Raw genomic sequence first — 72,089 nt, 5'->3', positions numbered from 1 at the left:
TGTTTTGCGATTGATTACCTTACCTCCAATGGTCTGTGCTCCCTTCGGAGCCATTTAAAACATGTGCGCCACTGCATGGTACCACTCTGGTTTTCCAGGACTTCGTTGGGCTGCGTGCCACAGATTCACCTTGACAGGCCCAGACTACCCACCTTAAGTCTGCATCGGTACATAGGAACAGAAGTAGGCCATTCATCCTCTTCAGCCTCTCCAATGGGATCAGGGTTGATCTGTTTGTGTGAGCAGCCAGGATTTCTGCTCGCCGAACTTCGACTAATGGACTGGAGTTCTGGAAATTTCAGGGAATGAAAAAATTTTCAAATCATAAGGCTCATGAGCCCCTTATGGAAAATGTTGTCATGTTGCAGAATAAGGGAACTGCATTAAAAAAAATCCTCATCTGTGGCACTTGAGGCTTTGACAGAAAATGAGAATTCTCCTGCTTCATTTCTTCATCCAGACATCTGCATCAAAACAGTTTCTTTTTTAATTCTTGCTTGGGCAATGACTGCAAAGTAAAGTACCTAAGGCAACCATGAATCTTCAGGAAAATAGATTATCCCCATCAATGATATCCCTGGAGCAAAACATGTCTACTCATAAGTTATATCTGATTTAGTTTTCACCTCCAGTAAGTTCTACAATATAAAACCACTGGCAGCTGACAACAGCTGCATCTGCCTGAAGGAAAACCAAATCATTATCTTCCTTTGACAATAAACGCAGTTGGCTTGTTTGGACAATTGATTATGTGTAGAATTGCATATAAGTGAAGCAATATAAAATCTGAAGCTGTTTTAGAGTCTGCTTAGCATTATTGTACCTCAAGAATCTTGCGCGCTATTGATTCCAATTATGAGTAGCACAATTTTATCATAGAATGTTGCAGCACCGAAGGAGATCATTCAGCCCATCGTGCCTGTGAAAGCATTATCTAATTAGTCCTACATCCTTGCTCTTTCACGATAGCCTGACAATTTTCTATTTAACAAATTCCCTTTTGAAAGTTACCTTGAACCTTCTTCCAGCACCTTTTCAGGCAATGCATTCCAGATCATAACAACTACTCCATAAAATATCCTCATCTCAACTCTGGCTCTTTTGCCAATTACTTAGAATCTGTGTCGTCTAGTTACTGACCCTTTTGCCAGTGGAAACAGTTTCTCCTTATTTACTCTTTAAAAACTCTTCATGATTTTGAGCACCTCTACTAAATCTCCCCTTAATCTCTGCTCTGTGGAGAACAATCCCAACTTCACGAGCCTCTCTATGTAACTAAAGTCTTTCATCCCCGGTACCATTCTAATAAATCTTCTTTGCACCTTCTCTAAGGCTTTAACACCTTATCTAAAGTGTGGTGCCCAGAACTGGCAAGAATACTCCATCTGGGGCCTAACCAGTGTTTTATAAAGATTTAGCATAATTTCCTGGTCTTTATACTCTATGCCTCTATTAAAAGAGCCAAGGATCCCATATGCTTTTTTAACAGCATTATCTACCAGTTTTACTAGCAGAAATTAATGATTTCTATAATAATCTTCCAGGCCTTCTGTTCCTGCACTACTTTAAAATTGTACCATCTAATTGAAGTACACATATTTTTAAAAATTTAAAGAAATTTAAGTATGCAACTGCAGTAAAAGAAAAATGGCTATGCATATTTAGCTTAAAAAGTCTAACTTAGAGCTAAATTAAAAGGATACTTTTGTAATTAGAATCATTAAAATTTTAGGTTTTGATTCTCGGGGCTGGATTTTACTAGTCCCTGATGCCGGGGGTCGTGGCGGTGGGGCCCGGAAAATACCTTTGGGAGAATTTCACCACGGGCTTTGACGCCAGGAAGGCCCCACCCCATATTACCGGCAGCAGCGAGGCCTCGTGGCGACCACACCACCACCCCCCTCCCACTGCTTGGCGCTGGGGACATCATTAACATATGCTAATTAAATTAAATGAAAGCATAATTACTTAACTCATCGTGACGGCCATCCCACACCAATATTCCGACACGTTGCCGAATCTCCCGCGCCTTTGGATCTCCGTTCGGACATCAGAGGCAGAACACTGGTGGGGTGGGGGGAGGAGTGAAGTTTTCAGGGCGGGAGTGGGGGAGGAGTGGGGAAAACTCTTGCTATTGGTTGAGGGGATGGTGGAAAGGGGTTGAGGGTCAAAGTTAATAAAGCTCATGGGGGAAAAATTGTGATCGGAATAAAAGTTTTTTTGGGGAGAGAGGGCAATTTATAGATTGATTAGTCATTGTGATGGGGGGAGTGGAAGAGGGGATTCAAACTGCTATTCCAGTTTTACTTTTATTTTTAGCAGACCAGGATCTTTAGAAATTTAAATGGCGCTGAAGGGCTTGAAGCCCTTTAACAATGGCGTTGACACCTACGTGTCAGCGTTAGATGCCGATGCCGGGGACTGAGCATCCGCCACTCTACACTCTATTTAGCCGGCAAATCCCACGTATGCGTCCTGCAGCTTAAAAAACACGCCACCAAGATCGGCGGCGAGCTGGAAAACTCCAGCCTTTGTCTATTCTTTACCTTCTTAAATCCATGACTCTTCTGATGCTCTCTGACACTTTTGCAATTCCAGATTCTCTGGTCTATCATTTCCTTTTCACCAGGGGTGACATCTCAAATCTCACAAAGACTGTCTCCAGGCTATATATTTCTTCACTGAACAGCAGCCCAACCAGTCCCTTCCACCACCACCCTACCCCAGCTGGCTGAACTTGTTCTTGATCTGAGTAACTTCTCTTTTAACTATATACACTTCCTCCAGACAAAAGGTATTGGTGTGGGAATGTGCATAGATCACAGTCATGTCTGCTGAATATGTTTTGTTGTAATCCAAGCATGCGACTTTCCTGACCAGTTCCTATGTTACATTAATGACTCTGGTGCTCCCATCGTCCATTCTCACACTGATATTGAGAATGTCATTACCTGTGGGCTGAATTTTACCAGCCCCTCGATGCTGCGAGTCGCGGCGGGGGGAGCCGGTAAAATTCTGGGGGAAAGGCCCGCCTCGACCCCCGACGCCGAGATGAGCCCACCACATACCTCATTGCGGCCCCCCCCCCACCCCCCCACCGCATGACGGCAGGCCCTTCATCCAAATATGTAAATGCACAGTAATGATATGTAAATTGACCTACCTGCAGGCGGCAGCCGTCCCACACCGATTTTACAGCCGCCGTTCTTATTTCGCGCAACTTTGGATCTCTGTCCGGAGCTCCCAGGCATTAACCTGGTGGGGTGGGGGAAGAATTAAAATTTTCAGGGCAGGAGGGGTGGGGAGCGGGGAAAACAATTTTAATTGGCTGTGGGGATGGTGGGAAGGGGTTGGAGGGGAAAAGTTGGAAGGTTGGGGGGGGGAAGTTCGGGTAGGGAAAAAGGCAAGTTTTGTCAATGAGGGTCAATTAAAAGTCCATTGCAGGGAGGGGGGATGGTTGGGGAAGGGCCTCCATATCATTATAATTTGTTAATAAAAAATAAATGCATACTGTACCTTTAAAAATTACAGTTACTTCGAAGGGCTTAAAGCCCTTTAAAAATGGCACCAGCGCCTGAGCGGTGTCACTGGATGCCTTTGCCAGGGACATGGCAGCTGCCCCCTCTATTTAAATCAGCCCCCGTGCACTTGTGGAAAAGTTTAAAAACTGAAATGCTGGAATCTTTAGATGGAGTTTGTTGTTACAGCCTTATCATCTAAGAGTTGTACATTTATCGGAGAAAAATAATGTTATTGTCGATGCTTTGTCACGGATTTAACCATGTTAACTTATGTAGATGGCGATGGTATAAAGAGAATGCTGTAAACTATTAGTGGAGTGAATGGTGCGTAAATGCGGGGAACAAAATATGAGAGTGTGTTTTCAATTTCTATTTTTTACACTGCAATGAAATGCATTTTGGGAATGGCGTTTCATTTCACCAGGGGTGGAGGTGTCACAATCCTTTTTTTCTCCTCAGGAAGTATTGCGGTGCACTTTTAAGGAAAATATCAATACTTCTTTAAGGCAGCAAGCTTGGAGTCAGTGAACGAAAGTGCATCCTGGTTGCCAGGCAACAACCATACATAGAGGGAGAACAGGGCTTCAATGTATCCATTTTGACTTTGAAGAGACACACAGTTGACAGACTGTTCTAGCACATGAAGGAAATAGGAGAGCTCTCTATTTCTCAAAATTCTAAAAAGCTTCAAGCCAAATTAATTCCTTAAAGAAATAAGAAAAGAAAAAACCTTTTTTCTCTCACCACAAACTATTGATATCTGTGATGTCCATTGCTGGGAAAAAAGAGTGTAATACTACAACTGCCAGACTGAACTGTTGAACCCTGATCTTTGGAAGGACCCTTTTCTCATTGGATCTTGGATGACTGCAAGTGAACTTGGACTGTGTTTAATTAGAAGACCGTTCATCAGAAACGTAAACTGCAAAGACTTTATTGTTTTATTTCTATTTTTTCGTACAGCTAATTAAAAATCAAACCACTGTTCACTTGAGTATATGTATGTGAATATGGGAGTTAGTTTTTAAATAAGAAGTAATAAGGTCTTGAGATATTGGTTTATTAGTAGTGTTTAAGATTTTAGTTTTCTTTAATAAATAGTTAATTTGTTGATATCTAAAGATACCTGGTTTGGTTCGCTTCATTCCGGGGTCACTAGATTGTTTCAAATCGGGTCCTGCTTTCTTCGATTTGAAAAGCTTAAAGAAATATGATGTGATCTGTGGAGCGATGGGACTGAATTGACAGTGCATTGCTTCCATCACAATCAGAATCATATATTTTGATTGGGGGCTTTGTCCTGAGCAGTCCATAACACATCCCACCAGATTCTGCATTCACTCGATCAACTTTGTCCACAGAACATGTTTTCCCTTCCTCTACTCACTTTCCAGAGGGATCATTTTCTCTAGTGAAGCATTGTTCATTCCTCCTCCTACCCTTTCCTATGCGCCTACAGCAGATGCAGCATCTGGCTATTTACCTCTTGTTATACCATTGGACAGGTCAACCAGGTCACCACTCTGCAGGGTCCTAAACCCTCCTTCTGTGTGAATCAGCAATTTTCTCCAAACCTAGTATACTATATTTACTATTCATGTTGGTCTGCTTTACATTGTTGACATCAAATGAAAATTAACTGACAGCTTTGCCAAACACCTTCATTCTGTTCATATTTGTGGGCCTGGTGTCTGTGCCTCAACAGTTAACACCTCCCCACCCACATCCACCTCCCCTCCCATCTCCACTGAACTTTGTCTTTAGTCTTCTCCACTGATCCAACCAAGTTCAACAGAAGCTTCTCCTGGATTGGCTGCAGTTTTGTGGTCTGAACAATGATTTGGGGGCATTAGGAGGGGCTGCTGTGGATGTACAGTGGTGTCTGTTCGTGTCTAGCTAGGAGGGATGTAAACTTTTGTCAAAATGCAGCTTTGATGGTGGGGGAGGTTTCTATCCATGGTCAGTTGGATTTTTTTTCTCTTTTTAGGACTGATTGTGTTTTTGGCATTTCCTGTTTACATTTTCGATCTCCTCCATTATCCATCTTTTGCTAATTTATTGTGTGTTTTCTTTCACCATTTTTACCCATTTATACATTCCCTTGTTCTTTCAATAACTTTTCATGGCCTTACTAAGATGATCTTTCATATCAACAGGTGTCTGCTTTTCTATTAAGCATCTTGCAGGGCTTCTACTAATAACTTGCACTTTTCAACCTTGGCTCCCTATTTGATATTGAGCTAAGCTTCTGATTTCATATTCTGTCCAGCACCAAGACTGCCTACTTCCATCACCCATTCCCCCCTCCCCTACTGCACCACCACCCCGCCTCAGCTTCTCTGCTGCTGAAATCCTCATACATGCTTTGTTACCTCTGGACTCAACTATTCCAATGTTCTCCTTTGCAGCCTTCCACCTTGCACCCTCCATAAACTTGAGCTCATCCAAAACTCTGCCCCATCTTCATACCAAGTTTCATTCACCCATTACCCCTGTGCTCACTGACCTACTCCTGGTCTGGCAATGCATCAGTTTTAAAATTCACATCTTCTTTACAAATCCCTCTATGGTCTTGCCCCTTGCTATCTCTAACCTCCACCAGCCTTATAACCCTGTGAGATTTCTACGCAACTCTAATTCTGGCCTCTTGAGCATCCCTGATTTTAACTGCTCAACCATTGGCGACCGTACCTTCAGCTGCCGTGGCCCTAAGCTCTGTACTTCCTTCCCCAAAGCTCTGCTTTTTTCTACCTCTCTCCCCTCCTTTAAGATGCTCCTTAGAACCTACCTCTTTTACCAAGCTTTGAGTCATCTGTACGACTATCACCTTATGTGATTACACAGTGTCAAATTTTGTTTGATAACACTCTTCTGAAGTGCCTTGGGATGTTTTACAATGTTAAAGGTGCTATATAAATGCATTGTTTGTTTGTAGATACGAACATACAAACTAGGAGCAGGAGTAGGCCATTCAGCCCTTCGAGCCTGCTTCACCATTCTATAAGATCATGGCTGATCTGTTTGTGGACTCAACTCCACTTTCCTGCTGACCCCCAATACCCTTTAACTCCCTTGTTTGTCAAGAATCTGTCTACCTCTACCTTAAAAATATTCAATGACCCTGTCTCCACCGCTCTCCGGGGAAGAGAGTTCCACAGACTCACAACCCTCTCATAGAAAAAATTTCTCCTCATCCCTGTCTTAAATGGGAGACTCCTTATTTTTAAACTGTACCCCCAAGTTTTAGTCTCTCCCACAATGGAAAACATCCTTTCAACATCCACACTGGATACTGCAAAGGCTATGGTCCCTGACAATATTCTGGCAATAGTACGGAAGACCTGTGCTCCAGAACTTGCCGTACCCCTAGCCAAGCTGTTCCAGTACAGCTATAACACTGGCATCTACCCGGCAATGTGGAAAATTGCCCGGGTATGTCCTGTACACAAAAAGCAGGACAAGTCCAACCCGGCCAATTACCGCCCCATCAGTCTAATCTCAATCATCAGTAAAGTGATGGAAGGTGTCATCAACAGTGTCATCAAACAGCACTTGCTTAGCAATAACCTGCTCAGTGATGCTTAGTTTGGGATCCGCCAGGGCCATTCTGCTCCTGACTTCATTACAGCCTTGGTCCAAACATGGAAAAAAGAGCTGAACTCAAGAGGTGAGAGTGACTGCCTTTGACATCAAGGCAGCATTTGACCGAGTATGGCATCATACCTAGCAAAACTGAAGTCAATGGGAATCAGGGGGGAAACCCTCCGCTGGCTGGAGTCATACCTAATGCAAAGGAAGATGGTTGTGGTTGTTGGAGGTCAATCATCTGAGTTCCAGGACATCACTGCAGGAGTTCCTCAGGGTAGTGTCCTAGGCCCAGCCATCTTCAGCTGCGTCATCAATGACCTTCCTTCAATCACAAGGTCAGAAGTGGGGATGCTCGCTGATGATTGCACAATGTTCAGCACCATTCGTGACTCCTCAGATACTAAAGCAGTCCGTGTAGAAATGCAGCAAGACTTGGACAATATCCAGGCTTGGGCTGATAAGTGGCAAGTAACATTTGCGCCACACAAGTGCCAGGCAATGACCATCTCCAGCAAAGAGAGAATCTAACCATCTCCCCTTGACATTCAATGGCATTACCAACACTGAATCCCCCACTGTCAACATCCTCAGGGCTACCATTGACCAGAAACTGAACTGGAGTAGCCGTATAAATACCATGGCTACAAAAGCAGGTCAGAGGCTAGCAATCCTGCAGTGAGTAACTCACCTCCTGACTCCCCAACGCCTGTCCACCATCTACAGGGCACAAATCAGGATTGTGATGGAATACTCTCCACTTGCCTGGATGGGTGCAGCTCCAACAACACACAAGAAGCTCAACACCATCCAGGACAAAGCAGCCCACTTGATTGGAACCCCATCTACAAACTTTCACTCCCTCCACCACCGACGCACAGTGACAGCAGTGTGTACCATCTACAAGGTGCACTGCAGCAACACACCAAGGCTCCTTATACAGCACCTTCCAAACCCGCAACCTCTACCAACTAGAAGGACAAGGGCAGCAAATGCATGGCAACACCACCACCTGCAAGTTCCCCTCCAAGTCACACACCATCCTGACTTGGAACCATCTGACCGTTCCTTCACTGTCGCTGGGTCAGAATCCTGGAACTCCCTTCCTAACAGCACTGTGGGTGTACCTACCTCACATGGACTGCAGCGGTTCAAGAAGGCAGCTCACCACCACCTTCTCAAGGGCAGTTAGAGATGGGCAATACATGCTGGCCTAGCCATCGACGCCCACATCCCATGAATGAATTTTTAAAAAAAGTTCGCTCAGCATTTTATATGTTTCAATAAGATCACCTCTCATCCTTGTCAACTCCAATAAATACAAACCTAACCTGTCCAACCTTTCCTCATTACATAACTGTCTCATCCCAGGAATCAGTTGAGTGAACCTTCTCTGAGCCACTTCCAATGCAACTACATCCCTTCTTAAGTAAGGAGACCAAAACTATACACAGTACTCTAGATGTGGTCTCACCAATGCCCTGTACAGCTGTAGCAAAACGTCTCTACTTTTATATTCCATTCCCCTTGCAATAAACAACAATATTGCATTTGCCTTCTTAATCACTCGCTGTACCTGCATACTAACTTTCTGTGTTTCATGTACTAGGACTTTCTCACATAATATTCCATCTGCCAGATCTTTGCCCACTCACTTAACCTTTCTATATCCCTTTGCAGACTCCTTATGTCCTCTTTACAACTTACTCTCCGACCTATCTTGGTGTCATCAGCAAATTTAGCAACCATACATTCTGTCCCTTCATCCAAGTCATTGATATAGATTGTAAATAGTTGATGCCCCAGCACTAATGCCTGTGACACTCCACTAGTTGCAGCTTGCCAACCTGAAAACGACCCATTTATGCCTACGCTCTGTTTCTTGTTAGCTAACCAATCCTCTATCCATGCTAATATATGTTACCCCCTAAACCATGGGCTCTTATTCTGTTTAGTAACCTTTGATGCCTTCTAGAAATCCAAGTATACCACATTCACAGATTCCCCTTTATCCACGTTGCTTGTTACTTCCTCAAAGAACTCTAATAAATTAGTCAAACACAATTTACCTTTCACAAAAAATGTTGACCCAGCCTGATTGCACCGAGATTTTTTAAAAGACCTGCTATAACCTCCTTAATAATAGATTCCAGCATTTTCCCTATGACAGATGTTAAGCTAACTGGCCTGTAGTTTCCTCCTTTCTGTCTTTCTCCTTTCTTGAATAGTGGAGTTGCATTTGCTATTTTCCAATCTAATGGGACCTTTCCAGAATCTCGGGAATTTTGGAAAATTAAAACCAATGTATCCACTATCTCAGCAGCCGCTTCTTTTAAGACCCTAGGATGAAGTCCATCAGGACCTGGGGATTTGTCAGCTTTGAGTTTTAATAATTTTCTTCGTACCCTTTCCCTGGTGATGGTAATTGTTTTAAGTTTCTCTATCCCTTTCAACTCTTGATTCACAATTATTTCAGGGATGTTATTTGTATCCTCTACAGCGAAGACAGATGCAAAAAATCTGTTCAATTCCTCCTCCATTTCCTTATTTTCTATTATTAACTCTCCAGGCTCACTCTGTAAAGGACCAACACTCACTTTACTTATACTTTTTCTTTTTGAATACATGTAGAAACTCTTACTATCCATTTTTGTATTTCTAGCTAATTTTCTCTCGTATTCTAATTTCTCTCTCATTATTCTTTTAGTAATTCTTTGCTGTTTTTATATTCTGTCCAATCTTCTGACCTGCTGCTACTTTTCGCTGAATTGTACTCTTTTTCTTTCAATTTGATACTATCTTTAACTTCCTTCATTAGCCACAGATGGTGTGTCTTCCCCTAGAGTCTTTCTCACTGGAATGTATCTTTGCTGAGCATTATGACAGATCTCCTTAAATGTCTGCCACTGCACCTCTATTGACCTATCCCTTAACCTAATTTCCCAGTTTACTTTAGCCAGCTCTGTCTTCAAACCCTCATAATTACCCTTATTTAAGTTTAAAACACTAGTCTTAGATCGACTCTTCTCACCCTCAAACTAAACGTGAAATTCAATTATGTTGTGATCACCGCTCCTTAGGGGCGCCTTTACTATGAGGTCATTAATCAATTCTGTCGCATTACATATTACCAGATCTAGAGTAGCCTGCTCTCTGGTTGGCTCTCCAATGTTCTGCCGTAAGAAACTGTCCTGAAAACACTCCATGAACTCATCTTCCAGGCAACCTTTGCCAATCTGATTCGTCCAATCTATCTGTAGATTAAAATCACCCATAATTATCACCATCCCTTTCTCACAAGCCCCCATTATTTATTCCAGTATACCTCGTCCTGCAATGTGGTTATTGTTAGGGGGCCTATAAACTACTCCCACAAGTGACTTCCGACCTTTACTATTTCTTATCTCTACCCAAACTGATTCTACATATCAATTTTAGGAACTAAGATCACCAAAGCACCTCTCTCTATTGTACTAATGTCATCCTTAATTAACAGATCTACCATTCCATCTTTTCCTAGTTTCCTGTCCTTCCGAAATGTCATGTACTCTTGAATATTCAGGTCTCAGCCATGTCTCTGTAATGGCTATCAGATCATTCATATTTATTTCTATTTGAGCTATCAATTCATTTGTTTTGTTAGACATTCAAATACAGAGCCTTTAATTCTGTCTTTTTACTATTGACACAACCTCTAGTCTTAGGTGCTTGCACACTCTTAATTTTGTACATTCTGTCCCTTCCTGCCATGCTCTGATTATTATTTCCCTTATTGCTACCTTGCTGTCTTGCCTTGTCCTCTCTCTTTAATTTATCATATCTTCTCTCACTTGATCCCTCGTCCCCAACTATCTAGTTTAAAGCTTTCTCTACCACCCTAGTTATATGACTTGCATGTCCCATCACTTGCATGTCCCATCACAGTTCAGTTGAAGACCATCATAATGATTCAACTCCTTCTTTCCCCAGTACTGGTGTCAATGCCCCATGAATCAAAACCCATTTCTCCCACACCAATCTTTGAGCCACGCATTTCTCTCTAATCCTATTTACCCTCCTCCAATTTGCTCGTGGCTCAGGTAATAATCCAGAGGTTATTACGTTTGAGGTTCTGCTTCTTAATTTAGCCCCTAGCTGCTCATACTCTCTATGTACAACCTCTTTCCTAGTCCTATCTATGTCATTGGTACCCATATGGACCATGACAACTGGATCCTCCCCCTCCCACTGCAAGTTCCTCTCCAGCCCTGAGCAGATGTCCTGGACCCTGGCAGGCAACACAGCCTTCTGGACTTCCGCTCGGCTGCAGAGAACTGTATCTATCCCCTTGACTATACTTTCCCCACTACCACTATATTCCTATTTATTCCTCCAGCTTGAATGGCTTCCTGTACCATGGTGCCATGGTTAGTGTGCTCATCCACCCGACAGCCCCCGCTCTCATCCATACAAGCTGAGTTGGACAATTGCAAGGGCTGAGGCTCCTCCACATCTGCCGTCTCGATCCCCTTATCTGCCTTGCCTGCAGTCACATCCTCCTGTCCCTGACGACTGACCACATGAGAAGTCCCTATCCTATGGGGTGTGACTGCCTTCACAAAGTGTCCAGGTAACTTTCCCCCTCCCTGATGCATCGCATTGTCCTTAGCTCAGCCTCGAGCTCATCAAGTCTGAACCAAAGCTCCTCAAGCTGTAGACACTTACTGCAGCTATGGTTGCCATGGATCACACTGGTGTCAATGAGCTCTCACATACTGCAGCTGCAACACATCACCTGCGCTATCATCATTATTTAATTTTAAATAACTAATTAATTATTTATTTAATTAACATTTTAATTAATGCCTCTCCTCGCCAGCACTTACTACACTAATTTAAACCTTGATAATACAAAAAACCTTACCACTTAAAAATAAAACAGAACAGTGGACTCACCAGCTTCTTACTTCCCTTCTGCTAGCCTGTCCTAATTAATTATAAGGTAGCAACATAAATTTTAATTTTACATTTTTCTAATTTCCTGCTATTTACATATGCACCCTAATAGCAGTGCACTAACCTAACTATTTACAGATACTCCCTAACAGCAGTTACTCACCAACCAATCACCTTGCAGCTTTCCTGCGATTTCACTGTTTGAATTCTTTTCAAACTCAGTCAGTGCGCGGTGACTTCTGAAGCTGTCTAGGTCCGACTCCTCTCCACTGCCTGAAGGTAAGTGTGATTGGAGCATCTTTTGACTTCTCCTGCCTTTCTTTTTTTCATTGCATTTTACATTGTCAGCCTTGGCACAGTGGCAGCAATGTCTGAGTCAGGAGGTTGTGGGTTCAAGTCCCATGTCAGAGACTTGAGCACATAATTCAGGCTTAGACTTCATTACACTACTGAGACAGCACTACACACTATCTGAAGTGCCATCTTTTAGGTGAAACATTCGCTTGGGACTCCATTTTCCCTCTCAAATAGATGTAGAAGATTCCATGGCACTTTTCGAAGAAGAGCAGGGGAGTTTTCCTAATGTCCTGGACCTACCAATATCACTAAAAACAGATTATCAGGTCTCAAGTTTTGGGTGACTACTCTTCAAAAATGTACTTAATAGGCTGTAAAGGCTTTGGGATGTTCTGAGATTGTTAAAGGTGCAATATATAAATGCATACCCTTTCCTTTTACAAAGCACCTTGATTATTTCTCAGGTCTGAGGCGAAATGCTTTAAGCATTTGTGCGCTATTATTCACACAGAGTAATACTAAGCCTAAGGAGCAAATAATTCAACAAAATAAAGGCATAGCATAAAATTGGATAATCAAAACTACATCTTACCATTTCTACATGCATTCAATCAGTCAGTGTTTCAAACTGACGGTGTTTTAACTCATGTGTCAGCTTGTCAGTGGTTAATACATAAATGCATTTAAAAAAATCAGCTTTCCCACTCTGACTGGCTGTTGTACAATCGGATCATCAGGCAGACGGGACTGGTGGCTTTTGGAAACAATCGGATTTAATTTGAGATGGGATGGAACCAATCAGGTTAGTTGGAGGGAGGAGGAGACTGAGACTACAATTAAATCAGTTGGAGGGCTTGACTGGGAGTAATCAGTCAGACCTTGTTTTCTCCCATTATTTATAATCTATATATTTGAGGCAAAAAATTGTGACAGTCGGTATAGGCATGTTTATTTAATGCTTATCCCCAAAGAAATTATATTTAACAACCTGCTAAAATGCAGCTTTTATAATTTTTCTGGATCATCCCAGGTGTTGTTTTATGTGATGATTAATGTTCTTTAAGATTCAGCGCAATTGTTTTTTGAGAGAAGGGAGATATTCCTTGGTGCAAATGCACTAAGTGGTTTATTTTGGCACTCCTGCCATTGCACTGAAGGAATTATCGACATTTTTAATTAAAAGGAGGCAGAAGTGATGAGTTTTATTTAATTTAAAACAAAATGAAACTGGGATTTAAGGTCAATTGTCTTGGCTTCAAAATGCTGATAAATATACCAAATCAGTTGTTAAAAGTTTGATTTTTGGTGGGGAGAGGCCGAATCTTGCTATGCTGGTCCTTCGGAGGTCTGATTGACAATATCACTGAGATTCAGGGAAGATGTTCCCAGATGGGTGGAACCAGCAGACATACAAAACAGAGAATTGATTTCGCTAACTGAGCAGCCAGTTTGCCTACCATGATACGAGGATATCTGTTAACCTCAATACAGCTACTGGAAGTGATTTTGCATAGTATATAAAAGATTCTCTGATAACCTGAGGCACATACTTCTTATGCTTGTATCTAAATGTTTCTTTGCATTAAAATCACCACTAATTTAGTGTCAATATTGCATTAAAATAGTGACTTAACTTACTAACAATTAACTTAGATTAATTGTTTCCCCAGCCTATTCATTCTAGGTGCAATAAACAAGAAATTTAACTTTTGACTATATTTGGAATTAACTGCATTTGTGTCCTGAACCGTGCTGTGCCTGAAATGATCTGCAGTCACTGAGATTTTTGTGTTCAGGTCACTTAGTCGAAGTCGGATGCTGCCTGGTGAAGACCTATACATCCTAAACCCTCCCCCCACCCCCTCCTGCTTTGTACTTAAAACTGAGGCAGAATGCCAATTACTGTTAGCTGCAGAACCTTCAGTAGACAGAAGGCTTCTATGCCCAAGGATGGTGTACAATTACCTGTGAAGGACTCATAAGTGCCTTTATACAGTTTCCATTTTCTTGTTGTCTGGAAGACCGGGTGTAGGCCTAGGGACTAATTCTTCAGCACATCTCTCAAAATGGTGGTGCCCTACCAACGTACGAACAATGATAGACAGATAAAAACCCTCTAATTCATCCATCCTGCTCCACAGAACTGCACCCTCCAACCCGCCAAAATCATTTGATCTCCTGAAAGAAGCAAGAAAAGCAGATAAATCCCAGGTCAATTGTGGGGCAAAGTCAAAGAGATTCCTCTCTGACCCATCTGAGTGATCTAAACTATTCCAGGAAATCACTCTGGCCCAGAATTTCCTGAAGTGCCTACTTTTTGGTAAGAGCCATAAACAGGTCCAGCTGTTGCTTCAAAGAATTCAGAGAATCGGTGTCCACTGTATGAGATGGCAGCCTGTTCCAGAGGTGCACTATTCTCTGGGAAAAGAACCACCTCCTGACAGCTAACCTAGATCTGGCCTTATACAACGTAACATTATGACACCTGGTCCTCCCTAACCTATTTAATTGTAACTGTCAACTGGAAAACAATCTATTCCCTATAAACCTCAACCAGATCAACCCTAAGTCGACACTTCTCCAAAGTGTAGAGTCCCAACTCTTTTAGAATAACTTAATAACTAAGATGCTTTATACTGGGAATTAGTCTAGTGGCCCTGCTCTGCACCCTCTCCAAAGCCTCCACAACACCCACCATGTGAGCAAACCAATGCTGGACATATTATTCCAAGTGAGGCCTGAACAAGATTTAGTACAATGACAAAATAGTATGCTTTGTCTTATAACCAATTGTCCTATGAATTCACCCCAACATTTCTTGCTCGAGCTATCGCTTCACTGCATTGCTCATGTGCCTTTAGAGATCTATGCAATAGAAGATCCAGATCTCTTTCTTTCTCCACCTTTATTATTGCTTTTCCCTGAAGGGTTTATGAATGTTTAGCATTCGCCCTGCCCACATGCATAACACTGCACTTGTCCAAATTAAACATCACTTGGCAGTCATATGCCTAATTCCAGATAATGAATAAAAATAATCAAGAGATAATAAAAATAGTAAAACTCTCTTGGTATTGGGAGAGGAAATGAGGCAAGAGGGCTGATGACAACTTTTTCACCTCATTAGTATAACTTCCTTTGCTTGCTTTTTCTGAACGCCAAGCATTCCGTTTCCTCGCGCCACCCTGGATATTTCCGGACAGTGTTCCTTTTTCACTCTCCTTTGCTCCTGGGAATTGAATCATTTTCAAGCTGTTTCCAAGCAGCTGTGTACCGTGCTGTTTCAATTGGGCTAAATCAAAACCTGGTTCATGCTTCCTCATATAACACGATCCACACAAATTGCCATTTGTTTTGGTCTGATTCCCAGACAACAACAGAGACAAAAGTTCCTGTAAATATCGCAAATAAATCAGAAGTTCTGGGGCTGTATTTAGGATGTTTAAGCCTATAATTTGAATACAGGTTTATGGCAGAACATTAGACATCTTGAGCTAGTTTCCCTCCAGGTTTGAGTAATTCTTGGACTGTAAAAAGGGTAAAAGGCCTACAGCTAAATTCTTACCCCAAAACACAGCCTGCTCATTTTTCTTCTGCTGCATTAGCCACTACTTGTCTGTCCTGTTACATACAAGTGCAGGTGAGAGGGTGTAGTTTAGCCTAATTGTCCATTTCCGTACCCTACTGCCCCTGCACTGCCTCCCGATGAGAACACCTTAGAGAAGGAGGTCATTTTTTTTATTCATTCATGGGATATGGGCATCACTGGCTGGGCCAGCATTTATTGCCCATCCCTAATTGCCTTTAAGAAGGTGGTGCTCAGTCGCCTTCTTGAACCGCTGCAGTCCATGTGGGGTAGGTACACCCACAGTGCTGTTAGGAAGGGAGTTCCAGGATTTTGACCCAGTGACAGTGAAGGAACAGTGATATAGTTCCAAGTCAGGATGGTGTGTGACTTGGAGGGGAACTTGCAGGTGGTGGTGTTCCCATGCATCTGTCCTTGTCCTTCCAGTTGGTAGAGTTCGCGGGTTTGGAAGTTGCTGCCTAAGGAGCCTTGGTGCGTTGCTGCAGTCCACCTTGTAGATGGTACACACTGTTGCCACTGTGCGTCAGTGATGGAAGGAGTGAATTCTTGTAGATGGGGTGCCAATCAAGTGGGCTGCTTTGTCCTGGATGGTGTCAAGCTTCTTAAGTGTTGTTGGAGTTGCACCCATCCAGGCAAGTGGAGAGTATTCCATCACGCTCCTGACTTGTGCCTTTTAGATGTTTTAGGTTTTAGGGAGTCACGGAGTGAGGTACGCACCATAGAATTCCCAGCCTCTGGCCTGTTCTTGTAGCCACGGTTCAGTTTCTGGTCAATGGTAACGTCTAGGATGTTGACAGTGGGGGATCAGCAATCGTAATGCCATTGAATGTCAAGGGGAGATGGTTAGATTCTCTCTTTGCTGGAGATGGTCATTGCCTGGCACTTGTGTGGCGCGAATGTTACTTGCCACTGATCAGCCCAAGCCTGGATATTGTCCAGGTCTTGCTGCATTTCAACACGGACTGCTTCAGTATCTGAGGAGTCACAAATGGTGCTGAACATTGTGCAATCATCAGCGAACATCCCCACTTCTGACCTTATGATTGAAGGGAGGTCATTGATGAAGCAGCTGAAGATGGTTGGGCCTGGAACACTACCCTGAGGAACTCCTGCAGTGATGTCCTGGAGCTCAGGTAATTGATCTCCAACAACCACAGCCATCTTCCTTTGCGCTAGGTATGACTCCAACCAGTGGAGAGTTTTCCCCCTGATTCCCATTTACCCCAGTTTTGCTAGGTGTGGAGACCTGATTGTAGTGGAGCACAAGTGCTGCAGGGCTGAAGCTCCCCAGGATATCCTTGTTTAAAAGGAGTATTTTTAAGTTTAATCTTGTACACTGAGCCTGGCAAATCATGGGCTTTCCCTTAGGCCTTGTTATATTGTTACATTATTCCAAAATGATTTAGGATCTATTTTGTTCATGCATATGCATGCCTGTATATCTGTAATACCATATCAACTGCCACTGCATTACAGTCTGTGTACCAAACACACAATTGTATCATTGTGCCCCATATGTAGAGTTGTGTAAAATATAAGAGATGCAAGTTTCAGCATCTGTGTTCAAAAGTGTCATTATTTTGGAGCTCTGGGAACCACAAGACATAATATGGGACAGCAAGCCATGTTTGTGAGTAGAAATCAACCCTATGAGCGATGTAAATGCTGAATTTGATTGTGAAAAAAAAGGATGGCCGCTGCCTCTGCACAATTCCAGCCCATGATGAATTTGGGAGGCTGACAACATTGTGGAGGCATTCGAAGAGTTTAAGCAAAAGTGAAAATTGATATCCAGTCGTTTTCTGAAAGGTACTAGTAAAGAGGAAAAGGTCAGCGACATCCTTTTGTGAAGTGGAGAGAAAGGATTAGATCTTTTCAATAGCTGGGAAATGAGTGAGGATCATATTAAAACCCAGACAAGATTTTTGAGAAATTCAGCATACATCCAAAGATGTGCAAGTGATGTGGATGACTACATGAGTTCACAGACAGAAAGAAATGTCCCACATACAAATCAAACTGCAGAGTTTGTGGAAAGCCCAATCACTGGGAAAAGATGTGCTGGACAAAGTAAGTAAATGGTAAAGGAATTACCAGAGGCAGAGCAACAGGGCTACTGAAAGATCAAAGAAACCAAAACATCCATAGCCTGGAAGATGACGGGGAACTTGAGGACACAATCAACATAGGAATCATAAACCTACAAGTATTGTCTGGATGCAAAAGTTCCCAGAGAAAAGAAATTCACACAGCCATAGAGATCAGGAAGAAGGCAAGAAGTAAGCCCACAACCATAAACCTGAAGCTGAATACTGGAGCACAGAGTAACGTCATCCTGCTCAGACAATACCAGAAGATTTTCCTGAAAAATTGACATAGAATGGTTACCCAAAGAAAGATACTCTGAAACTGAACAATGTCATGCTGACGGCATACGGTGGAACTGAGCTTCAAATGCTGGGAAGGACCCAAATCAGAGGGATGCACAATGGAATAGATGTTAACGGTATGTTCTACATCATTGAAACAGATGGTCCAGCTATCCTGAGGTTGAGGAGTGCAAAGAGCTGCAGCTGATCTCGGTAAATCATGAGATCAAGGAGGCATCAATGAAGGTTGAAGGTAGCACACCCATTGAAAAGCGCCCTCCAATCAGAAGCAAGGAAGATCTGATCCAAATGTACCCAAAGTGTTTTGATGAGAGGGTTGGATGCTTTGAAGGTTTTGAGTATCGCATCACCATTGACCCAGAGAACAAACCAGTGATTCCGCCCTCAGGTAAAATACTAATAGGATTAAAAGGAAAGTTTGAAAGAGAACTCAATGTAATGGAATAAAATAAAATGGTTGCCAGAGTGACAGAGTTTACAAATTGGGTAAATTCCATTGTGGTGAGAGAGAAGCCAAATGGACGGCTATAAATTTGCCTGGATCCCAAAGGTCTTAATAAAGGAATAAAGAGGAATCACTACCGTACTCCAACACTGGAAAAGGTTACGCCAGCACTGGCAGGGGTGAAAGTTTTCAGCGAGCTTGATGCCAGAGAAGGCTAGAATGTGAATCTTGACAAGGAATCTTCACTGTTGACAACATTCAACACATTCTTTGCATGGTACAAATTCCTGCATCTACTTTTTGTCCTTAAAATGAGCCAGGTTGTGTTCCAGCAATGGTATAGATGAAAAAGGACCATGACTTGCATCTACATGAAGCTAGAGAGAGAGAGCCAAGAAAGCTGGGATCAAGCTAAACGCAGACAAATGAATTGTAGTGGTGATGGAATGCCAGTTCTTCAGAATGGAGTCAAGCTGAGTCCTGAAAAAGTCACAGCTATCTCTGAGATGGAAGCTCCGAGAGACAAGAAAGAGCTGAGAGGTTTCCTTGGCTTGATCCAGCACATGAGCTATTTCATAACTCACATGGCAGAGCACACAGCAAACTGACCAGAGATGATGAGAGAAGATGTTGAGTACCAGTGGTCAGAGTCACATGAGAGGAGTTTCAGTATACTCATAGTAGTAATATGCAAGACGACAAGTCTGTCATACTTCAACAGAGCAAAGCCTGTCACACTGCAAGCAGATGCTTCTACAAAAGGACTGGAAGTGGCCCTGGTAAGAACATTAGCATTGGTTCGACAGTCCTGCTGATCAGCCAAATATTCCACCTCTCATACATGTTGAAGGAGAGTCTCTGGAATATCTTGAGCACTTCTCATATCTTGGCAGTTTCTCCTCTCAAAAGGCCACCATATATGAGGAGATCCAATACCAGATCAGCTGCGCCAGTTCAGCTTTCACAAGTTACATCAGCGAATGTTTGACCTCTGCAAATGAACAAAAGTCTGTGTGTACATAGCAGTTGCCATCACCACGCTCCCAGATGGCATCGAGACCTGGACTGTGTATCAGCGACACATAAGAGCACTAGAAAAATTCCATCAGCAATGCCTCCACCACATCCTCCAAGTCACTAAAGTGGGTCTGTGAACCTACAACCCTTCTGACTTAGGGGAAGTGTGCTACCCACTGAGCCATGGTTTACATTCTTCAATGTAGGTGTGGTGGAGGAAGTGGGGATGGTACTACAAAAAAAAACTGATACAGCTCTGCCTATAGGAGTTTATATTTGACAACTTATTCACAACATTTCATAAGCTGGTCATTCAACATTTGTCAGCAAAAATTTGACTGATCTTGTTTCCATGATGCCAACCAATCTAACCTCCAAGTAACTGAATTAATGAACAAATTCTGTTTGTGCCACACAGAAAATAATAGTGCCAATTTTATAAAATTGCACTTCCAGCAGAGAGCCCCCCCCAACCAGGAACACATATTGATTATCGGAGTTTGGTTCCAGCCATCTTGGGCAAGCTATTGTGAGTAATCTTCAGTTACTCTGACCTGTTCTTCCAATGCCACAGCACCTGTTAGAGGAGAGTTATCTGAGGGATTGGATTTAATACCCTGTCTTCAAATCATTACTCCTGCAAGATGACCTAGTCCAGTTCAGTGATCCTGAAGCCATGCCAGATTTATGAAGAATATCCTAACTTCAATTTGGTTTGCCTGAAGTTGTAGAACTACTCAGAAATATATGCCCTGGATCAGTGCAGGTTAAACTCAGGACTACCCATTACTGAGTGATTGCCCCCAACCCAGAGTTAATACCCTGCATACAAATGGTGAGGCTGAGGAGCCCCGGATATTGGGCCAGCGACATCATTACAATGAAGGGGGTGCTGTGGGAGGAGGCAGCACAATCCTTCTGTTCCCTCTAGTTGTTCTGCCTGTCATCGTAAATGCTCCACGTTTGGGCTGCTGTGCTTTAACTGGTTGGACTGGAGAATGCAGGGGCTTCAGAGTTGGAATCATGACTGTCAAGGAGGGATTGGGGGCCTTGGACACTTCTTGTTTGACCTTTCACAATATAGTGGGCGGCACACTTTTGGCCAGAAGCATGAGCATGTTTCCTATAGCCTGAGAAATGGGCACTGCACAGACAAATGTAACCCCCAATGGGGTTTTCTTTGTATACAATGAGGACAATGATGATGATGCAGAGTCCTATTTTCCTCTGTACCACACCCTCGATGACAGCCCTTTCATTATTTACTTTTTCCCTCCCATGTATCAGCTCGAATATTGGAATATTTCAACTCAAGTCTTTTAAATCTCTGGTGAACCTACCATTGAAACCAATTAATTATTTAATTTTATAATTTTTCAATTTTTCTGTCCAATATTCTCCTGAAGGTGCTAATTCTCCCATTGGGGGCAGATTCCAACAGTCCTGATTATAGGATCATAGAATGATACAGCACAGAAGGATGCCATTCGGCCCATCGTGCATGGGCCAGCTCTTTGAAACAGCTCTCCAATTAATTCTACTCCCCCCGCCCCCTGCACTTTTCCCATAGCCCTATAAATGTTTGCCTACAAGCATTTATCCAATTTCCTTTCGAAAGTTACCGTTGAATCTACTTCCACCACCATTTCAGGCAGCACATTCTAAATCACAACAATTTGTTGCATATAAAAATATCCTCAGGTTCCCTCTAGTTCTGCCTGTCACCTTAAATCTGTGGCTCTGGTTATTGATCCTTCTACCATTGGAAATAGTTTCTCCTTAACTACTCTGTCAAATCTGTTCGTGATTTTGCTCGAAGGAGAACAATTCCAGCTTCTCTAGTCTCTCCACAAAACTGAAGTCCCTCATCCCTGATATCATTCTATTAATATGTTCTGCACCCTCATGCTCCAGTGCCAAAATGCCATTATTCATATCTGAATACCTGATAGTGTGTCCTGACAGGCTATATAATTATGGAGAATATCACAATTGCACCCAATCCTATATCTACACACAATATTCAACTTCCAGCCTACAGGCAATATAGTCCCAACACTACCAGGTCTGAAATCAGGTAAACCAGCACAATAATGCCTGCGATCTTCCTGAGTTGAATGGCTTTGAGACAGAAATTCTGAAATCCTGGTTGGGATCTTCTGATATCCTGCCATAACTTCAGTGGGAGATCAGTGGACCTCCCAGAGAAATGATATAAATGGCTGAAGATGGCAACAGATTGGTACAACTCCCGTGGCAATTCTAGCCCAAAGTTTACTTCTGATCCTTACCGATAACAAAGTACAAGTTATTTCAATCAGGTTATTACACTGTCTCTGAGCAGAGTGATCTGTAGGAAATTATAGTCCAGATTTTGATAACTATTTGCTTTTTTTAAAAAGGGTTCACAATTTATTCTTTAAATTGAATATTCCTAGTGTTTTTCTGAGCTGAAGCAAGGGCAGGCAAGTGCCATCCTATTGAATTTAATAGGCTCATGCCAAAGCTTTGCAACAACTAGCATTTCAGAATCTCTCCACTTTACTCTTCGAGGTCATTTTCCAGCCTGTCTTTTTTAATGAGTTACTTTGAAATTCCTGTTTTGTGTTCCTTGATGAGATTTAGCAGCTGTTTGCTGTTAGATTCATGAATTGGAACTCAAGTAATTTTGAAAGAATCTAACTAATCCTACTGTCATATATTGGTGTTGGTTGCACAGAATGGAAACAAGGAATTACATTTCAGGAGTACTTGATATTGCACTGGATTGGCATGCTGCTCTCTTATCCTCCAGTGCTGGGTTTGAAGTCAGCTCAGATGATGGAATGAAGGTTTCATCTCTTTATTGGCTGGAAGAATATAATGTAATATGACTTGGGGCAGTGTAATTTCAGGTGGAGTACGGCATACTTCACCACCAGCAGATGGGTTCAATTTTAGCTCCATAGCAATGCAATTACATAGAATTTATTGCACATTTGGCCAACTGGTCTGTGCTGGTGATTATGCTCCACACAAGCCTCCTCGCGACCTACTTCATCTCACCCTTCCTGCATATCCTTCTATTCCTTTCTCCTTTATGTTCCTACCTAGTTTTCCTTAAATGTGTCTATGCTATTCGCCTCAACCACTCCATCTGGTAACAGGTTCCACATTCTCACCATTGGCTGGGTAAAGAGGTTTCTTCTGAATTCATTACTGGATTTATTAGTAACTATCTGATATTTGTGTCCTCTAGTTTTGGACTCTCCAACAAGTGGAAGCAAATTCCTTGTTTCATTTTATATCAGTAGCATTAAAAACCATGTTACGGAGCATTTACTGAGATGTAACAGTTGCGTTGGGATAAGTTAGCATCTTCATGTTCACCAGTGGTTATTACACCAGAGTCTGCACGGTGTAGCTGCGGATCATATACAGGGTTGGTTAGACAATTCATATTTTCGTGGGCTTCCTTTTTTTAAAAAAAAATCAATTGACAGTAGAGGCATAATGTTCTTCACCCCATGATAGACAGTTGTCACAGTCTCACTGAATTTCCAGTTTCCTCATAGTTTATGCTGGGGGACTGAATGAGATAGAATTTTCTGCAGCTTGAACAAAGTGAAGGCAATAGGGATCATGGATTGCGACAGCATCCTGGTATTGAAGCTCATCTTGCTCCAGTTGGTGGTACTCTCGCCTCTGGGTCAGGAGGCTGTTGGTTCAAGTCCCGCCCCAGAAACCTGGGCACAAAATATAGGTTGACAGTTACCAGAACTGATGGAGTTCTGCCTCGTAGGAGGTGCTGTCTCCCAGGTGTAACATTAAACTGATGTCCTGTCCGTCCTCTCAGGTGGACATGAAAGATCCCATGGCAGTATTTTGAAGAAGAGCAGGGGAGTTCTCCCCAGTATCCCTGGCCAATATTTGTCCCTCAACCAACATCACAGGAACAGATAATTTGGTCATTATCACATTTCTATTTATGGGCGCTTGCTGTGCCCAAATATAGCTGCTGCATTCTCCTACATTATTGTAGTGACTACACTTCAAAAGTACTTCACTGGCTGTAAAGCACGTTGGGATGTCCTGAGGATGTGAAAGACGCTATATAAATGCAAATCATTTTTTTGGGTCAAGGTGCCGCTATCTTCTGACGTATTGAAAGTACTTCAGGAAAGCAGTCCAGTCCAGATGAGAAATCTCTGTACAATTTAAGATTAAGTTGTAATGCAATTCTGAAGTGGATGGAATCCCTCTTTCTCAGAGATCAATCAGCAGCGGGGAGGGGCAGGTGGGGGCAGCACAGAAAGTAAAGAACACAGTGTGGTTTGACTGTATCAATAGGAAGCATTTAGAAAACAGAATATACGGAATCTGAGTGAGTGAATTATAAACCAGAGATATTATTACAGCATCTACTATTCTGGTTCCAATTCAGATCTTTGCTTTCATTTTCCTAACCACAAGAATTTATTATAATGATGTCATTACTAATTCTTTGTGTTCTCCAAGTCACTCCTTTTTAAACACAGTACTCCAGATTTGGTCTCACCAATGGCCAGTATAGCTGAAGCATAACCTCCCTACTTTTGTATTCAATTCCCCTTGTGATAAACGATAACATTCTTTTAGCTTTCTTAATTACGTGCTGTACCTGCAAACTAACCTTTTGTGATTCATGTACGAGGACACCCAGATCCCTCTGCATCTCAGAGCTCCACAATCTCTCACTATTTAGATTATATTCTTCTTTGTTATTCTTCCTACCAAAATGGACAACTTCGCATTTTCCCACATTATACTCCATCTGCCACATTTTTGCCCACTCACTTAACCTATCTATATCCCTTTGAAGCCTCTTTATGTCCTCTTCACAACCTACTTTCTTACCGAGCTTTGTGTCATCAGCAAATTTAGCAATCATACCTTCGGTCACTTCATCTAAGTCATTTATATAAATTGTAAAAAGTTGAGGCCCCAGCACAGATCCCTGTTGCACACCACTCATTACATTTTGCCAACCAGAAAATGACCCATTTATGACTAATCTGTGTTTCCTGTTAGCTAGCCAATCTTCTATCCATGCTAATGTTGCCCCCTACACCATGAACTACATGAGCTATGGACCAAATGCTGGAAGGTAGGATTAGAATAGGCGGATCGTTTCTCGGCCGGCACAGACACGATGGGCAAAGTAGCCTCTTTCTGTGCCTTAAGCTTTTTATGATTCTATTCTATGAGCTCCTACTTTGTGCAATAACCTTTTATGTGGCACCTTGTCAAATGTCTTCTGGAAATCCAAGTATAGTACGTAAACGGGCTCCCCTTTATCCATAACACATGTTACTCCTTCAAAGAACTCCAACAGATTGGTTAAAGATGATTTCCCTTTCACAAAACCATGCTGACTATTCCCAACTACCTTGAGTTACCACAAACCATTACATTCTTGGAACTGAAGCAAGACCTTTTGTGCAAAGTAATCTGGGAAAATAATATACCTATTGTTAACGCTGGATTTACATTTAAGATTTCCATTATTTGTCTATATCGCTTCAGCAGACGCTGCACCATGTCTCAATGATGCCTCCCTGGATGAGCTGCTGCGGGCTCTGAGAAGATTAGAGGGACATATGATTCCCCAGAAATAGGAGGAAGAAACCTGCAGCAGACACGAAGGAGGCACGATTAGAGATGGCTGAGGAGGCGAGCAGCAGTAACATAATGCCAGGCTCTTGGATGCAGGGCATGAAGCATTTTAATGACCCAACCAGGTCAGGAAAGGTGAATGCAGTGGCACATTCACCTACATCCTGCTGTATACATCACCATGCTCCCTCACTCTGCCTTCTCAAGCTACTCCAGCATATCACTCCTCATGTCCATTTCGCAGATGCACCCATCTGTCTCTATCTATGCAGTACCTCATATCTCCATCTACCACTGACACTCACCCTCATCTTATTGCCATTTCATGCCTATCCCTGATTATCACCCTCATCAAATGCTCTCCATCCATTGTTCTTTGTGGCATGATATACGCTTTACAAAATGTGTGAGTGTAAAAAGGTTATGGATTGACTTTGCTGGACTGAAACTGGAGAGAAAGGAAATTTCCCAAATTAAATGGAAGTAATCAACTATCTGATTGTACAAGCATTCCTTTTCATAAAACAAAGAAATGGTTATGGGTCCTAGGAGAGGGACATCTTTCAATGTAATGCTTTGTACAGAATATGGAATTTATCTTGATTTTGTTGCGACCGAGGCAGGTGGAGTGCACTGTCAGTCCCACTTCTCTCACAGGTCACAACATTTTAAAAAAAAATTTCCACTTATTGAAACAATCAGACACACTATTTTCCCCAGAATAGAACACACTAACTAGGTATCTTTACTGAACAACAAAATTAGCAGTTGATTATTGAACAAGTTTTAACTACTAAGGAAGTAAAACATAAACACAGAGATTAAAACATTTAAAGTACTAACATTAAATTTTAAAAGTTCCCTTTTTTACCTTAGCATCTCATTCATGTACACACACATGTACACTGACCACCTCCAGGCGCGTATCCGTTGTCTCTCGAGATAAGGAGGCCCAAAAGAAAAGAACAAAAAAAAGAACACACACATATATACCGGTTAACCGAGAAAAGATAAAAAGGGACTTTTGGATCAGAGCTCTGTTACAGACAAAAACACAAACACCTGGGCAGTTCACTTGACTACCCCTGAAGAAAACAGCAAATGAGACACGCTGCACCAAACTGGTACACAGTCCAAGCTCCGAGCACATGCAGGCAGGACACCCAAATCCCCTGGAACAGTTCTCTTCAGGCAGTGTTGAGAATTATTTTTAGCAGGCTTTCTTCAAAAACAGGAAACATGATGAATCAACAGTGAACTTCAAAGTCTTTTCAGGAATTGCTGGAATGCAAGTTTGGTTGTAGTCTTCTGTTCTTCATTGGAATTCTCTCCTTCTGCAGCAAATTAGACTTTTATCTCCTTCCAGAATGTAAAACAAACACACACACACTCACAAAACCAGAAGGTTTGTCCATTTTCTTTTCATTCCAGGTGCTCTGTTGCTACTGGGCTTGTCCAATCAAAGAAGCGCTTATCATTTTTCTGCCCGTTACCAGGATTTCTACTCTAAGTCTAACCTGAGCCATGTGACAACAAGCAACACTGTTGCCAATCCAGCTCCTCAGTGTCCTCTTGTTGGCCCTTTTAAAAAAAAACACATTTATTCAGTTTAACTATAAAATTTCTTTAAAAAAATATTCTTAACAGAACAATCACTTTCATAACAATTTGTTTTGAAATGTTTGTGCATATTAAACTCTAAGTTTTATTTGAAGAACAAGAAGGGAATCTGCTAAATATGTTTAATCTTTTGCAGGTGGAGGGGGTTAATTAGGGTCTTCCTTGGGTATATATAAGGAGACACTTACTGGAACTGGGTGAAAGTTTGAGTGTGGGGCTGCATATTTGTAATCTTTTTACTTTGTAAAGTAAATGCAAGACTGAGTAAAGACTGTCTCCAGCATAATCCTTCAACGACAAGTTTTCTGGAGTATAACATGAACCACCAATTAATCCACTTTATTGCAGTGAGCCTAGTGTGTCTATGTTGTCTAGTGCAGACCAGATTGCACCAGGAATAAGATCATCGCTTTCCTAATGACAATTTATGGATGCAAGAAACCTAGGAGAATTTCTAATGATTCAGGTAGGAAAGGGTTTAACAGATGATACAAAGAACAGAATAAAATATATCCCTTTGGATGCCAGGCTTTGCTACAGTGACATATCTAATACTTGGAGCTGACCCAGATTACACACATGCCTTCAACTCAGCACTATTAAAACGTTATTAGAAGTGGCATTCTGCTTCAATTAGTGGGCAAGCATATCTAATTACTAAACAGTAATTTAAAAAAATAAACCACAGAAGTATGTCAGGAGATTGAGATTCAGTTGATTTTTTTAATGTTTCTTTTTGCAGAGATTCTCCCAAGCTATTGCTTTATAGCAATAGCAATATTAATGAAGCTTTAATAAGGGAATAGACTCGAGGTTGTGTGGTGGGCCATTTTAGTATCCTGCCTTTGGGGTTGGGCTTGCATTGGCAGTTTAGTATTGGGAATCTTTGCGAAGCTTGACAATGCTCAGTTCAGCACAGGCGTACCAATTCCTGCTGAGTGTGTATCTTTTAATTGGAAAGTCTCAAGAGTATAACAAGTTAACAGCAGTAGAAAGGTGTGATGTAACTGCAAGGATTTGAGCTTCAGATCAAATTCTGAACTTAAGGTGAACCAATTTGGGAAATGGGCTGCAATATTTGGTTGTGTAGCAGCTGTGTTTTTTGTGTTATGAACGTGGTTTCAAGTCCAAAATGGCATCCAAACCATGCGCACCCATTTCTAGTGCTGCCTGCACTGGATGCCATTTTGGAATAGGTCGCTGGAAGCGTCTGCTGGAAGTATGTAGAGTAGGCAGATTGTGACATCACTCAGTGTGTAATGTGGATTTGATTCTAGCAGTGTCATTTTTGACCTCAATGCTTCAGCTAATGCCCTCCCTTAACCTTGCACAGATGAACATGCGTTCAGAGGCAGAAAGGTCCTACCCACTGGTGTTATTTAAAAGGATCATCAATCACTCTTGTGACGGAAACCGCACCTGCCAAAATGAAACATATTAATGTCATCACTTGGAACATTATTTTTTAACTGTTACTGGACTTGAAATAGCTTGTTTTAAAAAGACCACAACAGTGGCTGAAAACATGGCTGCACATTTGCATTCTAAAAGACAGTTGCATGAAGAAGACAATGGGAGTGCCTCCCTGATTCAGTTAGCCAGATGGATTTTGTCGGTAGTGATGATCAAGAGACATTGAATGTGTAGGAGCCAGCATTCCACCCTCCCACCCTCCCCAACCCCTGAGAGTGTCTAGTAAGCTTGGGGGAATCCACAAACCTCACATGAGAGACTGGTCTAAATAAGGAGCTAATCACATGGCCAACCTGGGGGTTGTTTGAATGCAGTCTGTTCCTTTCTGTGTGGAACAATTTGAAGGCAAAAGAGAAGGAAGGTATCTCTCTGTCTCTCTTTCTCTAGCAAAGTTCCAGGGACCCACGGAAGTAACTTAAGCCTCAAGAGAGAAGACCAGCGAAATAAGTTTGAAAATGTGCACTGGGTCCCAATGAGAACTGCAAAACTTAACTTCAATCAATGACTTTACATTAAACCCAAAACTGAACTCCAGCTATTACTTCAAACCTTTCCCCTTCTTTCTCCTCCTCTGTCTCTATTTGCTTGTGTGTTTATCGCGAATGCATACTAGGGTGGTTGCGTCGCATATTTTTAGCAGTTTTAACTGAATTAGAGTTTTAAGGTTAATAAACTTACACCTTTCTTGCTTAAATCTGAGAAAACCTATCTGGTTGATTTCTTTGCCATTACAATTAGCGAGCTCGCCACTGGTATCAGACCCACCGGCCGTCCATGTCTCCGTTATAAAGACGTCTGCAAACGCGACATGAAATCGTGTGACATTGAACACAAAAGTCCGAGTGTATCAGGCCTGTGTCCTCAGTACCTTGCTCTACGGCAGCGAGGCCTGGACAACGTATGCCAGCCAAGAGCGACGTCTCAATTCATTCCATCTTCGCTGCCTTCGGAGAATACTTGGCATCAGGTGGCAGGACTATATCTCCAACACAGAAGTCCTTGAAGCGGCCAACATCCCCAGCTTATACACACTACTGAGTCAGCGGCGCTTGAGATGGCTTGGCCATGTGAGCCGCATGGAAGATGGCAGGATCCCCAAAGACACATTGTACAGCGAGCTCGCCACTGGTATCAGACCCACCGGCCGTCCATGTCTCCGTTATAAAGACGTCTGCAAACGCGACATGAAATCGTGTGACATTGATCACAAGTCGTGGGAGTCAGTTGCCAGCATTCGCCAGAGCTGGCGGGCAGCCATAAAGACAGGGCTAAATTGTGGCGAGTCGAAGAGACTTAGTAGTTGGCAGGAAAAAAGACAGAGGCGCAAGGGGAGAGCCAACTGTGCAACAGCCCCAACAAACAAATTTCTCTGCAGCACCTGTGGAAGAGCCTGTCACTCCAGAATTGGCCTTTATAGCCACTCCAGGCGCTGCTTCACAAACCACTGACCACCTCCAGGCGCGTATCCATTGTCTCTCGAGATAAGGAGGCCCAAAAGAAGAAACAATTAGAGAGCAGTGAGCAAGGACTCACTGAGGGGGAAGCTAAAACAGTGTTTTTAAAAGTTAAATCCTGTTATGGCCAAACCAGGAAAAGGCTGAGAGGGGGAGCCCTAGACCCCTTTCTCACCTGGTCATAACACTCAGTTCGTTGCTGATCAATTTCTACTGGTTGTTGCTGTGTTTGTAGGAATGTTTGGATGTTTGTACTGCTATTTAAAGTAGTGTGGCACATGATGAAGGCCTTAGTTCTCACTTCAACGTTCCTCTCACACCATTTGCTCCCAATCATGGATGCTGTAGTTTCTAGCCCCCTTGGCCTGCTGCAGGACAGGGAGAGTGAGCAGAGGCAGCACAGAGGACAAGCTGCTCAAAGAGGGTGGAGGAAGGGGGAGCTGGGCTCCAGGGAGCAATTCTCTTATCTCAACTCTTGGAGGAAGAGTGCGTTTGATGTCTGATTTCATGAAGGAGATGCTCATTGAAATCTGCCCCCTGTTGCAGGCAGACCTGAAACCTCAGAGCAGAGTTCTCAAGGTGGCTCTGGCCTTGAACCTCCTCACGTCAGTCTCCTCTAAGCTGAAGCAGGCAACATCTCCATTATCTTGTGGTTTGTCATCCACTGTATCAGGGAGGCCACTGACACTCTATGCAAAGAAAAGGGACTACATTGCATTCTCACTGTCCGCAGAGAAGCAGTTGGAGAGATAATGGGCTTTGTCAGGGTGCAGCACACACATTGCTTTGCGGGTGCTGCACGTAAATTCAGAGATGTACCGCAACCGCAAAGGGTTCCACTCCCTTGGTGTCCAGATGGTGTGCGATCATGCTTCGCATAGCTTACAGGTCAATGCCAGGGATCCTAACAGCAGAGATGATGCCTTCATTCTGCATCATTCCATTGTACGATCAGCATTTCAGCCACCACAAGAAACTGGCTACTTGGCAACAAGATCTATCTGCTAATCACCTGGTTCATGACATTGGTGCGCAACCCATGCAAAAGTGGGCAGCATGCATATATTGAGAGTCATGCTGCCATATGAACTGCGATAGAGGAGACCATTGGGGTGCTTAAACAATGCTTCTGCTGCTTGGACTATTCTGGAGGAGCCCTGCAGTACTCAGCAGAGTGTGTGTCATGATTCATCGTGGTCTTCTGCAACCTGCACAACCTCACCATCGTGAGACCTCAGCCCTTGTACCAGCTGTATGGAGAGAAGCTGAGAAAGAGGAGGAGGAGAAACAAGAGACAGAGGAAGAGGAGGAGGCAGGAAGGCAGCAACCAACAGACCTTTTCTAGCCAGGTTGTCCATGTCCCCATTCAACAACAGTTCCGCAACTTACCTTTCTCTGTTACTGACCATCACAATTACCTTTTGGTCACAGTGTGGAAATAAAAGCCACAACAAAACAAACATTCCAAACCAATTTTATCAATCGAACCATCCAATATTCCATGCAAACGTCTACTAATCACCCTTGTGCCTGTCTTCCATGTGCCTTTGCCTGCTCTTGTGTTCCTATGCAGCGCTATCCCAGTGGCTGTAACATGGCTGGTGGAAGCCTGCTGACTTTCGGTGAGGGAGACTGCAGATGGTCTTAAAGATCAACCTTGTGCCGCTCTGGCCCTCGAAGGTCTGGCTTCAGACTGCACCACCACAGCGTGGTCGGTAGGAGTCTGGGCTGACTGGATGACAGACAACAGCAAGGGCAGTGACAGAGTGGGGTGGTGGTGGAAGTATGAGAGTGTTGTCATCCTGAAAGAAGACAGCGGGTTCATGTTACACAGTGCCACTGCCACTCTCCTGGGTGGAGACTCAGCAATTCTAGCGAAGTGTTGGAGGAAAGAATGCTGGACTGCTGTGAAATCTTGCAAGACTGGAATCCGCAGTCTTGATGGCAGCAGTCTGATTTGTGTGGCAGCAAACTGCAGTTGCTTAGCAATAAGCTGAGCTGGAATAACTTCAATCTGAGGTTCTTCCACTGCTGTACTTGAATGCTAGGTGGCTTCCACTTGTGCTGCAATGGAAGCTGAGACATTGGCCATTAGAAGCTGCATTATGGTTGGGCCCACAAGTGTGGTAGTGAAGTTGAGACCACTTCCACACTGGAAATAGGCTCCAGGCTCTGCACAAAGTCAAGTACAAGGTTGGTGCTGGACTCTTCCATGCTCCTTTACAGTATCCACAGGCTTTCTGGCAGGCCTGCCAATGCATCAAGCATTTCTGTGTCCTACCCATCAGCCTTTTTCTGTATGTCGCTCATCTGAATCCTCTGCAACAACACACATGCTACCTGGTGAGCTGGCATACGTGCCACCCCCCCAGCCAGACTGCAGGCCACTCATGCCCGCTATCTCATTGTATGCAATCCCTTCTCTGTGCTGTCCTCTAAATTGCAGTGTCAGTATCTGAGCTGGTGGCTGCGAGTGTGAAATCGAGTGATCGTGTTGCTTCATCATGCTCGTCTTCTTGCTGTTCCTCCACTGCCTGGCCATGTTTCACTTCTTGGGTATCAGAAAGGAAAAAGGCACAAGGGTAAGGATGGGATGATAGGTAGCGGGATAGGCAAGAGGTGCATACTTTGACAATCTAGAGCTTGTAAATCATAAGAGATTGTGGGATGAGGGGCATGGGAGAAGGAAGATTAGGTATGAGGATATGGCCATTTTCAATGGTTTCAGTCCTGGTCCTGGCCATGGCCTCAGCCCTGGATGCTCCAATGATGGGAACCACTGTCTCCTCCATTAAGATGAGGATATGCAGCCATGTCTGTTCCCTACCAGTTAGTTCCCGCTCCCTGTGGTTATGCGCCATGTTGTCCTGCAAGGGAGAGGGAAGTGTGTCAGTGAGAGTGGTGCAATCTGTTTGGGTGATGTGGCTGTCATGATTGAATAGCTGGCAGTGTGTGCGAGCTGTAAGATGTGGATGTGACACTTGCAGCAGTGCTAAATGTGTGAGGGTGAGGTGAATCTATGAATGTTATATATGAGTTGTGATTGAAAGACATTTTTGATAGGTGAGCAATGGGGGTGTGGTGCATTGAGCAGTGTGTGGGGCTAGTAGTTCAGTGGCATTTCAAGATGTATTATGGCATGACCGCTCAAGACAAAGCCACCAATCAAATTATATGATTCTGTTTGCAGTGGGAGCAACGCACTGTCAATTCAGTCCCATCACTCCACAGGCCGCATAAGATATATTTTAAGCTTTCCAAATTAAAGAAAGCAGCAGCCAAATTGAACACTCTAGTAACCCCCAAATGAAGCAAGCCAAATCGCGTATCTTTAGATAAGAAATCAACTGTTTATTAGAAAAAACTAAAAAATCTTAAATTCTAAGATAAACCAAGATCTAAAGACCATATAACTTATTTAAAAAGGCTAACTCCCACATTCAGAAACATATACCCAAACTATCGGAAGTTTGGTGTTTAATTAGCAGCCCTAAAAAAATAGAATAAAGTATTTGCAGATTTATGTTCCTGCTGAAATGGAATCTTCCCATGTAGTAACGGTCCAAGGTTGCTTGAAGTCTTTGCAGTTGTCCAATGGGAAAACAAAAAGGTTCAACAGTAGGACAGTCAGTAGTTTAGTTCAGCAGTTGAAGTAACACAGCAATAATTTGTTACCACTTTCAAAAGAATCAATCCAGCTTGACTTTTCAGAATTTTGAGAGAGAACAACAAATAGGGTTTAAATAGACTGAGAGGAGAGCTCTCCTGTTTCCTTCACGTGCCAGAACAGTCTGTGACCCAACTATCTCTGCAAAGCCAGGTTTTTCAAAAGTCAAACACAACATTGTATGTTCCGTTCTCTGTCTCTGAATGAATGTATCCAGGAAAACAAAATGCGCTTACACTTGATAACTCCTTAACCTTGCTGCCTTAAAGAGGATCTCTTACAGCCTTGAAGACACAGCATATTTCCCAAAAAAAAAAACAGGATCATGACAGTATTCACTGACATTGACCAATTGTGTGAGGTCATCGAACATCTTGCGGCACTGCAGCCAGGTCCTCGGGGTTACACTGACAGCATTGACCACAACAGCTAACTGCTTCCACTGCCTCTATAATGTAAGTCTGGAGGGCCTCCTGGTCCCCAAAAGAGAAAGAACAGACTGAAGCAGAAGAGGAGAGAATACAAACAACATAAATAACAGAGGTAAGAGAGTGATCATATTCTCTGTCTTCTCGTATGCAATGCCATAGGAGATTAACTAGTTAACATAATTTACAACTGCAATTACCAACATTGATCACTGGGTTGTCAATCACAGCGTGGTGCCTTGTTGCATAAACATCATGGAAACACTCGTTACGACCAGGTCAGGAGGGGTCAAAGGGCTCCCCTCTTTTCCCTCTCCTTTGACCACAGATTTATTTCCTTTTTAAATGGGTATACTTGACAATTCAGTGAGCGTTTAACCAGTTCACGCACCAGAATCAAAAAAAAAGCCAATCGGACAAGTTTTCTCAAGTTTAACAAAGAGGTTAACTTTTTTGTACTTAAGCCGATCTAAGTAAAAATAAAAAAAATTCTACAACTTTCACACACACATAAATAGGTTACAGAGTAGGGAAGGATAGATTGGTCGAATTGGAGTCCAGAGAAATAAAAGGGGTATGCTGTTTGAGGAGGTTTGTGACTCGGCCAGCTTCAGGCTGAATTCGGTGGTCCTGAGGCTTCTGGTTTAAAGATGTGGATTCTGATCCAGTGGTTCTCCAGGAGATGGCAATGTGACTGAATTCCTTTGAGAGAGATCTCTGTCTGCTTTTTTCCCCCTGGAAAGATCTCTAAACTGTGTAGCTGAAGGAGATTTCTGTCTGAAAATTGTCTACCCACAATAGCTCCCCCCTCAGCAAGTAAGCAATGTCAGCAGACAAAGTTCAAAGCTTGCAAGATTTAAGTGGTTCATCTCCATCAGTTTAATATTCAAATTTTCAGCCAGTGGATTAAAAAATCATCCTTTGACCTAGCATGTTTTCATGACACACCTTACATTGAGGCATTTCCCTTTAATAATCAATTATGCAACTACAGAGAAAACTTTTGCATCTGAGCAACGTAATGAAACATTAAACTTCTGTAATTTCTTAAGTTGTGCACATCAGCATCAGTGTACTATCTATATTGTACAGCAACATCTCAAACAATACTGTCACTGTTAATGGCCAAATTATAAAGTGGGGCTGAAGACCCCAGCTTCAGTCCTAATCTGTATTGATAGCTGATCTCTGCTGGGTGTGCTGCAGCAGACATCATACCTCAGGATAGAGAGGGGAAAATCAACCATGGTTCTGTCCTACTACTTGCTAGTGTATCATGTGCTGGAAAGTGCATATGAGATCATGGTGCTCGCAAAGGCTGGATAGCCCACTGGCACTCAATGTTAAGGGATAGACATGAAGAGTGGTGGCCTGAATTTTCGTTCCAGGGTTAGGAGCTTGAAGCCCGGAATATTTCCAGGTCACACCCCATGCCATGTCAGCCAATGCAAATAGCCTAATTGGCCTGGGGACTAGTTGAGCACCCAATTAGTGGTGCCAGGAGCAGCCTCGAGGCTGGATCCAGTAATGGAGGGCCCTTTGAAAAGGCAAATGGCAGCCATGACCGGGCATGCCATTTGCTGAAGAGATAGATCAGCAAGGAAGTGAAAGGGCCAACAAAGTCACAGGCAGATGTCCATGGCTGGCCCTATACTTTTCTGATGCCTCCCTTGAAAGTTTAAGTGAGGCTGTTGGGGACAGGTTTCATATCCCATTCCCAGCATCTGGGAAAAGGAACTCTCCAAGAGACACAGAGAGGGACTGGATGGAGGTGGTGAAGGTGGTTAGCAGGCAATCAGTGACCCAAAGGACGTGGGTCCAGTGTTGGAAGAGATTCAATGACTTGATAAGGTGTGGAAAGGAGAGAGGCATGCGGCACCCAGGTGACAGGTCACCAACTTTGTAAACACCAGCATGCATAGGGGCTGACCTCACAATGTCCGCAGTTCTCCCTAAAATGGTCAGAGCAAGTGTCTAGTTGCATCACTGAGATTGCAGCAACCCTCACATATGGGACGATATTCAGAAAGGGATGTCACTGAGGGACACATCAGCTCACATATATTTCATGCTGGAAGAGATGAGGTAGGGCAGTCTACCCATGAATCATTTTCCACTCATCCTGCAGAAAAAGAGAGCCCACAATTCACAGGAAATGGATCAAACAGGTGGTGGTATAGCTGAACTCCACACTGACCCCAATGGAGGAGGTGGCGCTGGAGATCGTCAGGGTTCCTGTCTGTCAGCATGTGGGGGATACCGAGATGGGAGGCCATGAACAGCAGGGTTATTTGATCGCTCTATCTTGAGGTGAAGGGCATGGAGGAGACTCCTGCCTAATGCGTGCTGTGGCTCTTTGACCGCTGCCATCTAAGGGGACAGTTGTGCTGGGGTGATTGTTGAGTAGGATGAGTTCTTATTTCCAGTTTCTTGCGTTTCCCAGAGGGCCAGTTGCAGAGTCGGTGTAGAGTGCACAAGCACAAATTGGCACTGCCCTCCTTGGTGGAGGGAGACTCACCAGAACCAGCACCATCACATCATACTTCGGCACCTTCCACCAGCACAAACATTTACCTCGATTGGGCCCCGGAGTAGCGTAGAATGGGGCGTGTACCTCACATCACGTGAGAGCGGGAGGAGGAGCGTGAGGCAAAGTCAGCTGTGGGAATCCCCCGTGGAGGATGGAGGACAGACACAGTGATGCTTCACTGAATGAAGATGCTGGGCCTTGGGTGTCACAAACAAGGAGGGTCTTCCTTGAGAACCAGAGGCAGATAAATTCCCACTTGATATAGTTCCCGGACGCCTTGAGGAGCCATGGGCAGGCAATGAAGGAGTCCATCCAGTGCATGTGCTCTTCATGATTCAGGGTTTCGATCACATGAGCTCCTCCATTGAGATTGGGCTACCTCTTGGAGAGCCATATGCAGCACCACTGAGTGGGTGCAGGAGAAAGCACGCTGATAGGTACAGAAAGAGTGAGACTCTTTGCAGCATAGAGCACTCAGTGTCAGTAATGGCACTGAGATGCTCAGAATGGATGCCAGCTGTGTCCCAGTCGGTGGTCTCATCCAGCATACAAGGGAACCAGGAAAGGGCGCAGGCAGTCAAAGCAGCAGATGAAGGGGTATAATTGATGACCCCGTGGACTTGAGGGAATCTAGCGATGGCAACAAAGCCCAATGTCAGTGGATGTAGTCCCCTACCCTTCGGAATATGGTGTCTATGACCTGCCTGATGTCGACTGCAAGATGCCACCTAGGTCTACAGCTGATCGCTAGTGCGACCCGGTTGCATAAAAATTAAGGCAACAGTGGCCTTGACAGCCTCAAGTAAAGGACTGCCATGGGGGCTGTGAGGCCTCAGGTCATTGTGGATCAGAGCACAAATGTCAAGACAATCTTCCTGGATAGGTGCAGTCTCCTATGGCACTGGTGCTCTGTCAATTGCAGGTAGCTGACTCTTGGGTGGTAGCCTTCTTCTCCTTACAGCCTCCCACTGTGCTCCTCTGACCTGCTGTTGTCCAGGATGTTGCATCTGCTGAAGCTCATCATGGCTGCTCTGTCCAATGTCAGAGTAGTCAGTTCCCATCTAACCTCCATCAGCTGTGTTCACTAGGCCTTCCCCGGTCAATTCCAGCTGCCCAAGTGATGCCAGTGGCCTCACATCCCTTTCAGCAAGTCTTTCAGCTCCAGCAATGGCTACTCTATGCCACTGTTGGAGCAGCTGAGATTTATTCTGAGCTTCTACAATATGTTAAACAGCCCTTCCAATAGTGCTCATGACCCACGGCAATGTTCATGACTTCTACACCCTGCCATGTTACAGACATCACGATTTCCCTGTGCCCTCCGACTGAAACTTACAAACTGCTGCTGACAAGCCTTTTAAAGGGCTCCTCAATGAGCTCAGGAGCCAATTCATTGGAAGCTTGTGGGCTTCCCATTCCTCCATTCCTCCCCCAAACCCGACATCCCTTTCAAAATAGCTTCGCATTCCAGAGGCTGTGGGACCCAGTGCCGACCTCTGAGAACCCGATTTTCAAATCGCGCACGCTCGCTCCCGTATCCATCGGCCGGTGAATTGAGTGAGCCGCCAGTTTTGTGGTACCAGACCTCAGCAGGGGCCAGTGTCTTCAGGAGAGGAGGAGAAATGGAAGAAACTATAAAAACAAAAGAATGAAGCTGAAATTAGGTGCGTCACATTCTATAGAAACAGACATGAAATGCTAAGATTTAAAGAAAGAAAGAATTTCATATATATGACCTTTTATGACCGCAGGACAGTTCAAAATGCTTCACAGTCAATGAAGTACTCCTGCAATATCATCACTATGATAATAAGGAAACATAACAGCCAGTTTGCACACAGCAAGCTCCCACAAACAGCAATTGGATAACTGACTAAATAGCCTGCTTTCGGTATTGTTGATTGAGAGATAACATTGGTCAGGACACCATAAGGATTTCCAATGTCCTTCTTCAAATAGCGCCATGGAATCTTTTATGTCCAGCTGAAAGGACAGACGGACCTCACTTTAATGTCTCATCTAGTGACAGCACCTCAGACAATGGAACACTCCCTCAGTATGGCACTGGAGCATCAGCCTAGATTTTATGTTCAAGTACTTGGAGTGGGGCTTGAGCCCATGACCTTCTGAGTCAGAAGGGAAAGTGCTACCACTTGGTTAAGGTGCTACCACTTGGTTAAGGTGCTACCACTTGGCAAAAGATAAGGCTGAAGCATTTGCAACAATCTTCAGCCAGAAGTGCGGAGTGGATCGGCCTCCATCTCGGCCTCCTGTTGAAGTCCCCAGCATCACAGATGCCAGACTTCAGCCAATTCGATTCACTCCGCGTGATATCAAGAAACGACTAAAGGCACTGGATACTGCAAAAGCTATGGGCCCTGACAATATTCCGGCAATAGTACTGAAGACCTGTGCTCCAGAACTTTCCGCGCCCCTAGCCAAGCTATTCCAGTACAGCTACAACACTGGCATCTAGCCTGCAATGTGGAAAATTGCCCAGGTATGTCCTGTACACAGAAAGCAGGACAAGTCCAACCTGGCCAATTACCGCTCCATCATCCTACTCTCAATCACCAGTAAAGTGATGGAAGGTGTCATCACAGTGCCATCAAGCAGCACTTGCTTAGCAATAACCTGCTCAGTGATGCTCAATTTGGGTTCCGACAGGGCCACTCAGCTCCTGACCTCATTACAGCCTTGTTTCAAACATGGACAAAAGAGCTGAACTCAAGAGGTGAGGTGAAAGTGACTGCCCTTGACATCAAGGCAGCATTTGACCAAGTATGGCATCAAGGAACCCTCGCAAAACTGAAGTCAATGGGAATCAGGGGGAAAACTCTCCGCTGGTTGGAGTCATACCTAGCACAAAGGAAGATGGCTGTGGTTGTTGGAGGTCAATCATCTGAGCTCCAGGACACCACTGCAGGAGTTCCTCAGGGTAGTGTCCTAGGCCCAACCATCTTCAGCTGCTTCATCAATGACCTTCCTTCAATCATAAGGTCAGAAGTGGGGATATTCATTGATGATTGCACAATGTTCAGAACCATTTGCAACTCTTCAGATACTGAAGCAGTCTGTGTAGAAATGCAGCAAGACTTGAACAATATCCAGGCTTGGGCTGATAAGTGGCAAGTAATATTTGTGCCACACAAGTGCCAGGCAATGACCATCTCCAACAAGAGAGAATCTAACCATCTCCCCTTGACATTCAATGGCATTATCATCGCTGAATCCCCCACTATCAACATCCTAGGGGCTACCATTGACCAGAAACTGAACTGGAGTAGCCATATAAATACCATGGCTACAAGAACAGGTCAGAGGCTAGGAACCATGCGACGAGTAGCTCACCTACTAACTCCCCTAAGCCTGTCCACCATCTACAAGGCACAATTCAGGAGTGTGATGGAATACCTCCACCTGCCTGGATGGGTGCAGCTCCAACAATACTCAAGAAGCTCGACAGCATTCAGGACAAAGCAGCCTGCTTGATTCACATCCATCCACAAACATTCACTCCCTCCCTCACTGATGCACAGTGGCAGCAGTGTGTACCATCTACAAGATGCACTGCAGCAATGCACCAAGGCTCCTTAGACAGCACCTTCCAAACCCGCGACCTCTACCAACTAGAAGGACAAGGGCAGCAAATGCACGGGAACACCATCACATGCGAGTTCCCCTCCAAGTCACACACCATCCTGACTTGGAACTATATCGCCGTTCCTTCACTGTCGCTGGGTCAAAATCCTGGAACTCCCTTCCTAACAACACTTTGGGTGTACCTACCCCACATGGACTGCAGCGGTTCAAGAAGGCAGCTCACCACCACTTTCTCAAGAGCAATTAGGGATGGGCAATAAATGCTGGCCTAGCCAGCGATGCCCTCATCCCATGTATGAATAAAAAAACTCTTAAAATCCTTATGTTTTGCTTCCCTTGTTAGGTTTATCCTCAAGTTTATTGGCAGCCACTAAATCTTCAGTCATGAGGACTTCTGCTTCTAGTTCTATTCTGAGGCTACTCTCTAGCCTTCATTTCATTGTGGAATCTGTTCAAACTACAGCCTCTATTTGCACTTTGATGTCTTTCAGAACTACTGCTAGAAGATCTCCTTCGCACATTATCGGAGGCTCTTGCTCCAGTAGGTGATCACTTCCTTATGCAAGAGTCACTGCCTGACCCACTATCAAAATGTGCACTGTGCTTTCTTACCTCCACTCTTTCACCCCATTCTGCAAGTCCATGGTTTTGGCTTCTTGGCCAGCATCTTGAACATTTAACCAATATGTAAACTTGCCTATAGATTTTCCTGTACGTCTCACAAGTGCTGCATCCTTCCATTTATTAGAACCCTCTGGAATATATGTCACCCGAGTACCTACTTGGGGCAACTGGCCTTTGGATGTGATAGCTCTTTGCTGAGCATCATGATTTGTCACATTACTATCCAACTCTTGATCTACCGTATTCTGTGCCTCAAGACCTTCATCGCAAAACACGAGTATTTGAGGTACAAGGTGCCTATCAGCAGCTCAGATTCTGAGATTTTGTAATCAGCTCGATTCATTGTGAGGAATGAATGTTAACAGATTGATGTCCATGCTCAATAACTACTGTCTTACCATGACGACCGATTACCTTAGCAGGGCCCTTCAATTCCCTATGACTCTCTTTTATAATACACCAAATCTCCTGAACTAAATTCCATCTCAGATGGGTTTATACGATGCCTCGGAGCTCTGCGGATTTTTTCAGAGACCTCAGCCTTGATAAAAACCTGTCTCCCTGTATGTAAAGTATTCAAATGGGTAGAAAAAAAATAGAACTAATTGTATCATCTAGAGCAGGAGGACTGTCGCACAGTACAGAAGGCAATTTGGGATTCCGCCCATAGACCGATTGGTAGGGGCTATATTCTACAACCATCTGAAGCAAATTCTTTGCATGAACCGCCCATGCCAGGGCAGTTGTCAACTTGCAGTTTGGCTGGTCAGCTAAGATTTTATGTAACATTTCATCAACCACTGCGTGATTCCTTTCACAAAACCCATTGCTGAAAGGACTTACATCTGCAGTATTCATTACTATAATGTTTATGTTTTCACACATATCTCTGAACCCATCATTGTCAAATTCCCCTCCATCATCGGACAGAAACTTAGCTGGTGCCCAAGACCAGTCCCTATCCATTTCTCCATAATTTTGACTATAATCACCCTCTTGTCCTTACTATTTATTATTGTAGAAATACTAAATCTAGTTGCTAGGTCTATAAAATTTGGAACGAAAATATTCTTGTCTATGTCCCATACCTTTAAATACATGGCAACCACTATGCTAAAGTAATGTGCCAATGGAAGGCTGACTATAGGATGTGATGGTGGCCTCTGATACTTTTTACAAATTTCACACTTTTCACTAATCTCTTCTATTATCCTTGTATCCTCATCATCAATCGCATCTGCATCTTTTAGTAGGGTTGTTAATCTCTGCCAAGAAGGGTGAGCAAATTGTCTGTGTAACTTTAAAACAATTTGCCTTTTATCTCTCTAATTCGTAACACCTGATGTCACCAATACTTCTCTAACACTGACTAGAAATATCAGGTTTTGTTAAGGGGATACTATAATTTCCTGACTGGGTAAACTGCAAATTCACAGACTTTTCAAAAACAGTTGCTTTATCATGCTCCATTTCAAGCTTCATCTGTGCCTTTTCATTGAAGGCATACTCAACAGTAAAGGTATCTCACTGGAGACTACCTCAGTATTGATAAAGTGGCTTACCCCAGCTATTATACACAGGATTACTACGCTCTTCAGTGACTTCAATGTGTCGTCATCACCAAACCTAAAGCTGGTAGTACTTTTATACTCCTTAACCTTGCGTCAATCCTCACTACTGACTGAATCCAGATAACACTGTAACCAATCAGTTCTACATATTGTCGATGTGTGAGCACTATCCAGTACGGCACAGTTGACCGAATTCGCAACTAACACATTTAGTGACTAGTGACTAGTACGATTCGTTCAGATCCATCAGTATCTTCCTCCTCTGCCTCAGAATTCTCTGCGCCTCTGTTATTTTGAAGACTATGCCCCTCCGCTTAGGGCAGTTCATTGCCTCATGATACTTTGAGTCACATCTGAAGCACCTATTAACTGTTCTTTGGGTGACTTTTCTTGGGATTCATTCGCCTTTGATTGCTGTTCCAAATTCTGTGTTCCACTGTAATATTCAAACCTGCTAAAGGTGCTTTCATCCGCATTCCTCCTGTCTCTAACTCTCCCATTGTACGCCTGCCTGCTTCCAATATCTGGATTATTTCTAAACCTAGTAAACATTGAGTCCTCCATTCTTTGTGTCACTGCAGAGTGCCCTGCTTGTTCTACCAGGACTGCAGGAAATGACTGTTTCCGCAGGAATTATTTTTAAGGCCATAGACATTTGGTCCACAGAGAGTCTTTGTCCAAGAACTGAACTCCAGTTAGAACCAGGAGCCTGTCCATATGTGACACCCTAGCATAATCTGTCAATTTAAAAGCTGGCACTGAACCAGGGATATCCAAATTGAAATTTCTCAATCTTTTATACAGTTTGTTAAAGTCCAGCTTATATTCCTCCATTGAATAACCATCTGTTTTCCAAAATCTATCAACAGATCATCCTTCTTGTAAATTTCATCCAAGAATTCTAACAGAAGATCCAACCCTTCATCAGTATCCAAGTGACGAACATACAGTTCACAAAACACTTTACTTCTGATTTTACTTTTGGTAGGAAGTGACAACGCCAAAGCCATACCTTGTTTCCTGTTTGGTAGAAATGTAACCCATGTTGACATATCCACTTCATTATTCCCCTGGTCATATGGTTCAGACTCTGAGAACACCGGAGGGTAATCATACCCTGACAATTTACATTTGCTTTCTGCCTTGCTTTCGGCCATATTTTCCACAATAGCCCTTAAGATTTTAGTTTTCTACCCAAACAAAAATCCTCTTTTCCAACCTTCAGCTTTAGGCAACCATCCTCTGCTACCATGTTAAATTCCAGGAAGCTTGTTATGGAAGGCTAACACTGGAGCTTATATTTACTCAGTTTCATATTTATTGTGCAGAATAAAAGGATTACAAACATGTAGCTCCTCACTCAAGCCCTCCACCAGTCTCAGTGAGTGTCTGCTTATAAGTGCTCAACTAAGACCTCAATTAAAACCCGTCACCTGCTTATAATCAATCCATTGACACACAATTAACAGATTAACACTTTAATGCGACATCTCGAGATCCCTGGAAGGGGACCACATGCAGGAGGTGTCGGTGTGCCCCATTAGTGACAACTATTGATGTCGCTAGGGGTCTAACATCTCACTTCCCTCTGACTGCAGGAGAAGGTGGCACATAATCGCAGGGAGTATGCGATGAGCGGAGGTGGGGTCTCTTACTTCAGCTGCTCATGTTGATGGAGGAGGAGGCCATGGAGCTGGCCAGTTCCAATGATGGGTGTAGCATTGCAGACAAGGAGTTAGGGTCACCTTTGCAAAACAGTAAGTAACATCTCTGTGGGGCACAATACAACATCAGCCACATTGGAGCTATGCTGCTCATAAGGCATACGGTGTACATATGGGTCTGCATCTTTGGGATGCTTGCTATGGAGGGAGGCATGCCCTTGACATTTGCATGTCTTTGTTCTGTCATACAGGTCAAGCTGTGACACAGCAGAGAACACTGGAATCCACTGCATCTCCTGCCACCTCTGAGGTGGGGGCAAAGGAGCCTCAAAGGGTCCAGCAGCACCTCATACTCCTCCAGCCTTCACTTGCGCAGATACACGCACATCGGTGAGTTGGTGTGCGGCTTTAGATGTGGACATAGAACCTGGTGGACACAGCACACACGCACCCGAGCAGCTGGTGGAGGCTGTGGGAGGCCAGGCCCATGCTGAGCCCCAGCCTCAGGTATTGGCAGCTACAAGGGAAATGCTAGAGCTGCAGCGAGAGGTGTGGCAACATCTGGCAGAGATGCCAGAGGCTCTGCGTGCCCAAGTGCAGTTGATGGAGGAGTCCATCAAAACCTTGAGCCTGACATTGTCTCTGACTGATGCATGAGTGGCATCCTCCATTGAGAAATTGGTGGCTCTAATGGAGAGCCACACCCAACAGAGCACTCAGTGTCTTCAGGACATTTGTGCAAATCTGCATACCCTCATCCTGGCCATGGACACAATGCAGAAATGGCAAGATGAGAGGGGGACAAGGGACCTGGAGTCACCACCAGGTCCTCCGCACTCTTAGGTTAGCAGAAAGGCAGAAGTCTGCCTTGATAGTGGGGTATGTATGCATCCCACAGCTGGAAGCTCCCCTCAGGGTGCTCTTAGTGCAGGCACCAACTCCTCGGCTCCTCTACCGTGTTACCAGCTCCTCCTACATCCCTTAATTACCTGCCTGCCGTATCAACATCTGACCTCCACCCGCCATGATTGCCGCCATGCACAAAATCAGGATGGGGATGTCACGATGTCAGACTTCCTGTCCGACATGTCCCATCCTGATTTTATGTCTCCCCACGCCTCCATACCTGCCCACTTTATCCCAATAAAATTCAGTTCTTGGTGTCACATTTGACCCCAAGATGAGCTTCCGACCTCATATTCGTGCCATCACTAAAGCTGTCTATTTCCACCTCCATAACATTGTGCCTGACTTAGCCCCTGTCTCAGCTCATCTGCTGCTGAAACCTTCATCCATGCCTTCATTACCTCTGGACTTGACTATTCCAGTGCACTCCACTAGTCTCACACTTTCTACCCTCTGTAAACTTGAGGTATTTCAAAACTCACACCAAGTCCCGTTCCCTAATCATCCCAGTGCTCGGTGGCCTACATTGGCCCTCAATCAAGCAATGTCTTGATTTTAAAATTTTCATCCTTGTTTTCAAATACCTCCACAGCCTCATCCCTCGCTATCTCTGTAATCTCCTCCAGACCCACAACCCTCCAAGATATCTGTGTTCCTCTGATTCTGGCCTCTTGTGCATCCCTGATTTTTATCACTTTACCATTGCTGGCCCCACCTTCAGTTGTCTAGGCTCTAAGCTCTGGAACACCCACCCTGCACTTCTCCACCTCACTTTCCTTCTTTTAAGACACTCCTTAAACCCACCTCTTTGACCAAACTTTTGATCAGCCAACCTAATATTTCTTTTTGTGGCTCAGTGTCATTCTTTGTTTTATAATGCTCCTGTAAAGCACTTTGAGATGTTGTATTATGTTAAAGACGCTATATAAATATAAGTTGTTGTTGTTGACATGACAGTAACTAAGTAAATGGAATGTTATTTACTTTTTGCTAAGAGTGATACTAAATATAAGCATTTACAGAAAATGATTTAAGAGTTGAAAGAAAACTATAGCAGCATGCATTTAACATTTGGATAGCATTCACACTGTGAATATAATGCAAGAAATTCAGCAATATGCTGAAGTCATTTCTAGCACATGCCTTTGTGGGCTCGATAGTTTTGACAGCACAAGCTGATGCACAAGGGTATTGGGCAGAGTGCCGTTTGCTGCTCAATTTCAGAGGAATGGGATTGCACTCGGTTAATGGTAATTGGAACTGAGAGCTGAGTAAAACTAGAACGAAAAATAGTCATAAAAGCTGCTGCCTACACTGACATGAACTCCAATGTGACAATCTGAAGGTCAAAAAAAGTCCAAGCTTTATCTGACCAAGCTACCAATGTCTACTTGCTGTAAAACCAACTTGGCTCAAGTTTGCAGGGGTTGCAAATGCTTTAGTTTTTTATTTCTTTTTCAAGTACATTTTATTTTCATCAAAGGAAGAGATGTTGATTGTAGGAATGAAGCACTTTTTTTTATCTTGTGGCACCATAGTGCAACCATGAAGTGAAGAATGGGTTAGATGCAGAGTAAACATTCTGCACTAGGTTGGCAGTTTCATACTGTAAATAAGCAAATAAGAAATAGGAGCAGCAGCCCCGCCAATCAATATGATCATGGCTGATCTTCTGCCTCAACTCCACTTTCGCGCCCACTCCCCATATCCCTTGATTCCCTGAAAGACCAAAAATCTGTTTCTCTCAGCCTTGAATATACTCAAAAATGGAGCCTCAGAAACCTTCTGGGGTAGAGCATTCCAAAGATTCACATCCCTCTGAGTGAAGAAATTTCTCCTCATTTCAGTTTGAAATGACAGATTCCTTATGCTGAAGCTATACAATGATTGATCCCTTATCCTAAGGCTGTGCTATCTGTACCCATTAGTATATAGGTTGGTCATGTACGGTGACACCACATATCCTAGTCAGAATGGAGATGACTGGGTAATAACTGTCAATCACACCTAGAGCCCACACTATTGTAAGTGACTGGAATTAATTTTATTCACATAATATATATATGTAACTATGCTCTACTCACTGCATTTTGTTGAGAAATAAGCCTGCTTTCAATGGAAGACTTTGCTGAAGTTTCAATCATGAGCTCTGTTCTCTGACGTTTGTGGAGACTCTTTTTAAATAGACTCTGTAGACTGTTGCAGTGCGCTATTTGAATTCTCTGTTTTCTGAATAAACAGACATTTTTTGCTGTAAAGTGGACTCTTTGCTGCAAGTCCTGCTATACGTTTCACCCCCACCAAGACCACTGCACCCACCCCCCCCAACTGCCGTCAACTCATTGGATGACACAATAGTGTCAATACTTTTTTCAATTTAGATGTGTTAACTTAATTCACCTAAGACCACTTCAGAGAGAACAGTATTCCACCCTAGCATCCTGAGCTGCAGCCTAATGCACCTCTCAGAGGCAAACAGAAAGTATCCTAATGCATGGTGCCACCCAATTCCTTCCCCAACACTGGTATATTACACATCCAGCATGTGAACTAATGCAGAAAATAAAGTTGGCACATTTGGTAAACATGTTGGACTATTAAATATTAGCATGTGGTCATGTAACTCATTTGGAGGAAATTCCCTTCTCTCTTATCTTTACAGAGATAGCCTTCACTTTAAATGGGATAATGCCTCTGCTAAAATAGCAAGCAAAGGGATTTCACACAATTTTCTTTTCTGTATTTGAATGCTACTAATGGGATTTTTACTCCATTTGTGCTTTGAAATACTTAGAAAATTGATCAGAACTTAGCCATGTTTTGAGCAATGATGTTTTTCAGGTTATCAGCTATGGTGAAGTATCTTTCCCACTATGGGAACAGATCAGGAAATCTGAGATTTTCCATCAATTTGAAATGAATGGATGAGAAATTGAGGGTAATGCACCTGTGAGTAACATACCTCACTATGGATGATAACTCAGAAAATCTACCCGAATCATTCTTCCTCAGCACTGGATACTCATTCTAAAATTAACACTAAACACAATTCCTGTTAATGTTTGGACTGCAAAAGATATTAATCTACACATTGGGCTTGATTTTCACTGAAATAGTGAGAAAAGGAATTTGGGACCGTTTCCGGGTCCAGAACCTGCTCCCTGGGGTAACAGAAACAAAAGGTTCACGGGGATGACCACTTAATCGTTATACAGACGGATTTGGCAGCCAAATAACAGCTGCAGGGGCAGGAACAGAGGCGGGGCAACTCAGGTGCAGCCCTGACTTTAACTCACCATAGCAGCCATTACTGCAGCTGCCATTTCACTGCTCTGACTGCACAGTGAAGGAGCAAAGAGAAGTTCATTTCCACAATGTGTTAGGAGAGCCAAAGGCCTGGAACCTGGGGCAGGCCCTCGATTTTCAGACGCCAACATGGAGGTGATGCTGGAGGCCCTGAGGGAGAGGAGGGGATTCCTCTTCCCGGAGTGGGGGCAAAAGAAGGCCACCCACACAGACCAAGCAGGCGCGGATGGAGATCGCTGCCAGAAGCATGCTCAGAAGAACTTGGATCCAGTGCAGGAAAAGGTTCAATGACCTGGCAGGGTGAGTGTTACTCTCAACCCTCAGGACAGGCCTCTGGGTATTCTCCTTCCAGCATACACAACAGCTGAGGAGCCTGAGGGTGCATGCTCCTCCTGAATATGAGAGGGGCACATGCCCAGGGCACTTACTGACCCCTCAGAATGCTTCAAAGCTATAGTGCTGCTAAGGAGCTGCCAGCACTGAGACATGCAGCTTCTAATGAATAGGAGCAGTTGGCATTGGCCACAAAGGACAGTGTGCCTTATCACACTCTCTTTTGTCCTTGCAGGAGAAACAGTGCTAGTAGAGGGTCCAGACTGATGCTCCCCTCCAGCCATCATAATGGCCACCAAGGAGTGATAAGAGTGCCAAGGGGTGCCTTCATCATCTTCACCCTCCTTAGTTCATCTGACAGTGGGAGCATCTGTGCAACAGGGCCAAGTGAAGTAGCTGCCCCTGCAATGATGAAGGTGCAGCAGCCTCTGAAGATGCTGCCATAGGCACCTCCATAATGAGGATGACCATCACATGCATCTCAGCCACAAGCTGAGACAAGCGAACAAGCTGCCTCCACCTCCATCAAGGACACAAGGGGAACACCACATAGAAGTCGCAGAGCGCAGAGTCCATCATATTGTACCGAGTACTGAGTCAGTCATTGAGGTGTCTTCTCGCTGTAACTGTGCACAATATAAATAATGACACGAAGCCATATGTGTGACACTCCTTTTATTGATGGCGGAACAATAAAAGAGGTGTGAGGTGGTAAAGGAGATCAAGAGTTCCTCAAGAGCGACGGCAAAATCCCTGGGTAGATGTGCAAGCTACATTGGCAGTAAGAGTTTACTTAAGGTTCTACGCTATATCATCAATGGAAGAGTTGGCACAGGCACCTCAGAGTGAGCTCCATACCATGTAATTCATCCTGTGTTAGAGGGGCTCTGTTGAAACGATCCTGAATCAAATGATCACTGACATTCATGACATCCTGATTAGACCGTCAAGCCCCACACCATGCCTGGCCACCTCCCTGTGCACCCAGAGCTCCACAGTGTTGCATCCTCCCCCTCCTCTTCCTGCTCATCCTCTTCCAGATCCTTTTCCTCCTCTTCACTGTTTCCTTCAAGGGCCTCACCATTCTCAATGTCCACAGCTCTATAGAGGACCTTGTTATGGAGAGCACAAGCAGACCACCACAATGAGCGAGGCCCTTGCAGGTGTGTATTGAAGAGCCAACCCGACCCGTCCAGGCCCCAGAACCACATCTTGAGAAGTCCGATTGCCTACTCAATGGTGGTCCTGGTGAGCAGATGGCTTTGGCTTAATTGCCTCTGTGCCTCTGTCTGGGACTCCCATAGAGGGGTGAGTAGTTATCTCTTCAAGGGATATACCTTGTCCCCTAGAATCCATCCATGGACTTTGGGGGTTGTAATGAAGATCTGCAGCAGCCTGGACTGGCAGAGGTTGAAGGAGACATTGCAGCTGCCAGGAAGCGAACACACACATGGAGGAAGCTCCTGTTGTGGTCACACAGCAGCTGAATGTTGAGGGAATGGAAACCTTTTCTGTTGATGAGTTTAAGCGAGCGATCATTGGGTGCCTTGATGGCCACATGGGTGCAATCAATGATGCCCTGTAGCTGGGGGAATCCAGCAATGGTGGCAAAACACACGACCTTCTGTGCCTGCGAGGCCACATCTGTCATGAACTAAATGTACTGTCCAGCTCTTGCAAATAGGTCATCAGTTACCTGCGTGATGTAGTGGTGTGTGCCATTTTTGAGATGCCACCAAGGTCCGCAGCTGATCCTTGGAAGGAGCCAGAAGTGAAGAGGTTCAAGGCCACAGTGACTTTGACGGCTACTGGCAGGACATGGCAACCAGTGCTGCGAAGAGTGAGATCTTCAGCGACGAAGGCAGAGATCACAGAGTCACAGAATTGTTACAGCACAGAACAAAGAACAAAGAACAGTACAGTACAGGAACAGGCCATTCGGCCCTCCAAGCCTGCGCCGATCTTGATGCCTGCCTAAACTAAAACCTTCTGCACTTCCGGGGTCTGTATCCCTCTATTCCCATCCTATTAATGTATTTGTCAAGATGCCTCTTAAACGTCTCTATGGTACCTGCTTCCACCACCTCCCCCGGCAGCAAGTTCGAGGCACTCACCACCCTCTGTGTAAAGAACTTGCCTCGCACATTCCCTCTAAACTTTGCCCCTCTCACCTTAAACCTATGTCCCCTAGTAACTGACTCTTCCTGGGAAAAAGCTTCTGACTATCCACTCTGTCCATGCCGCTCATAACTTTGTAAACCATTCGGCCCATCGTGTCCACACCGGCTCTCTGAATGAGTCATTCACTTAGTCCATTCCCCCGCCTTCTCCCCGTAACCCTGCGCATTGTTCCTTTTCAGCTAAAGGTCTAATTTCCTTTTGAAGGCCTCAATTGAATCTGCCTGCACCCCACCCTCAGTGCATTCCAGACCTTAACGACTGGCTACATGAAAATATTTTTCCTCATGTCACTTTTGCTTCCTTTGCCAATCATTTTAAATCTGTACTAAAGACAAGAAATGCTGGAAACACCCATCAGGTCTGGCAGCACCTGTGGAGAGAGGAGCAGAGTTAACGTTTTAGGTCAGTGACCCTTCATCTGTGCCCTCTCATTCTTGATGCTTTCACGAATGGGAACAATTTTTCCCTATTCATTCTGTCCAGACCCATCATGATTTTGAGTACCTCTATCAAATCTCTTCTTAGCCTTCTCTTCTCCAAGGCAAACAGTCCCAACTTCTCCAATCTATCTTCATACATGAAGTTCCTCATCCTTAGAACTATTCTCGTGAAAATTTTCTGTACTCTGTCCAATGCCTTCACATCTTTCCTAAAGTGCGGCACCCAGAACTGGACGCAATACTCCAGCTGAGGCCGAACCAATGTCTTATACAAGTTCAACATAACCTCCTTGCACTTGTACTCTATGCCCCTATTAATAAAGTCTAGGATACTGTACTCTTTATTAATGGCTCTCTCAACTTGTCCTGCCACTTTCAATGACTTATGCACATATACACCCAAATCCCTCTGCTCCTGGACCCCATTTAGGGTTGTACCCTTTATCTTATATTGTCTCCCAATGTTCTTCCTCCCAAAATGAATCACTTCATATTTCTCCACATTGAACTTCATCTGCCACTTGCCCGCCCATTCCACCAACTTGTCTATTTCTTTTTGAAGTTCTACATATGCTCCTCACAGTTCACAATGTTTCCAAGTTTTACATAATCCACAAATTTTGAAACTGTGCCTTTACTCTATGTAGAACCCCTTCCCTAGTTCTACCTATGTCATTGGTACCTACATGGACCAAGTCAACTATATCCTCCCCCACCCACTCCAAGTTCCTGTCCAGTCCTGAGCAGACGTCCCGAACCCTGGCAGCAGTTAGGCAACACAGCCTTCTGGACTCACACTCTCGGCTGCACAGAACAGTGTCAATCCCCCTCAATATATTATCCCTTACTACCAATACATTCCTTTTTGCTCCCCCTATTTGAATAGCTTCCTGTAGCACAGTGCCATGGCCAGTCTGCTCAACCACCTTGTATACCTCGCTTTCGTCTACACAGGTTGAGATCACCTCAAACCTATTTGACAATTGCAAAGCCTGAGGCTCCTCCACTACTGTCTGCTCGGTTCCTTTACCTGCCTCGCTCACGGCCACATCCTCCTGTCCCTCAATGCTGATAAAAACAGATGAGCCTGTTCTAAGAGGTGTGACCATCTTCTGGAACAAAATGTCCAGGTATTTTTCCCCCTCCCTTATGTTGTGCAGTGTTTGCAGTTCAGCTTCCAGATCAGTAATCCTGATCTGGAATTCCTCTGGCTGCTTACACTTTCTGCAGACGTATTTGTCCTGGATTACCTTAGCATCCAAAAGCTCCCATATACCACAGCTGCAACATAACACCTGTCCTGCCATTGCTACTTATGCTATGAGTTAATTCACTTTAACTACTTTCTAAATTAACTTAGAATAATTCCTATGTATAGTAGAATTTGCTGTTCTTATTAAATGCTAGTACCTCCTACAACTTTTCTTAATTACACAGATAGGTGTTTGAGGTATTTATTTAAATTATTTTATCTTTACTTTATTTATTTTATATTTTATTTATTTTATATTTGATAGTGTTAGTTCTTTTTATAGATCTACCTTAACTCTGGTGTCCTAAGCTAGCTATTCAAACACTGTCCCTTACACAAAGCACTTAGCAGCCAATCAATTTACTAGTTTCCTGTGATGCCACAGTTTTTTTTCATTCAGTTCTCCAGCAGCTGAAATGACTCCAGGCGACTGCGCCTGCTCCGCTCCAGGTAGTAAAGGCTGTGCTCCGTTCCTTGGGCTGTATTTATGGCACTCCTGGCTCCCAACTGTCTCCACTCCGCTCCAGGTAGGAAAGTTATAGACTGCACCAAGTAATGTAACTGCACCTTTTTGTTCCTTAGCTCTAGCTTCTGCCCTTGACCTCTCAGGGATATCCTTTCTCTCCAGCATTGCAATGTCTCCTTAATCAGTACTGCCACTCCTCCTCCTTTTCCATCTTTCCTGAATACCTTGTATCCAGGAATATTTAACACCCAGTCCTGCCCTTCTTTGAGCCAGGTCTCTGTTATAGCCACAACATCATATTTCCATATGTCAACCGGTAACTCACCAATCTTATTAACCACACTCTGTGCATTCACATACATGCACATTAACCCTGATTTAGATTTTATTACTTTCTCCCTTACTTTAACCCCACCTAAAAACTTACTATTCCCAACTCTAATGCTATCTATCTCTCCCAGTATTCTGTGCACCTTGGTATTCTTTTCTGATATTTCCTCCAGGTTCCCACACCTCTGCCAAGTTAGTTTAAACCCTCTGTTCAGGTGCAACCCGTCCAGCCTGTACAGGTCCCATGAGGTTAGAAAAACAAAATTAGAGCACATGGGATTAGGGGAAATATACTGGCATGGATTGAAAACTGTTAATGGACAGAAAACAGAGAGTAGGAATAAATGGGTCATTTTCGGATTGGCAGGCTGAGACTAGTGAAGTACTGCAAGGATCCGCGTTTGGGCCCCAGCTATTCACAATCTATACCAATCATTTGGATGTGCGGATTAAATGTATTATTTCTAAGTTTGCAGATGACCCAAAACTAGGTGGAAGTGGAAGTTATGAGAAGGATGCAAAGACGCTTCAAGGGGATTTGGAGAAGCTAAGCGAATGGTGAAAAGTTTGGCAGATGGAATACAATGTGGAGAAATGCGAGGTTATCCACTTTGGTAGGAAAAACAGAAATATAGAGTATTTCTTACATGGTGAGAGGCTGGGATGTGTTGAATTTCAAAGGGACTTGGGTGTCCTTGTTCAAGGTCACTGAAAGCTAACATCCAGATACAACAAGCAATTAAGAAGGCAGATGGTGTGTTGACCTTCATTACAAGAGGATTTGAGTAGGAGTAAAGATGTCTTACGGCAATTACGTGCCTTGTTGAAACTGCACCTGGAATATTGTGTGCAGTTTTGGTCTCCTTACCGAAGGAAAGATATACTTGCCATAGAGGGAATGCAATGAAGGTTCACCAAACTAATTCCTGGGATGGAGGGATTGTCCTATGAGGAAAGATTAAATAGACTGGGCCTTTATTCTCTGGAGTTTAGAAGAATGAGAGGTGATCTCATCCAAACATACAACATCATTTTTGGGCTCAACAGGGTAGATGCTCGGGGGTCTAGAGCCAGGGGACACAGTCTCAGAATAAGGGGCAGGCCACTTCGACTGAGGTGAGGAGGAATTTCTTCACTCAGAGGGTGGTGAATCTTTGGAATTCTCTGCCCCAGAGGGTGGTCAGTCATTGAGTACATGCTAGACTGAGATCTTTAGATTTCGACATGTTAAAAACATCAAGGGATATGGGGATAGTGCAGGAAAATGGTGTCGAAGATCAGCCATGATCTCATTGAATAGTGGAGCAGGTTCGAAGGACTGAATGGCCGAAGACTATTTCTTATGTTATGTTCTGATGTTCTCCATTTCCCTTCCCATTCTTGCCCAGCATTAAGACTACCCAGTTATAATAGACATTAAAGAGCAGAAAGGTTATTGGCCATCAACGTTTCTTGCTATTTTACTGTAAGATATGAAGATTGCTTTTAATTTTCCCCAATCTCAGCATTTCAAGTAAGAAATTGAGTGAAATAAAGAAGCTATCACCAGAAAAACAGATGGAACCTGAGTCAGACTATTCACAATTCCTATTGTGCTATCAATGATATTAAGCTGCGCTGCAAAATTCCCACATGCTCAAGTTGAGCAAGAGGTAGTTGCAGAGTTACATCCTCTGCTGTAAGGAGACCTATAGTTAACTCTCAGTGACCATCAATGTTATCTCTGCCCTGAATTATAATGTCTCTGTCTCCTTCCAGGCTACTGTAGGCAATATCTGACATTGTATTAGACAAATTACTAGCAATGGATATGTTAAACAGGTGACTGATGAATTTTTGAGGAGAACCAATACTTTCATCTTCTTTCTCACTGACTAGCAACAGCAGCATAACAATCTACCCAATTTCACTGCATCCAGAGAACAGGACATCTTCAAACAGATTTTAAATAAAAGCAAAATACTGCGGATGCTGAAAATCTGAAATAAAAACAAGAAACGCCGGAAATACTCAGAAGGGCAGGCAGCATCTGTGGACAGAGAAGCAGAGTTAACCTTTCAGGGCAGTGACCCTTCTTCAGAAATGCTAGTTCTTTTAGTCTAGCTAAAGGGGACACGACAAGAGATGCCCTATTCCAGCAAAATCTGGGCCCAAGCCTCATCACCCAATGAAAGTTTAGGGAGAACAGCCATTTAAAGTTATTTCTTACCTACTTATTCATTTGATTCAGAGTATAAATTTAAGGAAATACTATAATAGCAATTTAATCTTAGGTTTTCTGTTAAAATTTGCCTCATTTCCTACTGCAAATTATATTCCTGCTATTATTACTCAGTTAATATAAAACACCAATTAAAATTTCCCATAAATTCTTCTTTTAGCAGATGGAAACACGAGCCATTGGATTTTTTTTTTAATTCATTCATGGGAAGTGGGCGTCGCTGGCCAGGCCAGCATTTATTGCCCATCCCTAATTGGCCTTGAGAAGGTGATGGTGAGCTGCCTTCTTGAACCGCTGCAGTCCATGTGGGGTAGGTACACCCACAGTGCTGTTAGGAAGGGAGTTCCAGGATTTTGACCCAGCGACAGTGAAAGAACGGCGATATAGTTCCAAGTCAGGATGGTGTGTGATTTGGAGGGGAACTTGCAGGTGGTGGTGTTCCCATGTATTTGCTGCCCTTGTCCTTCTAGTTGGTAGAAGTCGTGGGTTTGGAAGGTGCTGTCTAAGGAGCCTTGGTGCATTGCTGCAGTGCTACTTGTAGATGGTACACACTGCTGCTACTGTGCGTCGGTGGTGGAGGGAGTGAATGTTTGGAGATGGTGTGCCAATCAAGCGGGCTGCTTTGTCCTGGATGGTGTCGAGCTTCTTGAGTGTTGTTGGAGCTGCACCCATCCAGGCAAGTGGACAGTATTCCATCACACTCCTGACTTGTGCCTTGTAGATGGTGGACAGGCTTAGGGGAGTCAGGAGGTGAATTACTCGCCTCAGGATCCCTAGCCTCTGACCTGCTCTTGTAGCCATGGTGTTTATATGGCTACTCCAGTTCAGTTTCTGGTCAATGGTAGCCCCCAGGATGTTGATAGTGGGGGATTCAGTGATGGTAATACCATTGAATGTCAAGGGGAGATGGTTAGATTCTTTCTTGTTGGAGATGGTCATTGCCTGACACTTGTGCGCGTGAATGTTACTTGCCACTTATCAGCCCAAGCCTGGATATTGTCCAGATCTTGCTGCATTTCTACATGGATTGCTTCAGTATTTGAGGAGTCACAAATGGTGCTGAACATTGTGCAATCATCAGCAAACATCCCCACTTCTGACCTTATAATTGAAGGAAGGTCATTGATGAAGCAGCTGAAGATGGTTAGGCCTAGGACACTACCCTGAGGAACACCTGCAGTGATGTCCTGGAGCTTAGGTGATTGACATCCAACAACCACAACCATCTTCCTTTGCGCCAGGTATGACTCCAGCCAGCGGAGGGTTTTCCCCTGATTCCCATTGACCTCAGTTTTGCTCGGGCTCCTTGATGCCATACTCGGTCAAATGCTGCCTTGATGTCAAGGGTAGTCACTCTCACCTCACCTCTTGAGTTCAGCTCTTTTGCCCATTTTTGAACCAAGGCTGTAATGAGGTCAGGAGCTGAGTGGACCTGGCGGAACCCAAACTGAGCGTCACTGAGCAGGTTATTGCTAAGCAAGTGCTGCTTGATGACACTGTTGATGACACCTTCCATGGGGCGGTAATTGGCCGGGTTGGACGTCCTGATTTTTGTATACAGGACATACCTGGGCAATTTTCCACATTGCAGGGTAAATGCCATTGTTGTAGCTGTACTGGAACAGCTTGGCTAGGGGTGCGGCAAGTTCTGGAGCACAGGTCTTCAGTACTATTGCCGGAATATTGTCAGGGCCCATAGCTTTTGCAGTATACAGTGCTTTCAGTCGTTTCTTGATGTCACGCGGAGTGAATTGAATTGGCTGAAGTCTGGCAACCGTGATGCTGGGGACTTCAGGAGGAGGCCGAGATGGATCATCAACTCGGCACTTCTGGCTGAAGATTGTTGCAAATGCTTCAGCCTTATCTTTCGCACTAATGTGCTGGGCTCCCCCATCATTGAGGATGGGGATATTTGTGGAGCCACCTCCTCCAGTTAGTTGTTTAATTGTCCACCACCATTCATGGCTGGATGTGGTAGGACTGCAGAGCTTTTATCTGATCCATTGGTTATGGGATCGTTTAGCTCTGTCTACCGCATGCTGCTTACGCAGTTTGGCATGCAATTAGTCCTGGGTTGTAGCTTCACCAGGTTGACACCTCATTTTGAGGTATGCCTGGTGCTACTCCTGGCATGCCCTCCTGCACTCTTCATTGAACCAGGGTTGGTCTCCTGGCTTGATGGTAATGGTAGAGAGGGGGATATGCCAGGCCATGAGGTTACAGATTGAGGTTGAGTACAATTCTGCAACTGCTGATGGCCCACAGCGCCTCATGGATGCCCAGTTTTGCATTGCTAGATCTGTTCAAAATCTATCCCATTTAGCACGGAGGTAGTGCCACACAACACGAAGGACGGTATTCTCAATGTGAAGGCGGGACTTCATCTCCACAAGGACTGTGCGGTGGTCACTCCTGCCAATACTGTCATGGACAGAAGCATCTGCGGCAGGCAGATTGGTAAGGGCGAGGTGTTCAACACGGAGGAATACTGAGTCATCAGCTGAGGGAGGGCGGTAGGTGGTAATCAGTAGGCGGATACCTTGCCCATGTTTGACCTGATGCCATGAGACTTCATGGGATCCGGAGTCGATGTTGAGGACTCCCAGGGCAACTCCCTCCCTCCTGTATACCACTGTGCCACCACCTCTGCTGGGTCTGTCCTGTCAGTGGGACAGGACATACCCGGGGATGGTGATGGCAATATCTGGGACATTGTCTGTAAGGTATGATTCCGTGAGTATGACTATGTCAGGCTGTTGCTTGACTAGTCTGTGGGACAGCTCTCCCAACTTTGGCACAAGCCCCCAGATGTTAGTAAGGAGGACTTTGCAGGGTGGACAGGGCTGGGTTTGCCGTTGTCGTTTCTGGTGCCTAGGTCGATGCCGGGTGGTCCGTCCGGTATCATTCCTTTTTATTGACTTCGTAGCGGTTAGGTACAACTGAAGGGCTTGCTCGGCCATTTCAGAGGGCGTGTAAGAGTTAACCACATTGCTGTGGGTCTGGAGTCACATGTAAGCCAGACCAGGTAAGGACAGCAGATTTCCTTCCCTAAAGGACATTAGTGAACCAGATGGGTTTTTACAACAATCGACAATGGTTTCATGGCCATCATTAGACTAGCTTTTAATTCCAGATTTATTAATTAAATTCAAATTCCACCTTCTGCTGTGGTGAGGTTCGAACCCATGTCCCCAGATCAATACCCTGGGTCTCTGGGTTACTAGTCCAGTAATAGTACCACTAGACCACCGCCTACCCTTTTATATTAGGAAATAAAATATATTTTAGTATCCAATATTTTAAAATTGTAAGTTCAGATGGGCCAGATAAACACTATTTTAAATTGAGGACTGTTGCATGATGGAAAATTCAACATGAGCATCTTTTAACATTCAGTTTTATATGTTTTGAATTGATAAATGAAGGCTATGTTCAGGTGCAATGGATCATTTGGTTGGAGTGAAGATCAGAGACTCCTGTGCATCTGTGAAAGGAACCTGCTTGATGGAAAAAGAATCAGGAAGGTTCTCTTTACAGGCCTGAACATGTTTTTAAAATTCTCATCTTTGCTTTCAAATCCCTCCATGACCTCGCACCCTCCCTATCTCCATAATCTCCAGGCCCACAACCCTCTGAGATATCTGTATTCCTGGTCTCTTGAGCATCCCTGATTTTAATCGCTCTACTATTGGTGGCTGTTTCTTCAGCTGTCAAGGCCCGAAGCTCTGGCGTTTGCTCCCTAAACCTCTCTGCCTCTCTCCTTCTCTTTCCTCCTTTAAGAAGCTCCTTAAACCTATGTTTCTGACCAAGCTTTCATTTGCCCAAATATCTCCTTAGGTGGCTCCATGTTAGACTTTGCTTTATAACGCTCCTGTGAAGTGTCTTTGGACATTTTATTGTGTCAAAGGTGGTATATAAATGCAAGTTGTTGTTGTTGCTGCACTCTCACACTCCTGCTCTGACAACACTGACTACAGCCAGGTGATCCAATGACTGAGCACAAACCTAGAAACATCTCTCTTACTTAATTAGCAAAGTGACAACTGAAGTTGTGAACTGAATTCCATTAGTGTTGCTAAGTGACAAATACAATATCAGCTATTGTAACACAAGTATATAATCAGCGGAAAGTCTGGAACATTCACAGCTTTAACCTCATCAAAGGCATGGTGTTGCAGTGTCTCTACTAGTGCCAACACATGACTTAATCACCAGCTGCCACCTGCTGAAATTCCATAAAACTGCAAACACTTTTTGAAATGGCATGAGCCGCATAAAAGTCTTTTTTCTTACCTTTACTTTTTACTCACTTTTTTTGGTGGTCCTCAGGTTTCAGGTTCATTGCTGACTTTTTTTTATGTTCTTATACAGACTGTGACCAACCAGAATTTTCTGTAATAATCAATATGGCACTAAATGAAAAGTGCCGAAGGCACAGCCACAGCAAATAGAGATTGAATTAAAAGAAATTCGGCAAGGTTTTAGCTTCTTTTTGGGTAAGTCTCTTAAAGAGATTGGCCCAGAATTTGTTGAAGTTGGGCATCACACAGTATGCACCATTGGTTAGACCTTTCTCCCTCACCCTTCAGCTCAGGGCTGTTTTGCTGCACAAATTGCTGGATGTGTGAGCTGATAATGGAACAACGAGAGCAACAGGCCTCCTGGAACTCCAGTGAATGATGGCTCGATCTCCTGAATGAATGAGATTTAAGGATAAAGAAACAGAGGAACGACGGAGAATGTAAAAGGGTGAATTAGTGTCAAATTAGATACAAAATGGCAAATAAAGGCAGAGGAAAAAAGACGATTAAGAAAGAGAAAAAAAAGAGACAGAAATGTAAATTAAGAATTTTCTAAACGTAAAGTTTGAATACCTCTAGGAACAATTTATCACCTGCAAGCATGAGACGGCACAGTTTCAATTGTTCCTTTGCTAGGCCAAAGAGTTTGAGTGGCATTCCAGGGACATAAATCTCCTCATTAAAAGGATTTGTATGCTGTTAAGTACCAGCACTAACTTTCTGCAGTGAGATTAATTTGTTTTAACAGTGAAAATGCGGCAATGAAGCCCAAGGGGAGCTTGACGCCAAGTGATTCGCAACTCGTGGTGTGCCTCTTCCTTGTCACAAATTGTTGGGTTAATTACACACTAATAACGGCATTCACACTTTAACTCACAACAGCTAGGCCAAATTAGTTGTTGGATTATCCTGTTCTTTGCATCACTGGTTATGTACAAAATAGTTCCACCTTTGCCATGTTTAAAACAGTGTGGAACGTATCACTATAATTGAGCGAGATAGATCCATCAGTGGCTTATGAGGGAAGTTAAAGATAGTTTTAGATTAAAAGAAGAGGCTTATAATGTTGCAAAGAATAGTGGTAAGCCTGAGGAAAGGGAGAGTTTTAGAAATCAGCATAGGGCAACCAAAAAGTTCATAAAAAGAGGAAAAATAAAGAAATATGGGCATAAATTAGCCAGGAATATAAAAAAAGTTTGTAAGAGCTTTTAGATGTATGTAAAAAGGACAGCAGCTAAAGTAAACATTGGTGCCTTAAAGGCAGAGACAGGAGAAATTATCCTGGGGAATGAGGAAATGGCAGAGACAATAAACAAATATTTTGAACTGAACTTTTGCCGCAGAGGCGGGAAACAGGAGCCGGGTCTGTTTTTGGGTCAGAAACCTGCCTCTGGGGGGAAACTGATTATAGTTCAGATTTTTGTGTGGGGAAGTCCTTAATTGGTTTGGAATTAGGTTTCCTGTCCACTTAGAACCAGTGGGGGCTGGAACGGAGGCAGGTCAGATCAAGTGTGGGACTCATTTAGACTCTCCTAGCAGCCATCACTGAGGCTGCTGGTTGTCCTGAGGGACAGATCTGCAGTTTGTGCCAAAGCCTTCCACTGCACCAGAAGGAAGTGAGATGTCATAGAGGAGCTGGAGATCTGGCACTAGGGACAGGCAGGGCGGACCTGGGTCTAATGATGGATGCCGTGAGGTAAGATGAGGGAGGTCCTCTTAGTGGGGGGTAGCAGGAGGAGGCCATCTCGTCATAGCAGAATCACCTTTTGGTTCAGTGTCACCTCCATCCTCCTCCTCTCCTACATCCTACTCCTGATCCTCAACCAATGAGTTGTCTCTTCTCAGGGTCTCTTTGTCCTCAAGAATCACAACTCTCTGGATGACCATGTTATGGAGAATGCAGCAGACCACCATAATGACTGAGACCCTTGCAAGAAGGTATTGGAGGACACCACGTAACTGGTTCAGGCACTGGAATCACATCCTCAGAAGTCCGATGGCCTGCTTAGTGGTTATCCTGCTGAGCAGGTGGCATTGTAATGCCTTTGTGCCTCTGTCTGGGGCTCTGATAGATGGGGCAGTAACCATTTCTTCAAGGAATTTCTCTTGCCCTAGGATCCATCCATGCACTTTGGGAGTCAGAGTGAAGATCGGAGGATGAAGGAGTCATGGCAGCTGTCAGGAAAGCGAGCACACACAGAGAGGAAGGTCTTGTTGTGGTCGCAGAGCAATTAGATATTGAGGGAGTGGAAGCCCTTCCTGTTGATGGATCTGAGCAGCCAGTCACTAGGTTCCTTGATGGCCACATGGGTGCAATCGATGATGACCTGAACCTGGGGGAATCCAGTTATGGCAGCAGAACCCAATGCCCTCTGTCCCTGCAAGGCTGTGTCTATTGTCAAATGAATGTGATGCCCAGCTCTGTTAAAGAGGGCATCGGGGACCTGCAAGATGCAGTGATGTACAGCCGTTCGCGAGATGCTACCAAGGTTCACAGCTGATCCTAGGAAGGATCCAGAAGCAGAGAAGTTCAAGGCTACTGTGAGTTTGACAGCTATCAACAGGGCACATCAAACAGTGCTGCGAGGTGCGAGGTCATTGGCGGCAAGGGCAGAGATGTCAGTGACCATCTGCCTCGAGAGTCGCAATCTCCTGCAGCACTGGGTCTTGGTCAACTCCAGGTAGCTCCATCTTTGATGGTAGATCCTCTGTAGAGGGTATGGCCTTGGTTGCCTTTCAACCATTTTCCCGGCGAAGCAGCAGGAGAAGGTAGCGACTCTTCGGTGGGTAAGTGAAGGCACCAGGAGCAGAGTTAACCCGAGACACTACACATGTAGTGTCTCCCACCCATCCTCCTCCTCTAACCTAATAATAAGACCCTTTTTACCCTCCTCCTCTAGCCAAAAAGGACTGAACAGGTAAGCTATTTCACTGTTTTTGTTAATATCTATATTTGTACTTAATTAAGGGGTAATTGAGTAAAAGAAATGGCAGCCAGGGGAGTGCAGTGCTCCTCCTGCAGTATGTTCGAGGTGAGGGGAACCTCCGGTGACCCTGCCGACTTCACCTGCTGGAAGTGCATCCGTCTCCAGCTCCTATCAGACCGTGTTAGGGAACTGGAGCTGGAGCTGGATGAACTGAGGATCATTCGGGAAGCTGAGGGGGTGATAGATAGAAGCTACAGGGATGTCGTTACTCCACAAAACAAAGGCAGCTGGGTAACAGTTAGAGGTGGGAAGAGGTCAGTGCAGGGATCTCCTGTGGTCGTTCCCCTCAGCAACAAGTATACAGTTTTAGATACTGTTGGGGGGGACGGCCTATCGGGGGCAGGCTGCAGTGAACGGGCCTCTGGCACGGGGTCCTGCACTGTGGCTCAGAAGGGAAGGAGGGAGAATGGGAGAGCACTAGTCATCGGGGACTCGATGGTGAGGAGTACCGACAGGCGGTTCTGTGGGCGCAAGCGAGACGCACGGATGGTTTGTTGCCTACCTGGTGCCAGGGTCCGTGATGTTTGTGATCGCGTCTTCAGGATCCTTAAAGGGGAGGGGGAGCAGCCAGAGGTCGTGGTGCACATTGGCACCAACGACGTAGGAAGGAAGGGTGGCACAGATGTTAGAAGTGAGTTTAGGGAGTTAGGCTGGAAGCTGAAAGCTCGGACGGACAGAGTTGTTATCTCTGGTTTGTTGCCGGCGCCACGTGATAGTGAGGCTAGGAATAGGGAGAGAGCACAGCTGAACACGTGGCTGCAGGAATGGTGTAGGAGGGAGGGCTTCCAGTTCTTGGATAATTGGACTGCATTCTGGGGAAGATGGGACCTGTTCAAACAGGACGGGCTGCATCTGAACCAGAGGGGCACCAATATCCTGGGAGGGAGGTTTGTTAGTACTGTTCGGGAGGGTTTAAACTAGTTTGGGAGGGGGATGGGAACCGGACTTGTAGTCCAGGGACCAGTGGGTCCACTCAGAAAGACAAAGAGTGTAGTGAGGTATTGGGGAAGGTCGCACTGTCGCAGAGGACAGATGGGCACGGAGAAGGGTTAAAGTGCGTATACTTCAACGCAAGAAGCATCAGGAATAAGGTGAGTGAATTGAAGGCGTGGATGGGCACTTGGGACTACGATGTTGTGGCCATCACTGAAACGTGGATAGGTGAGGGGGAGGAATGGTTCTTGGAGGTACCTGGTTATAGATGTTTTCATAAGATTAGGAATGGTGGTAAAAGAGGTGGGGGGGTGGCATTGTTAGTTAGAAATAGTGTAACAACTGCTGAAAGAATTTTCGAGGAGGATCTGCCGACTGAGGCACTGTGGGTTGAGGTCAGGAACAGGAAAGGAGCAGTCACCTTGATGGGAGTTTTCTATCGGCCCCCCAATAGCAGCAGGGAGGTGGAAGAGCAGATTGGGAAACAGATTTTGGAAAGGAGCAGAAGTCACAGGGTAGTAATTATGGGGGATTTCAACTTCCCAAATATTGATTGGCAACTCTTTAGATCGAATAGTTTGGATGGGGTAGTGTTTGTGCAGTATGTCCAGGAAGCTTTTCTGACTCAGTATGTAGACTGCCCGACCAGAGGGGAGGCAATATTGGATTTGGTACTAGGTAATGAACCAGGGCAAGTGATAGAGCTGTTGGTGGGCGAGCACTTTGGAGATAGTGATCACAATTCTGTAGCATTCACTGTGGTAATGGAGAGGGATAGGTATGTGCAACAGGGCAAGGTTTACAATTGGGGGAAGGGTAGATATGATGCTGTCAGGCAGGAACTGAGGAGCATAAGTTGGGAGCATATGCTGGCAGGGAAGGGCACGGTCGAAATGTGGAACTTTTTCAAGGAGCAGATAGTAGGGGCCATTGATAAGCATGTCCCTGTCAGACAGGGAAGGGATGGTCATGTGAGGGAACCGTGGTTGACAAGAGAGGTTGAGAGTCTTGTTAGGAAGAAGAAGGATGCGTATATAAGGTTGAGGAAAAAGGGCACAGGCATAGCTCTGGAGGGATACAAGATGGCCAGGAAGGATCTGAAGAAAGGGATTAGGATAGCTAAGAGAGGGCATGAAAAATGCTTGGCGGGTAGGATAAAAGAAAACCCCAAGGCCTTTTACGCGTATGTCAGAAATATGAGGATGACTAGGGGGACCGTAGGTCCGGTCAAGGACAATAGCGGGAGACTGTGTGTTGAGCCGGAAGAGATAAGTGAGGTTTTGAATGAGTACTTCTCTTCGGTATTTACGAATGAGAAGGGGTGTATTACTGAAGAGGACGGTGTGAAACAGACTGGTAAGCTCGAGGAAGTGCTCGTTAGGAGGGAAGATGTGTTGGGGTTTTTGAATAACTTGAAGATAGACAAGTCTCCCGGGCCTGACGGGGTATATCCAAGGATGTTATGGGAAGCAAGGGATGAAATTGCAGAGCCACTGGCAATGATCTTTTCATCTTCTCTGTTGACGGGGGTGGTACCAGGTGATTGGAGGGTGGCAAATGTTGTGCCCCTGTTCAAGAAAGGGAATAGGAACAACCCTGGGAATTACAGGCCAGTTAGTCTTACTTCGGTGGTAGGCAAGTTGATGGAAAAGGTGCTGAGGGATAGGATTTCTGAGCATCTGGAAAGACACTGCTTGATTCGGGACAGTCAGCACGGTTTTGTGAGGGGTAGGTCTTGCCTCACAAGCCTGATTGAATTCTTTGAGCAGGTGACCAAGCAAGTGGATGAGGGTAAACCAGTGGATGTGGTGTACATGGATTTTAGTAAGGCATTTGATAAGGTCCCCCATGGTAGACTTATGGAGAAAGTCAGGAGGCATGGGATAGTGGGGAATGTGGCCAGTTGGATTAATAATTGGCTAACTGATAGAAGGCAGAGAGTGGTCTTAGATGGTAAATACTCAGCCTGGAGCCCAGTTACCAGTGGCGTGCCACAGGGATCAGTTCTGGGTCCTCTCCTGTTTGTGATTTTTATTAACGACTTGGATGAGGAAGTCGAAGGGTGGGTCAGTAAATTTGCAGATGATACAAAGGTTGGTGGAGTTGTGGATACCGAGGAGGGCTATTGTCGTCTGCAAAGGGACTTGGATAGGTTGCAGTGCTGGGCTGAAAAGTGGCAGATGGAGTTTAACCCTGAAAAGTGTGAGGTCGTCCATTTTGGAAGGACAAACACGAATGCAAAATACTGGGTTAACGGTAGGGTTCTTGGGCATGTGGAGGAGCAGAGAGACCTTGGGGTCTATGTGCATAGATCGTTGAAAGTTGCAACTCAAGTGGATAGGGCTGTGAAGAAGGCATATGGGGTGTTAGCGTTCATTAGCAGAGGGATTGAATTTAAGAGCCGTGAGGTGATGATGCAGCTGTACAGGACCTTGGTAAGGCCTCATTTGGAGTACTGTGTGCAGTTCTGGTCGCCTCATTTTAGGAAGGATGTGGAAGCCTTGGAGAGGGTGCAGAGGAGATTTACCAGGATGTTGCCTGGAATGGAGAATAAGTCTTACGAGGAAAGGCTGAACATTCTAGGCCTCTTCTCATTAGAACGGAGAAGGATGAGGGGTGACATGATAGAGGTTTATAAGATGATCAGGGGAATAGATAGGGTAGACAGTCAGAAACTTTTTCCCCGGGTGGAGCAAAGCGTTACAAGGGGTCATAAATTTAAGGTGAAGGGTGGGAGATATAAGGGGGATGTCAGGGGAAGGTTCTTTACCCAGAGAGTGGTCGGGGCATGGAATGCCTTGCCTGGGGAAGTTGTTGAGTCAGAAACTTTAGGGACTTTCAAACGGCTTTTAGATAGGTATATGGATAAAGGAGAATGATGGGGTATAGATTAAATTGTCCTTGACAGAGGACAAAGGATCGGCACAACATCGTGGGCCGAAGGGCCTGTTCTGTGCTGTATTTTTCTATGTTCTATGTTCTATCTAACCCCCTTTTCCTCACCCATGCCCTCCTGATGCCAGGGGTTCTGCCCTTCCTGAGAGGGCGTTGCCCTTCATTGCCACTGGGACCAAAATCTGACAGTCATGCCCCCAATGCCAGCTGCAGCCTTCCTTTTAGACAGGTGGCTGTCCTCTTCTCCTTGACTGCCTTGACCCCTGCTTTTTTACCCCTGCAATGCTGGTGGGGGTGGGGGGTTGATGACTCCATTTGATGCCTCAGTGCCAACTCTCCGTGACACCTGCGCAGCACCAAGGGCACCTGGTGCCAAGTCCCCTTTTGCCCTACTGACCCTGTTATGGGGCCAGGGTGATGCCCTGGGACAGCCTTGACTGGCTCCCGACTGTGTACCTGCACCCCCCTCAGCTGTTCAGAAACTGACAGCTTCTGAAGCCCAGGTGCACCTTTAAATATTGCACCCTCCCTTCAACAAGGTCTTAATGAGCTTTTTAACCAGTTTAATTGACCTCAGTTGGGAGGAGAGCAAGATTCCTGTGCCACCATCCCTCTGCCCTGGTGATCTTTGCCGGCTCCAGCATTGGCACCTTGAAATTCACATGCCGCCCAACACCAACATTTTTGGGGCTCCCAATTCCATTCCTGCCTTCAGGGAGCCCCAAAGATTCAGCCACTTATGTCTGTCTTCACAGCAGAAGACACAAATTACATACCAGAAATAAAAGGTAACCAAGGACTGATAACAGTGAGGAACTTAAAGTAATTAATATTGTTCCAGTCAGGTGAGGAGGGGGTCGAAGGGCTCCCCTCTTGTCCCTCTCCTTGTTTGACCACAGCAGGTTTATCTTTTTTTTGAAGTGGATATACTTGCCAATTCAGCGAGTGTTTAACAATTTACATGCGACGATCATGGAAGAGTCAATTGGACAGGATTTCTTGAGTTTAACAAAGAAAGAGGTTAGCTTTATTGTACTTAAACAGATCTAAGTAAAATAATAAACTATGCTCCAACTTTTACATACACACTCGAGGTTCACACACACACACAAATAGGTTATAGAATGGGAAAGGATAGATTGGTCGGATTAGATTCTGAAGCAATAAAACGGGGTATACAGTCTGTGAAGTTTGGTGACTTGGCTGGATTCAGGCTGAATTCGGTGGTCCTGAAGCTTCCGATTTGCAGATGTAGACAGCTGATTCGGTGGTTCTCCTGGAGACAATGATGCAGATGATTTCCTTCACAGGGTCTCTGTGTGCAGCAGTGATAGGCCTAGGTGGTTATGGCCAGCAGGCAGGGTTTGAATCTTGTAAGGTCAACAGGAGAGAGAGAGAGAGAGAGAGAGAGGAGGGATCCCACTTGGGTCTCCTCTTGTCCGTATCTAACTGCTTGTCTGGGTTTCTACAGAGAAAACACCAGCTTAAACACACAGATGGTGGCCTGTCACATGACCGTCACCCAGTAATTCAAGCATGGTGGTTACCAGTATGTATTCCCTCTTGTATCAAGTATCAGTTCATGTCTAGGAATCCCCTTCTTTCAACCAGGGTCTCATTGTTCAAATGATTAGGTTTGAATGGTTCATCTCCACCAGTTTAAAGTCCAAGTGATTGCTTTAATGCCTTGATAATGGGAACCAGGTAGGTAGTTCACACAAATTCCCCAGGTCATTGTTCTTGAGGGGACTGGGCAGTCAACTCATTTCCACTTTGATGCATTGGAATGTAGGGTATAGTGATGCAAACTGCAGTGGCCATCTTAGCCACTAGCAAAGTCACCTTTTATCTGCTTCTTTTTCTTTTTTAAAATCTTTAATTCAGGTTTCCTGCGGTGGATTAAAAAAAATTAGCATTCGGCATAGCATTTTTTCGTGACAATATCAAGAGAGAAAAACTATTGGAGAAACGTAAAGGACTAAAAACTAACATACCTCCAGGACCTGATGACCTACATCCTAGGGTTCTAAAAGAGGTAGCTGCTAAAATCGGGGATGCACTGGGTATGCTTTTCCAAAATTCCCTAGCAAATGTAATAAATCTATTCAAGAAAGGAGGGAGAGAGAAAACCGGGAACTACAGGCCAGTTAGCCGGACATCAGTGGTCAGGAAAATGCTGGAATGTATTAATAAGGAAGTCTTAACAATGCACTTAGAAAATCATGGGATGATCAGACTGAGTCAACATGGTTTTATGAAAGGGGAATCGTGTTTGACAAATTTATTAGAGTTTTTTAAGGATGTAACTAGTAGAGTAGATAAAGGGGAGCCAATAGTTGTATGATATTTGGCCTTTCAAAAGGCATTCAATAAGGTTAATACACAAAAGTTTAATACACAAGATAAAGGTTCATGGAGTTAGGAGTAATGTATTAGCATGGATGGAGGATAGGTTAACAGACTGAAAGCAGAAAGCAGGGATAAATGGGGCATTTTCAATATACAGGCTGTGACTAGCGGAGTGCCACAAGGATCAATGCTGGGGCCTCAGCTATTTACAATCTACATTAATGACTTAGATGAAGAGATCGAGAATAATGCATCCAGTTTACTGATGATGCAAAGCTAGATGGGACTGTAAGCTGTGAGGAGGAACAAAGAGGCTACAAAGAGATAAAGACAGGTTAAGTGAGTGGGCAACAAGGTGGCAGACAGTATAGCATGATGATGTGTAAGGGTATTCACTTTGGTAGTAAGAATAGAAAAGCAAAATATTTTAAAGTGTGTGAAACTTTGAAATGTTGATGTACTCGTACAAGGAACACAGAACTTTGGCATGCAGGTGCAGCAAGCAATTATGAAAGCAATTAGCATATTGGCCTTTATTGCAAGGGGATTGGAGTACAAAAATAAGGAAGTCTTGTTACAATTGTATAGGGCTTTGGTAAGACCACATCTACAGTACTGTGCGCAGTTCTGGAGCTGGATTCTTAGCCTGCACCGGAATGGAGATGGGCAAGCATGGAATTTTGCGCCATTGGCCTGTGTGCCAGTTCTCTGGCTCCAGTCCGCCCCAGGGCCTCTGTGCCGGTGGCAGGATGAGGGTGATGGCAGGGCTACCCACCCGCTGGCAGCGAGTAGCCAATTGAGATACTTAAAGGTCTATTAAGGCCTATTGAAGGAGGCTGACTGGGAGTTTCCAGTCGGCCTCCAGGTTTAGCTGCCTGGAGGCAGCCTCCCAGTGGCAGACCTGAGGGCCTGTGTTCCAGGCAGGCTTAGATACCCTCCCTGCCTGCAACAGCAGCCACAGGCCACCCATTAGAGGGGCTCCCTCTCACCAAAGAGATGGCCAGGCTGCAAAGGCCATTTTTTAAATTCAAAGTTTGAAAAAGTTAGAAAGTGCCTCCATTTTGAAGCACCCTCTTCCTCACTTAGCTGCCATGGCATCTTGCTGCTACTTTCAAACTGGAGTGCCTTTGATTGGCCCTCCAGCTTCCAAATCCCACCCGCCATCCTTAATTGGATAGCAAGTCCATCCTCTGGCCATTAATTGGCTGCTCCAGAGAAAATCACATTGAGTGACTGTTTCCCACACAGTGCAGGCTTCTGACCAACATTTGAGCCTGATGGGTCGTGGGGGGGAGGGGGTGGTGGTGCAGTGTTCAGAAGCCCGCAGGGAAAATCCTGCCCTTGGTCTCCATATCTAAGGAAGGATATACTTGCTTGGAAGCATTACAGTGAAGGTTCACTAGATTGGTTCGTGGGATGAGAGAGTTGTCCTATGATGAAAGGCTGAGTAAATTTGGTCCATACTCTCTGGAATTTAGAAGAATGAGAGGTGATCTCATTGCAATATACAAGATTCTGCAGGGTCCAGATAGGGTAGACACTAAGAAGTTGTTTCCCCTGGCTGAGGAATCTTGAACATGGGGGTACTGTCTCTGGATAAGGGATCAATTATTTAGGACTGAGATGAGGAAACATTTCTTCGCATAGAGGTTTGGAATATTTGGAATTGTCTAATCAGAAGTTTGTGAATGCTGAAGTGTGGAGTATATTTAGGGCTGGGATAGACAGATTTTTGGCCTGTCAGGTAATCAAAGGATATGGGGAGTGGGCAGGAAAATGGAGTTGAGGTAAAAAGTCATGATCATATTAAATGGTAGAGCAGACTCAAGGGGCCATATGATCCTGCTCCTGCTCCTATTTCTTACATTCTTATGGACTAATATTAATTTAATAAACAGAAAATTGTGGATATACTCAGCAAGTCTGGCAGCATCTATGGAGGAAGAAATAGTTAACCTTTTGTCGGCACCGGGAACAGTTAGAAATGTATTAGCTTTAAAGCAAGTGAAAGGAGGAGGGTTGGAAAAAGAATAAAACTGAAGGTCTGTAATCGGGTGGAAGACAAGAGAGATTAAATTACAAAAAGGTTTCATGATGCAAGGCCAAAGGGAGTGGTAATGGGACAAGTAAATCCCTCCATGGCCTCACTCTTTGCTTTCTCTAATCTCCTCCAGACCTACAACCCTCCAAGATACATGTGCTCCCCTAATTCTGGTCTGTTGAGCATCCCCAATTTTAATTGTTCAACCATTGGTGGCTGTGCCTTCAGCTTCCAAGGCCCTAAGCTCTGGAGTTCCTTCCCTAAACCTCTCCACATTGTTTACAAGGCTGATGTTTGAATAATCCTATGAAATATGCATAATGCATTGGATTGTAAGAGGATATGACTGCCTCCTCTTACTTTGACTTTTTCCATGCAGCTTAGCTAGGCAGGGTTTGATAGAAGTGGCACTATCTATCAAGATGCCCTCCTTCCTCTGGACCTCTACCATGCCTTTCATTAGTCTCTTTTCCTGGTGTCAAATATATGCTGCTTCCTTTACCTTATATTTGAACAGTAAAGCCTCCACATAGGAGTCAGAAAACTTGGGAACACTAGGTTCTGCTGTAGCACTCTCAGAAATGCGTCCTTTTCCCTGGGTAGTCCAAATGCTTGTTCCCAGATAATCTCTGGCCAATTCCTTTAAGCTGCTGATGGCACTTGAACGCTGCAGCAGTATTGTATTTCTCTACCTCTAAAGGTGAGCTCCTGATACTGCTAGGAGCCCAACCTCAACATTACAGCTGACCAGATCCATGCAACAGGACCACAGCGGGGTCATACAGGTGGGGAGCAGTGCAGTCCTGATCCATTTTCCATGATAAATCTGCCACCGATGAAAATCCAGCTTTATAGAGTATTAGTATAGAATGTTTAGAGAATATAGACCCTAAGGAAGAGGTGCCATGGCTCTGTTGTTTTAGTGGCAAGGCAATAGGGCATGATCTCTGCCCACTGCTATGGCCTCCTGAAAGTCTTGTCCCAAATCCCAGTTGAAATTGATGGGTGGGTCATTACCATAATAAGGTTGGGCACATTTAGGGTTGTAGTCACGACTGATATAGTCACACCATGCCAAGCCACACTGGCAGCAAGGGGGTGGCA

The sequence above is a fragment of the Heterodontus francisci genome, chromosome 4 (assembly GCF_036365525.1).
Source record: "Heterodontus francisci isolate sHetFra1 chromosome 4, sHetFra1.hap1, whole genome shotgun sequence".
NCBI classification, from domain to species: Eukaryota; Metazoa; Chordata; class Chondrichthyes; order Heterodontiformes; family Heterodontidae; genus Heterodontus; species Heterodontus francisci.
The sequence above is the reverse complement of the archived record's forward strand: the minus strand, read 5'-3'. Positions refer to the sequence as shown.